Genomic DNA, 72,089 nt, shown 5'->3' with positions numbered 1-72,089 from the left:
ACCATAGCAGATATTTTACAATCTGTTGAATCAATTCCTAAAAAAAATAACTTAACTAGTCATAGGGACATATCAGCCCTGTTTAAGATCCAAACCAATTCCACATTTTTTTTTTCTCGGTAACAGAGCAACATCGATTTGGACTTACTCACTCTAATCCAACCAGCATCTCAAAAATAACAAGAAATTCAAAACGAATTCCCTCTGATTATGTACCACAATTTCCTATTTGAAACCTTCGGAAAGCTCTACATCAAATACTTAACAACAAATGCCGGCATCCAAATTGTCAAGGGGAAAAGGAAACCCAAACATGAAATCGAAAGTCCACATCCTATCAAAACAAACACATTGAACTAACACAGCAAGGCTACACCGGAAATCCACAATCGTGGCAAGAAACCAAACCAATCAAAAACCAATCGGAGGGAACTACTCCTACTGCAGGTGAGAAGCAACTTACCTAGCGTTCTTGGACTTACAACCGAGAAGAAGGCTTCTAATGCTTCTAGGGCTTGCGGAGAACTCAACAATCCGGCTCCTCTTAGTGCCCACAAGCTCTCCTCGACGAAAGGATCGTGAGGAGGTGGAGAACTCTCAGAAAACTCCCTCAATCGGCCGCCGGAGTGAAGCCCTAACCTTCCTTGCCTTCCGCTCGAGCACGGCTGTCGCGCGCAGAAGAGAGACGCGAGGAGAGGAGAAAGGAAAAGTTAGGTTTTTTCAAAAATCACTTAAGCCCTCTTTTTATAACCTAAGGTAATTTCTGTTATCAACTATTACTTAAGAATATTTCGTGCCTTACTCTTTCATGAAATATCTACGGGACAGTTGGTTGGCTGCGTTTTGCTTAAGACTCGGCTCATGGGTTCGAATCCTGGCTGCAACCATTTTCCTTCCTATTTATTTCCTATTCTGTTTCCCATTAACTATTACTTAAATAAATTTTTCTCCTTTTCTTAATAAGAAATGTTCGCTAGAACAGTTGGCTGGCTGGATTCGGTTAAGGCTCGGTTCATGTCCGAGGTCCGCGGTTCAAATCTCGAGTTGAAACATTCTTTTGTCAAAACTCCCTTCGTTTAGTAAAAATACCAAACGACCTCCAAAAATTGCATAAAAATACTCTAAAATTTTCTAAAAATCTCTAGAATTTTTCTAAAGCATTTATAAAAAATTTTAAATTACTTTTAGGACTCTAATTGTGGAAATTGAGCTGTTACACACATCCGGTATATATTACCCATGATGAAGAAATAGATAGATTGACTTCTATAACATATATACCTGAAGTGGAAGTCTCACTTCTCTTCTTCTTAAGATCTTCCAAGTAGATTTTGCTGTTCCTCTTCCAGTGCCCGGTCTGACCGCAGTGGAAGCAGGTAGCATCCTTGGCAACCCCTCCTTTCGGCTTCAGTGCCTTGCCTTTGCCCTTGGCTTGGGACTTTCCCTTGCCTTTGGCCTTGCCCTTGCCCCTATGTTTCTGAACCATCAAAACAGAGTTGGGCTTAACCTTCTTAAGGTTGAGCTCAGCAGTTCTTAACATGCTAAGTAGCTCGGGCAGTGACTTGTCAATTTTGTTCATGTTGTAGTTCATGACGAATTGACTGTAGCTATCTGGCAATGACTGCAAGATCAGGTCAATGGCCAGCTCTTGGCCAAGTGGGAACCCCAACCTCTGTAGGTTTTCTATGTACCCAATCATCTTGAGTACATATAGGCCCACAGGAGTCCCGTCTTGCATCTTGCACTGAAACAGTGCCTTAGAGATCTTGAATCTCTCGTGCCTCGCTTGTCCTTGATAAAGTTGACGAAGATATTCAACCATATCATAAGCGCCCATTAACTCGTGTTGCTTCTGAAGCTCAGAGTTCATGGTCGCGAGCATAAGACAGGACACATCTAATGCATCATCTTGATGCTTCTTATAAGCATCTTTGTCAGCTCGCGTGGCATTGGCAGGAGGAACCTCCGGAATGGGCTGCTCCAGAATGTACAGTTTACGTTCTTGGGTGAGAACTATTCTCAAATTCCTGTACCAGTCCAGGAAATTTGCTCCGTTGAGCTTGTCCTTGTCAAGGACAGAACACAGACAGAAGGTGTTCGTGTTCGACATCATGACAATCTACAACAGAAATTAAAGCAGAAAGTAAATATCATATTCTTTTAATCATTTAATTAGGCCTTTAACTAAATGATGCTCCCACTAAATTCTGTAATTCATGTAGGATAAGATCCACATCATACTTCGTCTTGAGTTAGCTTTGGCTAAATCGCCCAAGACTTAGTATGATCGGTAGGTAACTAATTACCAATTACATCTCTATGCAACTCTTGTTTATAGGATCATTATCCGCAGTTATATTAAAACTTGAGTTAGCTTTGGCTAATACGCCCAAGAATTAATATAAATGTGATTATGTCCTATATTCCAACCATTGGAAATATTCCTATAGTTTTACTCGATCCAACCGAGTTAACTAGTTATTCAATCTAATTGAGTTGTACTCACCCATGCGTTGATAGGCGGGACCAAAATTGTCCCTCCATACCCTACCAAGATAGTATGCGTTGCTCTGTTTTGGCAGATTCAACAACAACATGTGATCGAGGTAGTGATAGGTATCACGGCATGGTAGGCATTAGAGTTGACGTGATTTAGATCTAATCTAATCAATGATGTGTATCATATACTCGATTTAGATCTAATCTAATCGTTAGGGCGCATCATGTACGCGATTGATCGAATCGAATCATTGAGGTGCTAATTAACTACTTTACTAGCATGCATCAAATACACACACACAGGCAATTAATTATACTATTTTTGATTAGTCATGGCCCTACTACGTTCTTCTCAAGCCAATGAGAAGATCGGATGGTCAACCTAGGGTCAACAGCTTCTTCAAGCTCCTCCCTTTGACTACCTTGTGTTGCTCGGCCCTCCTCGTAGCTCCGTCTCGAGTGGACCATCCACCGGCTCATTTTGTACATTACAAAAGGGTGAAACTCGAGTTACATTCGAGTCTAAACTATTTATAACAAGAATATAAATGAAGGAAGGCACGACGCGTAGGTCGCGAATCAAATACAACACGCACAATCACATGACGGCACGCAGGCCTTATTATGAATTACAACACAAATATTCCAATCAAATTGGGTCTTTTTGGGCCATGACCATCACAAATTATATATAATTCTAAATTATGTAATTTCCATAATTTTCTATAATTTTAATACTATTTTACAATTTTTATGAGTAAAGAATTCACGGCGGTCCCGATTAGCGGTTTTCGGGCGCAATCGCGGAACGAATCCCCTTGCGGGGTTAGGGGCAGTACTCATACCCGTGATATAACCATCGTGAGTGTTCCTTAGCAATCCTACAGCGCCTTAGCCCGCTGTCCCAAAATGTTTTGGGGCGAAACCTTGCCGTTTCGGAAAAATCTTCTCGGTAGTCGAAGCCTACAAGTATCTAAACCCTTGTGCTTCGCTTCTACGAGAAAATTACCCATAAAAACTATAAAATTAGAAAATTCATAGAAACTTACAGATCTGCTATTTTTAAAAAAAAATACAAATTAAACTCGTACAAGACTTCGCACGTGGCTCTGATACCACTGTTGGGATTTTTGGACCGCAAAAACCGCTTTTTCGCGTTGCGGAAACCCCGATTCCCATGCCACCGGATCCGTGCGAAGTAAAATAAAACAAAATTTTTACGTGTATGAGTTTCTTACATCTAGATCTACACTAAAACTACATGGTTGAGAGATTTTACCTTTGATGTGATGCCCTTCGCAATCTCGCTCGTCCAAAGGTTCACCGGATCTCGAGATCGTCAAGTGTACGATCCTCTATGCGTATCAACACGAACAAACTAGGTGGAGAAGACCAAACAAAGGTGTGCTAGCACCTTAGGTGGTTCGGCCAAGGAGGAGGAGAGGGAGAGGAGAATGAGAGGAGGAAGAGGATGGAATGAATTGGCTTGAAATTCAAAAACAACTCATTCACTCCACAATAAGTGGTCGGCCACATTAAGGAGTGTAACCTCCTTTCTCATTTAATGTGGCCATTAAAGAGGAGATTTGTAACCTCCATGAGGTAGTGCACACATGTGCTAAACTTAATGATGTGTAACACCATTATTGGCCACTTAATGCCAACTCACAAATGAGGTGCCATATAGTGAAGTCAAACTTGACTTTTCATCTTCCTCTCAAGTCAAGTCAAACTTGACATTATAACTCCCATGGTTGATCAAATCCAACCATTTGATTCAAGCCAATTTAATATAATGAATCTAATTCATTTAATTAAATTGATTTAATGAGTCATAATTTAAATTAGACTCATTGAACACATGAATCAAATTGAGTCCAACTCAATTAGTTCAATTAGGATTACTCTTAATCCAATTTGATTCATCACATGAATCTAATCCTCTTGGTTCATCATATGAACATAATCTCCATCTAATTGTCCTTTATGTGTGACCCTATAGGTTCTTGTAACGTTGGCAATGCTTCTAAACTCATTTAGAAGCATAAGTAATGAGCGGTATCTAGCAACACATCATTACTATCCAAGTTACAAGAATGTTGAGATCCAACATCACCTTGTAACTACTAATTGTGATTCCTCACAAAATATGACATTGTCCTTCTATCCTAGATATCTAGATTGATCAATATGAGGTATAGACCGTGTCATCCTCTAATCAATCTAAATCTTGAACTCCAAGTAGACTCACTCAATCAAATGAGCTCAATATCTTATATTAACTCATTTTGGCATGGCCATGCACTTAGTGGTCTCACTCTATCAAGAATATCGATATCTCTCCCGTCATATAGGAGGGATAGATCCCATCTACATCACTCACATCCCTCCGCATAATTTGTTACATATCTAGTAATCGCCTTTATAGTCCACCCAGTTACGGGTGACGTTTGATGAAACCAAAGTACGTAACTCCTTATGTAGGGAACCATGGCGTCTTCAGGTCCAAGGACTAGTAGTCATACTAATAGCCACATGAGAAAGTATATGACACTCATATAACGATCCATGATACTTTCTCATGGCGGGTCATTCAGTATACATTTTCTAATGCATACTCATGTATCAACTTGATATCTCCATATCCATGACTTGTGAGATCAAGTCATCGAGTTGACCTACATGCTAATCTCGTCGCATTAACATTGTCCCTGAATGTTAATACTCGACTAGGAATGATTAAGAGTAGTGTTCCCTATATCATCTTACTATCGATTCAACTAACCGATTGATATAGGTAAGAACCTTCTACTCAAGGACTCTATTATACTTAGTTATTTAACACCAATACAAGTAAGTATAATAACCAAAATAAATACCATTATTTATATACAAGAATATGATACAATGAGTCCATACAACAATCATCAAATAATTGGCTCTAGGGCTCTAACTAACAAGAGGCGTCCCTCCTAGAAATCATGCAGTCATATAGCCGAAGCTAACAATAAATTACAATATCAGTCATAAATTACAGTCTCAGTCATGTTTGGAAGGGCCCTCCCGGAGCTCATCCCAGGTCACCCAACCCGTACTGTCACTACATATGCTCAAACTCATCCTATTAGCTACATAAATATCATATCCTGTTCATTTCCTACCCCACATTACTTGATTCCTAGTGTTTCGAACATAAAAGCATCATAGAAGTACAATTACATATACATCAGTTATTCTCATTCAGTCAAGTTCTGTCCAGTCATTCAGTTAACAGTAGTATGAAATAACTTAGCATTCTATTATCAGTCATCCTCTTTCAATTCTACTTCTTTATTCTGTAACATCAATCTTAATTAACATAACAACAACTAATGCAAGGTAATACCATAATTAAACTCATGCATAATTTATCAAGAACTATAGCTCTAGTTATTCCATAGTCGTACACCTCCTAAGCAATGGAAGAGCAACTACAATAAGCTACAGCGGAGTGTTATCATTTTAATTTCATACAATTGATGAATCCCAGCTATCCTAATTTGGCTAGTATAAAGTAAAATTCAGTTAATATGGAAATGTGCATCACATTGAAAGAACATAACTTTGTTGCGAGTATGTTGAAACCTTGCAAGATCACAGCTAGCTCGAAAGAAAATTAAAATCACCATCGAATAAATCTCCAATCAACCTAATCTGTCCTAAAATTGAAAACTATCCGAAATAAGCAAGAACATTCCCAAAATCCAACTACAGACTACTATCTATCCAAAAGACTGTATTCCAACATGAAGAAGAAGATAATCCTAGTCATATTCTAACTAAAATTCCCTAATCTCCAACTATGCAAGAAAACATAACATCAATCCACAAGAATCCACAGCTATTCTGGGAAACAAAATGTCAACGAATTAAACCTCCACCTTCCGAATCTATTCAACATTTCTGAAGCAACAAGACAGCAAGAACATCAACGATCAAGAATTAAAGCTCCAATAACACAAAACGACATCGAATCGATTCCCCTTCTCATAAAAACAAACCAGCATTCGAGGTAGCATTCTGTCGAGCAACACAAGAGCACCAAAACCTATCGCTTAACCCACGAATCTGATCCATCACGTTAAATCCATTGCAGAAGAAAAAGAAACATAACTCCAATGCATTCATTCAAAAGCTCTTCATCAAATTGAAGGCACACATTCCCAAATCTGTTCAAAGTTACTGATACAATAGATCACAAGAACATCATCGATCAAGGTCCCAAAATTTGTTCAGCGTTTCCGAAGCAATGAGTCAACAAATACCTCATCTATCAAGGCTTAAAACTTCCACAACAGGAATCGACAGAAACCCAACCAACAAGAACAACTCGACACATCAAATTCGTTTAAAAACCCCAAAATTCATGGCTGGAAACCAAATGGATCGCAAGAGGAAATGAGAGGTTACAGAAATCTGCAAGGAAACACATGATACGACAAGAACAAGCATGAGCATCAAGTACATCTTCGTAATGCCTATCAAATCCTCCCGAGCTCCTATCTTCTACCTCACGGTACTCAAAATCCACTGCGGAAAATCGAAAAGAAACCTAAGGCGGAGCAGGAACAACACGGAACTTCGATTCGTAGCTCATTCAACCAAGAAACTATCATTCCAGACCATTTCTATAAATCCGAACATTCATCCTCTACTTCATGGAGTTCATATCAATATATAGGATGTACTTGCCTTTTCTCTTCTTACACCTCCGTTTTTGCTCTTCCTTGTGTCGCTGCCGAACGCGAGGAGGCCTCGCCAGTGCTGTCGGCCGACAGTGACCTCTGCCTGATCGAGGGTCTACCACAGGATTATCGCGTGGGCAATTCATGGACGGAGCGCGATGCCTGGTCGGAGCGCGATGCCTGACCGGAGCTCAAGGGCGATGGGACGCTCCATCAGTTTGGCGGAGACAAGGAGAAAGAGAAGTCGGTGATTTTGGGAAATAGGTCCGGGTGGAGCTAGGTATATACGTATACCTAGGTTAATTAAGTCCTAATCTTAAGGTAATTAAACCCCATCAACTCATAACTTATTTGGGTATCATATGTTTCCCTTAATCTTTACAATTATATATCCTTTAAAACGTGTCATACATATTCATTTAAAATTCTAAAAAAAAAAATCTATAATTCGTAGAAAATTTTATAGATTAATCCCTTAATTATCATTCATGTGACCTTAGAAAATTCCATAAATATTTTCCTTAATTTAGCTTGTGGGACCTTACAAAGTCCAAGTGTGTAGTCTTAGCTACATAAGTGCATTCGACGGTATAAGTCCAAGTGTGTAGCCTTGCCAACGTAAGTCCATTCGGCGGTTTAAGTCCAAGTGTGTAGCCTTGGCAACGTAAGTCCATTCAGCGGTGTAAGTCTAAGTGTGTAGTCTTGGCAACGTAAGTCTATTCGGCAGTGTAAGTCCAAGTGTGTAGCCTTGACAATATAAGTCCATTATTTCTTTTTAGCATGTTTATTTATTATATGTTTTCCCTAACTTAAACGTATTGTCAAACATTAAAAAGGGGGAAATTGTTATAGCAATCCCAATGGTCCGTGCGACCATGTGTTTTGGTGTTTAGGCAAAGGATTTAAGTAAGGATTACCCTCATTATTTGAAATATGTATGTGAGTATACAGGTTTGCAGAATACACATACGACTCAGCTTGACGGCTTCGAGTCCGGTGAATGATGGAGCAACCGAGGGGTCGTGGACAAGGCGACAAGGACAAGAGCTGAGGGAAGCGTACTTCAAGGCATACATGAAGGATGTCATTGGGACGAGCTGCAGGCTTGGATGCATCCGAGGGACGAGAGCCAAAGGAAGTAAGCTTGAAGGCAAGAGGTCAAAGCTGCGAAGAAGAAGAGTCAAGTGAGTCGTGAGGGTCTGAGTGCGAGAGAAATGTACTTGAGAAAGGGAACCCTAGATTTAGGGATGTACCAGTCGGCTGGTACTGGGATCAGTCGACTGGGGGAGAGCATAGAGAGCTTCTGTGCTCGAAATGACTAGGATCAGTCGACTGGCACTTGACACCAGTCGACTGATAGAGAGTCATTGGGCTGGCACCAGTCGACTGATGCAAGGACCAGTCGATTGGTAACGGTAAAACAGCAAGGCTATTTTCTTTCAAACTCTATAAGAAGGAGCTTGGGATGGCTGGCTAAGGTGATAAAATTAAACTTGGTTAAAACCTAATTAGTAGTCACAAGAGTTCTCAAGTGCTTGAGTAATCCAAGAGGTCTTGGTGAGTTTTGTGGTGAGGTTTCTCCACCCACAAGGAGCGACTTGAGATAGCGGGAGTTTGCCGAGGGCTAATCCATCGAAGGATCAGGATCATTCACCTCAAGGACAGTCATAGAGTAGGAGCCCTAATCTCCGAACCACGTTACATCGACGTGCATTGGTTTACTTGTTCTTTCTCTTTGTTTTTAGCTTTCGTATTCATATTAGTATTTATATTTCTGCTTGCGCACTAACGAATACGTAAGAAGCTATCTATTGAGAGCACCGCCTATTCAACTCCCCCTTCTAGTCAGCCACCGATCCTCCAACACTAGGCTAGTAGTCTTTCAAAATTAGAGAAAGAGGCAATTCTCGCTACCAACGAGTCGGCCAAAAAATGGAGTCTAAGTGTTTTTGATAAAAAAAAATAATTGGGGTTTCCATCCGTTGTGGGATGAAGGAAACTCCTTGATCAATTAATTCCAAATCAGGAGGAAAAGAAAAAGATCCCATCCGTCATCTTCTTTGGGTAAAAGAAAAAATAAAAGAAGGAGAAAATGAAATACGATATAAACAGAAAAAGAATTACAACCCCAGTCAAAAGATAGAAAAAATTAGGGCCAAGCTATGACAACGAGATGTGAAAGTATCACGATACTTCAATAAAGAAAACAAAGATAGGGAACCGTAGCCCGCTTAACATGTGGCTTCAGAAGAAGGTTACAAAACCTAGAGGAGGATAGTTTGGTCGATCATTGCCATTAGAAAGTCTTATCTTATCAATCATCTCTTATTTCCCTACTCCTTAGCTTCCTAACTTGGTAAGATAAGACGGTCAGACCTGTTGAGGTGATTCCAATATAGGAAAGTCTTGGATTTCCCTGCTCCTTAGCTTCCTAACTTTACAGGCCTCACGACTCTTTAGTCTACCAGCCTCTAATGCCTCTCGGCCTTTCAGGCCTCCAGACCTCCTGGCTCCATAGCCTTACGACCTCTCAGGCCTCCCAACTCCTTATATTCTCAGCTCTTGACTCTCAAGACACTGCCTCCTTAGCTTTCCGGCCTCTTGGCGCCGACACAGGATACATGATCATTTCAAATTTTGGATTATTTTAGGAAAAAGATAATTATCATGTAAATCTCACAACAGCGTGATCAAGTCTCGTAATATTTAAGGAATTAAGTAATGGCAACATAGAGAAGGTAACAGAAGAAAAAAGTTTGTGGTCTTCTTATAAAAGGTAGTCCTTGTTAGCTTAGAAACTGTTGGTATCACACCCAAAGACATGTACACTCACTAATGTGAAAAATAAATAGAGCGAGGAGGAAAATAACTGCTAGAATACTTTCTTAAAATGAGAAAAAAAATAAATTGATTTACTACACATCTCTAGAACTCTTTAAATACACCACAAACTAACACCACTAACTCATGAAAATAGAAAAGACTAATTCCACTAATTTATCCCATGAAAATAGGAAATCATATCACCACTAATGCAAGGAAAAAAAATCATGGCCACTACGTGTCATGTCCGGATTAATATGCTCACATTACCCCTCCTAATCCTGACATGGCTCTAAATCACGGACGCCGAGTAGTTGTCGCATGGTTGCTAACTTCACTCCTGGCAATACTTTAGTTAATACATTGGCTCGTTATTCTCCGGTATTAACGAACTTAACCACAGTCTGTCCCTTCTCAATACATTCTTTAATAAAATGGAACCTTGTATCTATATGCTTGCCGCAACCATGAAATATTGGATTCTTCATGAGAGCTATGGCAGATTTGTTGTTGACAAATAGAGTCACCAGCTTTGGCTCTACACCGGTTAATTCACTGGCAAGGCTCCTTAACCACAAAACATGACAAGCTGCAGTTGTGGCTGCCATAAACTCTGCCTCACAAGATGAAAGCGCCACTGTCTTCTGCTTCTGTGAATTCCAAGACACCAAAATTTCATTAAAATAAAAAGTCATTCCACTTGTGTTTTTCCTCCCATCTAGATCGGCGGCTAGATCACTGTCCGAGTAACCGAATATACCAATTTTCTGGGGTCCCTTCATGTAAACAAGTCCAAAGTGAATCGTACCTTTCAAATACCTGAGAATCTGTTTGACCACCTTGTGATGCATGATTGTAGGCATCTCCATGTATTTGCTCGCCATTCCGACAGAATATGATAGGTTAGGCCGTGTGTGTAGCAAATATCTCAGATGACCAATGATGCGCCTGGACTCCGTGGCATCAACTGGAGTCCCTTTCAAGTCTTTATGCAGCTCCGTCTTAGGTTCCATCGGATGCTTTGTGGCATTACAATCTTCCATCTTGAATTGAGACAGGATTTTCTTGGAATAAGTTGATTGTCTAAGTAAAATTTGATTCTTCTGTTATTCTACTTCAATTCCTAAGTAGTAGGAGAGGAGGCCCAAATTACTCATCTCAAATTCTATCATTATTTGTTGTTTAAATTTGTTGATTTCTTCTGTGATTCTTCCTGTCACGATGAGATCATCGACATACACTCCAACAAGTATACTTGCTTCTCCTTCACCTCTTGTATATACTGCATGTTCTTGAGAACATTTTTTTGAAACCGAGCTCTTCCAGACTCCTGTTCAGTCGCATGTTCCAAGCTCGTGGAGCTTGCCGCAATCCATAGAGGGCTTTGGACAACCTGTACACCTTGTGTTTCTGATTTTGTACTTCAAACTCTTTCGATTGAGTGACATAGATTTCTTCTTTTAACTCTCTGTTAAGAAATGCTGACTTCACATCTAGATGGTGTACCTCCCAACTTTGATTTGCCTTAAGTGCAAGAATGACTCAAACAGTGTCAAGTCTAGCGATAGGTGCAAACACCTCTTCAAAGTCGATGCCTTGTCTTTGTACATAGCCTTTAGCCACTAGTTTTGCTTTGTGCTTAACAACTTTCCCCGTTGAATCTTTCTTCAGTTTGAACACCCATTTTAGGCCGATAGATTTGTGGCCTAATGGGAGCTCAGTTAGGGTCCAGGTCTTGTTCATCTCAATAGATCTCAGTTTTTCCTCCATTGCTTCGTACCAGTAAGCCTCGATTACAGCCTCTTAGTAGCATGTCGACTCTTCAGACATCACCATCATCACCTCATTCTCTTCTTCGTCAACACCAACCACTTCCTCAGTGTTGGCATAGATATCGACAATGGATCTAAAATGGACTAGCCCTTCATGAGACTCGGGTGTGTTTGTTACTGAAGGCGAGGTAACTGCATGGGCGTTCAATGGTGGTGTAGATAGACTTGACGCTCTTGGCATGGGTACTATGGTTGTTGTTGGTGGTGTGACATGTTCTGCCCCTGCCTCAACGTCTTCTGCAACAATCACCTCGTCGGTGTCGAATGCATCCACCACCATAAACTCCAATATGTTTTCATCCTTGTTAGCACCTGCATTCCATGTCCATTCATAATTTTCTTGAAACATTACATCTCTACTTATTTGTAGCTTGTCATGCCTTGGATCAAATACATGATGAGCTTTGCATCCTTCCTCGACACCCAAGTATACCATGGGTGAGCTTCTATCGTCAAGTTTCTTAAGATGAGGGGTTGTATTTTTCACATATGCAACACAACCGAATACTCTCAAGTGGGCGAGATGTGGCTTTCTCCCTATCCAAGCTTCAAATGGGATACATTCTCCCTGCGCCTTAGTTGGGAGACAGTTTAGCAGATAGACAACATGCCTAACCGTCTCTCCCCAGAACCTTGTCGGCATGTGTGTAACCTTGAGGAGAGATCTTGCCATAGCCATCACGGTGTGGTTCTGGCACTCCACAACACCATTCTGTCGAGGTGTGTAGGGAGTCGTGAGGTGTCGTTCGATTCCTTCATTTTCACAGAACCGAATGAACTTTGTGGATAAAAACTTGCCGCCCCGGTCTGTCCGGAGTGTTCTGATCTTGTGCTCAATATTGTTCTTTGTCAAGAATTTGAACTTCTTGAATGCTTGGAAAGCATCATTCTTTGCTGCCAATACAAACACCCACATTCACCTTGTGAAATCATCAACAATCAAAAGAAAATACTTGTTACCAGCGAGTATACATGGTGTGATTGGCCCGCAAATATCATCATGGAGAAGTTCCAATGGCTTCTCCGCTCTAAAGTTTGCTTGGCACGGGAATGATGACCTTGCATGCTTAGTGATCACACACACCTCGCAAAGCTTGTTCGACTGGAGCAATAGTGGCACACCAACCGCCAATTTCTTCTCACCCAACAACTTCAAGTCATGGAAATTGACATGTCTGAACCTTGCATGTCATAACCAGGTTAGGTCTTCTAGTCTTGCTAGGAGATAGACTTGCTTGAATATCTTCAAGGTTATCTTGTACAAGCGATTCTGTGTTCGCTTTACCAGCATCAAGAGCTTCCCGCTCCTATCAATCAACTTCATGGTATCTCCTTCCATATGCACCTCATTCCCAGCTTTTGTCAATTGATCAAGACTTATGATATTACTACAATATTTCATAATGTAGTGTACCTCATGGAGAGCCTTCTAATCGTCGTTCTTGCATTCGAACACAACCGTCCCCTTGCCCATAATCTCAATGGTTGATCCATCACCAAACCTCACCCTCTCGGTGATGGTTTCATTTAATTCTTGAAACTTCTCGCGATGGCTAGTCATGTGGTTGCTGGCACCGTTGTTAAGGTACCAGACGTCTTTATCTCCTTTCTTAATGTTGCAGTACATCTCCGGCAACAACCTATCTTTACCGAGCATAATGGTATCCTACCGCTCACGCCTTGTGTGAGACTCCTCGTGGGACACGGTCATCATCAGTGATGACTCTTCATCGGTGGCGCAAGTGAGGTGAGCTTCATCATCACGACGCTTGTTGTAGCATTCGGATGCATAATGCCTCATTTTCTCACAATTGAAACACTTTATATAGCTCTTGTCACGAGTACCTCTGTCGTTGCTGCTAGTGCCTCTTGCACTGTCCTAACGCGGGGTACGACGACCACGACCGTGCCCTCGCCCGTGCCCACGTCATTTTCCACAACCAGGGCTCCTGGACCCACGCCCCTTGCCTCCTGACAAAATGTCCTCATTGCTCTCCTTCTGACGCATTTGCCATGTGGCATGAGTAAGTAGGAGCTCACCTTCAGTGCTGTTGGTATTGCCGCGTAATCATAATGCTCGTTCGTCATACGCCTTCAGTCGTCCTATAATCTCCTCAAATGGTATTGTCTCAAGGTCATGGAACTGCTCAATACTAGCAACAATAGGAAAGAATTTATCAGGGGCATAATCGAGCAACTTCTTTACCAAAGAGCAGTCTTCAAGTGTGACACCAAGAGTGGAGAACTTGCTGCTCATGGCACTAAGTTTGCCAGCAAACTCATCAATCGTCTTGGTCTCTTTCATCCGGAGGGCGTCAAACTCTCTCTTCAACATCTGTAACTGTGCCTTCTTCACCCGATCACTACCAAGATACCTCATCTTGAGGATGCCCCAGACTTCCTTTGCCGTCTTTTTTTTTTGCGATCTGGAGAAGGATGTCTTCGGGGACACACTGCAAGATGTATGCACGCGTCTTTTTATCCTTCTTTGCATCCAGCTAGGCTCCTTCCGCTGGCTCCACCGCCTCCCAGACTCCCTGGGCATCAAGAATCGCTTCTGTCTTGATTGCCCACACAATATAATTGTGAGGACTTAGCATTAGATAGGGAAATGACACTCCACCGTTCTCCTTCACAGCAGCTTGTGGGACACCCGACATTATTGTGGAGTCATGGATTCTTGGGTGTTCAATACTAACTTAGGAGTTCTATACTAACTTTGCTCCAATATCATATGTTGGCTTAGAAACTGTTGGTATCACACCCAAAGACACGTACACTCACTAATGTGAAAATGAATAGAGCGAGGAGGAAAATAACTGCAAGAATACTTTCTTACAGTGAGAAAAAAATGAATTGATTTACTACACATCTCTAGGACTCTTTAAATACACCACAAACTAACACCACTAAATCATGAAAATAGGAAAGACTAATTCATTAATTTATCCCATGAAAATAAGAAAGACTAATTTCACTAATTTATCCCATGAAAACAGAAAATCTTATCAGCACTAATGCAAGGGAAAAAACCGTGGCCACTACATGTCATGTCCGGATTAATATGCTAACAGTGTCACGCTCTAGAGGAGTCTCTGCCAGAGGAAATTCCGGCAGCATCTCCCCTGTACGGGTGACAATCTGAATCCTTTCTACATGCATAATATACCTCAGCCACAGGCGGGTGGAATATCCACACAACTACGCAGTTTATATGCAGCCTACTCGGCTGATACAATAAAAACACAACCACGCAGTTATATGTAAATCTAACAACCCACTCGGTTGTACCAAAAAACCAAACACAGTGAAAAATGATAGAAAACCAAATACAAACCAAAATACAAGACTACTAGCCGGCTAGGCTTACACAACCAACAAAAAACACAAAATACCACATAACAACACTCCATAAACAAGACCGGAGCACAAAGCTAAATACACACATAACATATACCAAAATAAAAATAATAAAATGCGGAGACTGGTCTTCTAATGTGACGTGGGGACCGGCAGGCAGGATACTCCAAGCGACTCCATAAACAACCTGGTACCTGAAAAAGATAGTGTCAACGAGGGTGAGTTCAACAACTCAACGGGGATCGAGTATAACTATAGGCATTCTTCCAACGGTTGGAAAGATAGGTCAAAATCACATATATATTAACTCTCGGGCGTATTAGCCAAAGCTAACTCAAGTTTTAATATAAATGCAGATTTTGATCCTATAAACAAGAGTTTCATAGAGATGTAATTGGTAATCGTTACCTACCGATCATACTAAGTCTTGGGCATATTAGCCAAAGCTAACTCAAGAGTTAGTATGATGTGGATCTTGTCCCACATGAATTATAGAATTCAGTGGGAGCATCATTTAATTGAAGGCCTAATTAAATGATTTAAAGAATATGATATTTATTTCTGTATTTATTTCTGTTATAGAATTTTCATGACGTCAAGCACGAACAACTTCTCTCTGCGTTCTGTCCTTAAGAAGGATAAGCTCAACGGAGCAAATTTCCTGGACTGGTACAGGAACCTGAGAATAGTTCTCACCCAAGAACGTAAACTGTACGTTCTGAAGCATCCCATTCCGGAGGCTCCTCTTGCCACTGCCACGCAAGCAGACCGAGATGCTTACAAGAAGCATCAAGATGACACATTAGATGTGTCCTGTCTTATGCTCGCGACCATGAACTCTGAGCTTCAGAAGCAACATGAGTTGATGGGTGCTTACGATATGGTTGAACATCTTTGTCACCTATATCAAGGACAAGCGAGGCACTGGAAGAGGAACTCCAAAGAATACCTGGAAGATCTTACGAAGAAGAGAAATAAGATTTCTACTTTAGGTATACATGTTATAGAAGTCAACCTCTCTATTTATTCATCGTGGGTATTAGATACCGGATGTGCTTCGCACATTTGTACTAATGTACAAGCGCTGAGAAATAGCAGGGCATTGACGAAGGGTGAGGTAGACCTACGAGTAGGCAATGGAGCACGGGTTGCTGTTATTGCTGTAGGAACTTACTATCTATCTCTGCCTTCTGGGTTTGTACTAGAATTAGATGATTGTTGTTATGTGCTTGCCTTGACTAAGAACATAATTTCAGTTTCTTGTTTGGACAAGAAAGGATTTTCGTTTATAATAAAGAACAAATGTTGTTCCGTCTTTTTAAACGATATGTTCTATTGTAGTGCACCTCTGATAAACGGACTCTATATTCTAGACCTTGAGAGCCCTATCTATAACATAAATACCAAGAGGTTCAAGTCAAATGACATGAACGAAACCTACCTCTGGCACTGTCGCTTAGGTCATATAAATGACAAGCGCTTATCCCAACTCCATAAGGATGGTTTGTTGGACTCATTTGATTTTGAATCATATAAGATATGCGAGTCATGCCTACGAGGCAAGATGACCAAGACTCGCTTTAGTGGGCACAGCGAGAGAGCAACTGATTTGTTAGGACTCATACATAGTGATGTATGTGGCCCTTTCAATGTTGCTGCTAGAGGCGGTTATAGATACTTCATCACATTTACTGATGACTTCAGTAGATATGGTTATGTGTACTTGATGACACATAAGTCTGAATCCTTTGAAAAGTTCAAAGAATTCAAGAATGAAGTACAGAACCAGCTTGGTAAGAGTATTAAGATACTTCGATCAGATCGAGGTGGAGAATACCTTAGCCATGAGTTCCGTGACTATCTAGCTGAGTGTGGGATTCTATCCCAACTCACTCCTCCTGGAACACCACAGTGGAATGGTGTATCCGAAAGGAGGAATCGTACCTTATTAGATATGGTACGTTCTATGATGAGTCACACAGATCTTCCGACATACCTTTGGGGCTATGCTTTAGACACGGCAGCTTTTATGCTCAACCGAGTTCCATCCAAGGCCGTGATAAAGACACCATATAGGATATGGACTGGGAGAGATGCCCAGGTGTCTTTTATGAGCATTTGGGGTTATGAGGCTTACGTTAGACGTCAAGTCTCAGACAAGTTAGGACCCAAATCTGACGAGTGCTATTTTATTGGATATCCCAAGGAAACTAAGGGATATTACTTCTACATTCCCAGTCAGCACAAGGTAGTTGTGGCAAAGACTGGGGTCTTTCTAGAAAGGGACTTTGTTTCTAGAAAGACTAGTGGGAGCACGTTCGATCTTGAAGAAGTTCAAGATACGAACAATAGCACTGAAGCCTCGATGGAAGTTGAACTGGAACCACAAAGTGTTGTGGATGATGTTGTTCCACAAGGAGTTGAGGAACAACAACCAGTTCAAGTAGACATACCTCTTCGCAGATCTGATAGGGTACGTCGTCAGCCTGAGAGATACTCATTTCTCTTGTCTGACCATGATGACATTGTGCTCATAGAGGATGAGCCTATCACCTATCAGGAAGCTGTGATGAGACCAGATTCCGAGAAATGGCTAGAGGCCATGAGATCCGAAATGGAATCCATGTACACCAACCAAGTATGGACTTTGGTTGATCCACCTGAAGGGGTAAAACCCATTGGGTGTAAGTGGGTCTTTAAGAGAAAGACTGACATGGATGGACTTATCTATAAGGGTCGCTTGGTAGTTAAAGGTTTCAAGCAGATTCATGGTATTGACTATGATGAAACCTTTTCTCCAGTAGCGATGTTTAAGTCCATTCGGATCATGCTTGCTATTGCAGCCTACCATGACTATGAGATATGGCAGATGGATGTCAAAACCGTGTTTCTGAATGGAAACCTACTTAAGGATGTGTACATGACACAACCTGAGGGTTTTGTAGATCCACAGCATACTAGCAGAGTATGCAAGTTGCATAGGTCCATTTATGGACTAAAGTAAGCTTCTCGGAGCTGGAATCTTCGATTCGATGATGCAATCAAACAGTTTGGTTTCATCAAGAACGAAGATGAACCTTGTGTCTACAAGAAGGTTGTAGGGGACATAGTTGTCTTCCTCATATTGTATGTGGATGACATACTGCTCATTGGGAAGGACATCCCTATGCTTCAGTCTGTCAAGACATGGCTAGGGAGTTGCTTCTCAATGAAGGACTTAGGTGAGTCATCCCGCATTCTAGGGATACAAATCTATAGAGATAGATCTAAGAGATTGCTTGGCCTAAGTCAGAGTACATACATTGACAAGGTACTCCTTCGGTTTTCTATGCAGAACTCCAAGAAGGGATTTCTGCCGATGTCACATGGCATGAGTCTTTCGAAGATTCAAGGTCCCTCTTCTAGAGAGGAGAGAGACCGCATGGATCAGATCCCTTATGCCTCAGCCATAGGATCGATCATGTACGCCATGCTATGTACTCGACCTGATGTCTCGTATGCTTTGAGCATGACGAGCAGATACCAGTCAGATCCAGGTAAAAGTCACTGGATAGCGGTCAAGAATATTCTTAAGTACTTAAGAAGGAGTAAAGAATATTTCTTGATATATGGAGGCAATGATGAGCTAGCTGTAAAGGGTTACAGTGATGCTAGCTTCCAGACTGACCAGGATGACTATAGATCGCAGTCGGGGTTCGTGTTTTGCATTAATGGTGGTGTTGTGAGCTGGAAGAGTTCGAAGCAGGACACAGTAGCTGATTCTACGACAGAGGCCGAGTATATTGCTGCATCAGAGGCAGCAAAGGAGGCAGTTTGGATTCGCAAATTCATCACTGAACTTGGGGTGGTTCCTAGCATTGCTGACCCTATTGAGTTCTATTGTGACAACAATGAAGCTATAGCACAGGCGAAGGAACCTCGCTCACACCAGCGGACCAAACACATACTATGGCGCTTCCATCTCATTCGAGAGATCATCGAGAGAGGAGATGTGAAGATTTGCAGAGTACCTACAGAGGCTAACATCGCAGATCCCTTGACCAAGGCTTTGGCACAGAGGAAGCATGATGGTCACACTAGGTCATTTGGGCTTAGAGCCTACACTGATTGGCACTAGTGCTAGTGGGAGATTGTTAGCTAGAGCCCTAGAGCCAATCATTTGATGATTGTACTTTGGACTTGTTGTATCATATTCTATATAAATAAAGGCATTTGGTTTTTGGTTATTATACTTGCTTGTATTGGTGCCAAATAAACTAAGTATAATAACATCCTTGAGTAGAAGGTTCTTACCTATATCAATCGATTGGTTGAATCGATAGTGGGATGATATAGGGAACACTACTCTTAATCATTCCTAGTCGAGTATTAACATTCAGGGACAATGTTAATACAATAAGACTAGCATGTAGGTCAACTCGATGACTTGATCTCACAAGTCATGGATATAGAGATATCAAGTTGACACATGAGTATGCATTAGAAAATGTATACTGAATGACCCGCCATGAGAAAGTATCATGGATCGTTATATGAGTGTCATATAGTTTCTCATGTGGCTATTAGTATGACTACTAGTCCTTGGACTTGAAGACACCATGGTTCCCTACATAAGGAGTTACGTACTTTGGTTTCGTCAAACGTCACCCGTAACTGGGTGGACTATAAAGGCGATTACTAGATATGTAACAAATTATGCGGAGGGATGTGAGTGATGTAGATGGGATCTATCCCTCTTATATGACGGGAGCGACATCGATATTCTTGATAGAGTGAGACCACGAAGCGCATGGCCTGCCCAAATGAGTCAATATAGGATATTGAGCTCATTTGATTGAGTGAGTCTACTTGGAGTTTAAGATTTAGATTGATTAGAGGATGACACGGTCTATGCCTCACATTGATCAATCTAGATGTCTTGGATAGAAGGACACTTGTCATATTTTGTGAGGAGTCACAATTAGTAGTCACAAGGTGATGTTGGATCTCAACATTCTTGTAACTTGGGTAGTAATGATGTATTGCTAGATACCGCTCATTACTTATGTTTCTAAATGAGTTTAGGGGCATTGCCAACGTTACAAGAACCCATTGGGTCACATACAAAGAACAAGTGGATGGAGATTAGGTTCATATGATGAACCAAGAGAATTAGATTCATTTGATGAATCAAATTGGATTAAGAGTAATTCTAATTGGGCTAATTGAGTTGGACTCAAGTTGATTCATGTGTTCAATGAGTCTAATTTAGATTATGACTCATTGAATCAATTTAATTAAATGAATTAGATTCATTATATTAAATTGGCTTGAATTAAATGGTTGGATTAGATCAACCATGAGAGAGATTAAGTCAAGTTTGACTTGACTTGAGAGGAAGATGAAGAGTCAAGTTTGACTTGACTTTATGTCACTTCATTGGTGAGTTGGCATTAAGTGGACCAATGATGATGCTCCACATCATCATGGTTACTTAAGTGAAGTGCCACCTCATGGGAGTTACCAAGAGTTGTGACTCTTGGTATCCCATGGAGGTTACAAACCACTTAATTAGATGAAAAGAGTTTCATTTTGCAAGTGTAACTCTCATTCAAGTGATCTTCCTCCTCCTAAGCTCTCTTCTTGCTCCTTCTCTTCTCTTGGTCGTGGGTTTCAAGCAAGGGAGAAGAAAGGAGAGTGAATCTAATCCAAGAAGAAAGGTTAGTGAAAGTCACATAGAGATTTTAGAGGAGTGTGTTCTCTTCTTTTCTTTTCTTCTGCTTCCAATCCTACCCGAGAGCCCTAGAGAGTGCTAGCACACTTGTGGTGCTCTCTTCTCCATCCTTGAGTGTTAGAGAACACTTCTTGTTCGTGTGGATATCACTAGAGAGTTGTCTACGTTGACAACTTCGAGATCCGGCGTACCGTTGGACGAGCGGGATTTGCGAGGGCACGCTTCAAAGGTATAAAATGTTTTTCCTTTGATCTACTGTAGATCATAGTTTGAAACTCGTACTCGTAATTTTGAAATCTATCCTTCGCACGAGATCCAGTGGCATGGGTGATTCGGGGTTTCCGCGACGCGAAAAGCGGTTTTCGTGGCCTGAAAAACCCAACACGTGTTGCATCAAAACAGCGCCCAAACCCTGAAGAGAAGCGTCGGTGTAGAGTACAAATCCGTCCTCTCCAGAAGGTAAAACCAAAACTGGAGCCGACACTAATCTCCGCTTTAGCTTCTGAAAGTTGGTCTCATAGTCATCTGTCCAAGTGAACTTCACGCCTTTCCCGGTCAGGCGTATCAGTGGCATAGCTAGACAGAAGAAACTCTCGACGAAAGGTCTGTAATATCCTGCTAGTCCCAAGAACTGCGGATCTCCTACACTGATTTCTGCTGCTCCCAACTGGTGACAGCCTCGATCTTCTGAGGGTCTACCTGAAATACCTCGGCTAGAGACCACATGACTCAGAAAACCGACAGAAGACAGCCAGAAGGCACACTTGCTGAACTTCGCGTATAGCTGATGTCTTTGAAGAGTCCCCAAGACTATGCGAAAATGCTGAGCATGTTCCTCCTCGGAACGCACAAAAACGACAACGAACTGATCTAGATACTCCATAAATATGCGGTTCATCAAATCCATAAATACCGCTGGAGCATCAGTAAGCCCAAATGGCATCACCAACAACTCATAATGTGTGTGCAACAAACATTCTCAACCAGAGATCCCCGATACCAAGTCCGAAATCTGATCACTAACTGTAAATCACCAAAGAATAGATCATCTAATGTGAGAGCTACGCTCCATCACCAAAAATACTACATATGTGGGAGCAACGCTCTACCACCAACAAGGAAACCTATGTGGGAGCAACGCTCCACCACAACAATACAAAATATGTAGGAGCAACGCTCCACCACAGACAATCCATAACATATGGGAGCAACGCTCCACCACAAGCAATCCAAAATATGTGGGAGCAACGCTCCACCACAACCATCTAAAATATGTGGGAGCAACGCTCCACCACAATCAATCCAAAATATGTGGAAACAATGCTCCACCACAAACAATCCAAAATATATGACCAAGACAGCTAACTATCCAACTAGAGACTGCCCGAGATCACTCTACCGCGGGTCACTGTGGGTAGTCAAGGGTATAATAACCTAGTAAATATATCCAATCATTTGTCAACTCTCTCAACCTCCTAGTGGTTCACCCACCAATAGGAGAATTAGTTGACAGGATAGTGCAACAAATGACATAATATAGACACTCAACATTCTACATTCGTCATAGGTAGAATCATCATGATGCTACCAATAATACACCTGACACACAAGCACACACGACATAGGTATGATCAACATAATCCTCCAATTAGTACGCATCAAACATACTCATAACACAGGTAAAAATCAGTGTGATACCTCCAACATTACATACCGAACCCGTGTGCATAAATCATCGTAGATATAATCGACAATACACCTCAAACAACACTCACATGACATATATACACCTATGTCAAGAGTATAATCAACATATACTTCCAATAAAGCATACTAAACCCAGGTGTACTCACAAATCAAACATAATCAACAAGATACCTCAGATACCACACCAAACACATATGTACATATCACAATACTGATGTAATCGACAAGATACTTCCAATAAGACACTCACACCCATGTGCACATACCACGACACATATTTAAATCGATAAGATACCTCCAATAAAACAATCAGACACATACACCTAACTACATAGCTATAATCCACAAGGAACCTACAATAACCATATGGGAACATGTATACAAATACTACCTGTAAATGGATAATCTACCGCAGTGCTCCTACAACACATAACAATCATATATACATGCAACCCAACTATAAATAATCAACATATTTAACCCAATCAACCTGACATTTCCTATGCTACCTTCTAAATTATCCAACTGGGTACATACAGTCTAAAATGAAAGTCCACATGGAATAGAATACATCGATCCTCTATAGACTGACCAAACCGACAATGGTATACGGCTAATTCAGTCCTTTCCCATGTCAGTACAAGCCATGTACCCAATGTGCTCAAGATATCCAACTAAGCACGAATAACCCAAAGATCAGCATTTTTATAAAATAAAGTCGATCCTCTGCCGATCGGACCAACCAAAACAATGAATCGGTGATCGACTATCTAAATCTAACAAATATACGTTAATCCTCCGTAATCACTAAGGTATATCGATCTACGACTACCCAAGTCGACAAACGTAAATCAGTCTTCTATTGACCGATTTAACAAGAGTAAATCAATATTTACTGATGAAATTAACTAAGATAAAATAGTATACTACTAGCTAAGTCAACATGAATATGTAGATACTATCCACTACACAGCTAATAATAGCAGAGGCTGGTATGTACCTCCATCTCCTACTAGTAGTAACAGAAGCTAAAACTACTGGTGCTATGATATGAAAAATCACCAGAGACTGTAATCCTTGATCTCTATTAAGGTCGACCATGATCAGTGGCTAACACATCACATGTAATATGAGCTACAACAATTAGACAGGTACTAATAAAGAATGCCAATACATGCCATAACTATCATTGTCAACAATGCATATACTAACACAAGGTAGGATAACAGTATACGAACATACCTCCTACAGCTTGGAGATGTCCTGCCGCTGCCAGGTCCCAAAACCTGAAAAGTCACATCGAGAAAACTAAAACACAGAATCCGAAACACGGGATATAAGACTCGTAAACCGTGCTCTGATATACCAACAAATTGGTATCAGATAAATCTCGAAATCCATAACACGATATACAAACAAGTATCGCCAACTTGGCTCTGATACCAAATAAATTGTCACGCCCCAGAGGAGTCTCTGCCAGAGGAAATTCCGGCAGCATCTCCCCTGTACGGGTGACAATCTGAATCCTTTCTACATGCACATTATACCTCAGCCACAGGTGGCTGGAATATCCACACAACTACACAGTTTATATGCAGCCTACTCAGCTGATACAATAAAAACACAACCACGCAGTTATATGTAAATCTAACAGCCCACTCGGTTGTACCAAAAAACCAAACACAACGGAAAATGATAGAAAACCAAATACAAACCAAAATACAAGACTGCTAGCCAGCTAGGCTTACAAAACCAACAAAACAACACAAAATACCACATAACAACACTCCATAAACAAGACCGGAGCACAAAGCTAAATACACACATAACATATACCAAAATAAAAATAACAAAATGCGGAGACTAGTCTTATAATGTGACATGGGGACCAATAGTCAGGATACTCCAAGCGACTCCATAAACAACCTGGTACCTGAAAAAGATAGTGTCCACGGGGGTGAGTTCAACAACTCAGCAGATACCTAGTTGACATGTATAGTAAACTATAACAAATGGTAATAACTATGGAGTACAGTCTCCTGGACAAAAGCTGGAAGATGCACAATAGAAAAGGCTAAAGAAAACTATACTCACCAGGGCCTCCTATCAGAATAGTTAGGTCGTCAGACCGAGAGTGTCATAAATCATGTATGCATGTCAAACATATGCATCCATCCAAATGCAGCATATAAATGCAACAAACACAATCAGTAAATGCATAAATGCATATGATGCCAATGACATGGTCACCCCTGACGCCAGTCAGCCATCTCACACACAATGGTGAGACCGAGTGGGTAGGGCAGTGACAACCGTGCACTCTGCCGTCACTGCTCCTGATGAGTGACCGAGTGGACGGGATGCTGTCGGAGTACACCTATCCTCCTACCCAAATTATAAGTGGGGGAGCACAATGCTCTCATCTCCCGGTACACGATGACGGGGAGGAATCTCTGTCGGCTACCACGCTGCATCACACTACCCATGAGCGGACCAATGGAGCCAAACAGAGTTCAACCGCCTGCCGGCTACCACGCTGCTACACTAAACCAGCGGAGCCTAACAGAGCAGAACTGTATGCCGGCTACCACGCTGAGTCACCGGACCAACGGAGCCAAACAGCAGAACTGTCTCACACCTGTCTGATATACCACTAACCCATGAGTGGTGGTGTGTGCAGATCTATGTAAATGGCGATGTGCTCAACAATAATGGAGCTACCTATCGCATAGCATGTAATCATGCGAGATGATGCATGACACTAAGCATGGCAATATCCTGAACAACATAGCAATATCCATATATATATAAAATGTGTACCATAGGGCAATGAACCAGATCAAAGGTACACAGATCAGATAAGGTATAAAAACCTACATCCTGAACCTAATAAACACATAGTCGTGTCACTACCCCAATAAGCATGTATAATCAGGTAGGTACTATCATGAAGTGCATAATAGGTAAACAAAACAAGCATATAACAGGTATCGGGTAGTGACCAACCGAAGCAAAGACGAACATAATCATTACTAAAGGTTATAACCTACTAAACATATCAACATGATATTATCAAAGATAAGTCAAGGTACTCACCTCAAATAGCAGGTCTAATCCAGTCAAATCTAATGTCGAGATTGTTGGTTAATCCTAGGAAAATGTACCGGTTCCACTGTACAAAATTTTTGTACAAGTGTCGAACCTTTCCTTAAATAACCTATTGTGTTCTTTAGAAGTTAAATTAGGAATCGCAGACGGAACTTAACATCATTGATTCCAAATTTAACTTATCTGTTCTTAATGGTTTAGATTTGAATCGCAAGCGGAACTTAACACTATTGATTCAAATCTACCTAGATTATTAATTCCATAAATATTAATTTCCAAAATTGGCTTCCAGGACTGCATGGCGGGGCACATGGCCTTCTTGGATATGGGAGCAACCACCACCGCCTAGGCAAAGCCTTTTAAGGAAAGCTAATATTTATTTCCTTAAATAACTCTAGGTTAACCAAAAAGAACAATCGAATCACAAGTTCGAAAAAGAAGAAAACACAATCTTGAAAAACTATTTCGAAAAACTAGATCTAATTGTCTCTTGTATTTAGAATTCTTACAAAGAGAAAAACTAGCATGATGCGGAAAATAATTGCTAATTATATCTTTTCTTTGTATGCTAATGACCTCGAGATCTTCTGCCGTATTCCTCGCCTCGCCTTGGACGTCGTGTGAGCGACGATCCTCCAAGATGAACACTACCCAAAAGAGCTTCTCCTCTTCTTCTGAAATCTGGCCACCACCACCAAGGAGAGAGAGCAAAAGGGAAAAGAGAAGGGAGAGAAAAGAGGGTCGGCCACTTGAGATCTCCAAACCAAAGAATAAGAGTTGTGTCTCATGAAACCCCCTCACCCCTTCTTTTATATTACTTGCCCAAGGCAAATAAGGAAAAACCTTTTACAAAAAATAAAATCATCCAAGAGTTTTTCCTTTTTCCTTTTTATTTTTCCTTTTCTTTCCTCTTGATTGAATCAATCACCAATCAATGGTTATGATCAATCCTATTTGGTTTAGGATTGAATTTGGTTTAATCCTATTGGTCGGCCCTTGCTTTGGCACCAAGAAAGGTGGCCGACCACAATTAAAAGGAAAGGAAAAATAATTTTTAAAAATTTTACAAGAAGAAATCCTCTTATAAAATTTACAAGCTCTCTTTCCTAAAGTATGAGTTAAAAAAGGAAAGTTTCTAAAAATTAAAACCATGTTTTAAAATTTAAAAAACTCTCTTATAAAATTTTCTTTTTTAACATGATGATAGAAAATTTTAATTTTAAAACTTATCTCCCTTTTTCTTAAATCATGAGGATGGTTAAAAAGGAAAGTTTTAAAACTTTTAAAACTCTCTGTTAAAACATGTGACCAAATTCAAATAAGGAAAATTTTGAAAATTAAAATCTCTCTTTTAAAACTTATAGTTTTCTACAAAGAGAAGATTTTAAAAAATTCAAAACAACCCTCCTTGTTTGAATATTGTGGTCGGCCCCTTCATGCTTGGTTACCAAGCAAAGGGCCGGCCCCTATAGAAGAGGTTGTGGCCGGCCCTTGCTTGGTCACCAAGCATTGGATCGGCCCACTTCTTAGACACCAAGAAGAGCCTTACATTTGGATGAACTTGAGACTATAATGATGCTACGACAGGGACCTAGAGGAGAAATTGGTTTTGGCCTTCCGATGAGCTTGAGTATCTCGTGCTCGCCCCGAACACATGACTCAAGTTCATCGATAATAACTCATTCCACTAGAGAGTTATTACCGTACTACCGCACCAATCCCAAATTACATTATGGGCTCCTTCTTATCATGAGTGTGTCAGTCTCCCTGTGTTTAAAATTACGAATGTCCACTAATTAAGTAAGTTACTGACAACTCACTTAATTAATATCTAGCTCCAAGATTAGTACCACTCAACTTTATTGTCATGTCGGACTAGGTCCACCTGCAGGGTTTAACATGACAATCCTTATGAGCTCCTCTTGGGGACATTCTCAACCTAGATAACTAGGACACAAATTCCTTCTATAATCAACAACACATACTATAAGTAATATCATTTCCCAACTTATCAGGTATATTGATTTATCGAGCTAAACCTCACCCATTGATAAGTCAAAGAAATAAATATTAAATATATGTGCTTGTTATTATATTAGGATTAAGAGCACATACTTCCATAATAACTAAGGTCTAGTTCTTTTACTAAGTCAGTACAAAAAGAACTTACCTAAATGGTCCTACTTAATACACTTAAAGTGTATCAGTGTAATTTATCAGTCATGATAAACTAATACTTAATTACATTACGATTATTCTGATGGTTTGTTCCTTTCCATTTTAGTTGTGAGCAGCTTGTTTATAATTTATAGAGAACCGACAACATGATCTTTTGAGTGTGACACCACACTCCCTGTTGTCTACTATATAAATTAATTGAACAACTACATTTAACAAATAAATGCAGATATTGACCAATGTGATTCTTTTATTTCAACAAATAAATGTTTACAAAAGCTAGGCTTTTAGTATACACTCCAACAATCTCCCACTTATACTAAAAGTCTAAGCTGCCATATCTGTTGCCATACATCTAATTCCCATCCCCTCCACATGCCGATCAAAAGCTTTCGCCGGAAGGGCCTTAGTGAAAGGATCTGCCAGGTTATCCGCTGATGCAATCTTGGCGACGACAACTTCTCCTCGCTTGACGATGTCTCGTATCAGGTGGTACTTGCGCTCTATATGTTTACTTGCTTTATGAGCTCGTGGTTCCTTCGAGTTTGCAACTGCACCACTATTATCACAATAAATTGTGATGATCTTGGGCAAACCAGGAATCACATCGAAGTCCATTAGAAAGTTCCTGAGCTATACAGCTTCTTTAGCTGCCTAAGAGGCTGCCACATACTCAGCTTCCATGGTTGAGTCCGAGACGCATTTCTGCTTAACACTCCTCCATGCAATGACTCCACCTCCTAGAGTAAACACATAGCCTGATGTAGACTTACTATTGTCCCTATCTGATTGGAAATCCGAATCCGTGTAACCCACAGGGAGCAAATCGTCTGCTTGGTAGACTAGCATATAATCTCTGGTCCTTCTAAGGTACTTTAAAATATGCTTCACAGCAGTCCAATATCCTTGTCCAGGGTTACTCTGATATCTGCTAACCATGCCCACGGCAAAATAAATATCAGGTCTCGTACACAACATTGCATACATAAGGCTTCCTACAGCCGAAGCATAGGGAACTGCCTTCATGTCCTCAATCTCCTTTGATGTCTTTGGGGACATCTCTTTAGATAAGGCTACTCCATGCCTAAAAGGTAAGAAACCTTTCTTGGAGTTTTGCATGCTAAAACGAGCAAGAATTGTATCTATATATAAAGATTGGGATAGGCACAACATTCTTTTCTTGCGATCCCTTATAACTTTGATCCCAAGAATGTGTGCACATTCTCCTAAGTCCTTCATATCAAATTGTTTGGACAACCATACTCTTACGTCTGATAATACCTTAACATTGTTGCCAATTAACAAAATATCATCTACGTATAGTACAAGAAATACCACCACGTTTCCGTTACACTTCTTGTATACACAAGACTCATCCGGACACTGAATAAATCCATATGATTGGATTACTTCGTTAAACCGGATGTTCCAAGATCTTGAAGCTTGCTTTAGTCCATAAATGGACCGATTGAGCTTACACACTAGATGATCTTTGCCATTTTCAATGAACCCTTCTGGTTGCTTCATATGGATGTTTTCTTCAAGACTTCCGTTAAGGAAAGCTGTCTTGACATCCATTTGCCAAATCTCATAGTCCATATGAGCAGCAATGGATAAGAGTATCCGGATAGACTTAAGCATTGCTACCGGTGAAAAAGTCTCCTCATAATCGATTATCTCTTTCTGAGTATACCCTTTCGCAACAAGCCTTGCTTTGAAGGTTTCTACCTTCCCATCTATCCCTCTTTTCCTTTTGTAGATCCACTTGCATCCAATGGCTTTTACACCATCAGCTGGTTCTACAAGCTCCCAGACCTTATTAGAATACATAGATTCTATTTCGGAATTCAATGCCTTTTGCCAAGATACTGCATTTATATCTTGGAGCGCTTCGTCATATGTACGGGGATTAGGTTCATTTTTACCTGGGATCAAGTCCGAAGACTCTCCCAAAAACATGAACCTTTCAGGCTGCCTCATAACCCTCCCACTACGACGAGGCACCGTCTGTGGTTGTGTATCATGTTTGACACGTGTTGCAGTCTCTTGTGGTACTTCATCTTGTACTATTGGTATTAAAGTAGACGTGTCCTCTCTTATTTCTTCTAGAACTATTTCACTCATGGGCTTATGGTTCATTACATAATCTTCTTCTAAAAATCGAGCATTGGTGATAACAATGATCTTCTGATTTTTAGGATTATAAAATAAATCACCTTTCATTCCTTTAGGATATCCCACAAACAGACAAACTTTTGTATGTGATTCTAACTTGTCAGTATCTCCCTTCAGCACATGTGCTGGACTACCCCATATCCGAATATGATTCAGACTAGGCTTACGCCCATTCCATAATTCCATGGGAGTAGAAGGAACTATTTTCGAAGGTACCATATTCAGAATGTACACTGCTGTTTCCAGAGCATATCCCTAAAACGAATTTGGTAATTCTGAATAACTTATCATCGATCTAACCATTTCCATAAGAGTCCTATTCCTTCGTTCTGCCACACCATTCTGTTGGGGTATACCAGGTGCAGACAATTGGGATTGAATCCCGACTTCTGATAAGTAATTCCTAAACTCTCCAAAGAGGTATTCGCCACCACGGTCAGATCGTAGTGTCTTGATACTTTTACCAAGACGTTTCTCCACATCAGCCCTATATTCTTTGAACTTGTCAAAACATTCAGACTTGCGGCACATCAGGTAAATGTATCCATATCTTGAATAATCGTCTATAAAGGGGACGAAGTATTCATAACCACCTCTTGCCTGGATAGACATAGGACCACACAAATCAGAATGAACCAGTTCTAACGCATCTTTGGCTCTATACCCCTTGGCCTTAAAAGGTCTCTTGGTCATTTTACCTTTCAAGCAGGATTCACATGTTGGAAAATTTTCCAACTCTAATGAACCCAAGAGTCCATCGGCTACAAGCCTTTGAATCCTACTTAAGTTAATATGTCCAAGCCTTAGATGTCAAAGATACGTTTGGTTCATTTCCGAAGGTTCTTTTCTCTTATTAGAGTTAGAAGATGTGTTATTAATTTCCATATTTTACTTTATGGGAGAAATTGGATTTAAAGTGTATAAATTGCTAACTAATGCACCAGAACAGATAATCACCTTATTCCTCTTTATAACGACATTGTTACTAAAAGAGACTGAATATCCATCCAAATACAGTTTAGAAACTAAAATTAAATTCTTTCTAAAACTGGGTACATAAAGACAATTTCTTAAAATCAAATTTCTATTCCTATCAAAAGATAAGTAGACGTCTCCCACTGCAACAGCCGCCACTTTATTAGCATTGCCCATGTAGACAGTTATCTCTCCATCAAATAGTCGCAGGGTTTCCTGGAACCCCTGCAAAGAATTGCAGACATGATCAGTGGCTCCCGTATCTACACACCAGGTGCTGGTAGATAATACCGCTAAACATGTTTCAACTACTAGAGTATGAGATATACCTTTATTGTTCTGGTTCCTACGAGGACAGTCCGCTTTCCAATGTCCAGACTGCTTGCAGATGAAGCACTTGCCCTTCGGCTTCTTCATTCCAGCTTTCTGTCCTGTACTCTGAGGTTTATTCACCTTCTTTGCTGAAAAGACCTGTTTCTTCTTCTTCTTGCCTTTCGACTTAGAAGTAGAACTATTTTCAGCATAGTGAATTTGAGAACTGTGACGAAATATTCCTTCTGCTACCTATACGCCAACGTATACTCTCTTTTGTTCATGTTATAGTTCAAGCGGAACTGCTCAAAACTTCTGGGTAGAGTTTGGAGAATTATATCGACCTGGGTTTCCCCATCGATTTCTCCACCAAGGACTTGTATTTCATTCAGATAAGCCATCATTTTGAGGATATGATCCCTTACGGGTGTCCCCTCAGACATAGTGGCTGTCATTAACTTCCTCATTGCCTCTTGCCTAGCAGTCCGACTCTGGTGCCCAAAGAGTTCTTTGAGATTGTTCATTATATCATAAGCTGTTGGTAAATCTTGATGATGATGTTGCAATACATTTGACATAGATGCCAAAATGTAACACCGCCATCTCATCAGCTTTTACCCATTTCTTATGATACTCAATCTCCTCTGGGGTAGAGTCACTGTCAGGTGCATCAGGGCAAGCCTCAGTCAGTACAAACTTATAGCTTTCAGCAGTAAGAACAATGTCCAGGTTTATTTTCCAATCAATATAGTTGGGACCAGTAAGTTTGTTCTCTTTCAGTATAATGGCTAGTGGGTTGAAAGTCATCCTAAGAATCACAAAAATAAACTTTGGTCAAGACTCTAAATTTAGAATAACATTGATTCCTCAAACAATACTATTTTAAATTAACCAACATCTCAAATCACCGTGAATATTGCATGCCACGTTAGTGTGGATGTATACAAATTCAACATTTGTAAGAGAAGGGTGTGACCCATTAATTTTATTATCTTGTCATCCTAACTTTATGACAAATAAAATTAATAGTTGGTTTTACTTTGGTCACAGAATACAATAGCAGTGACTCCGTTGGGGAGGATACTATTGAATGTGTCTGAGTGTATACCATTACTTGATACTAAGTCCATTAAATAGGATTGTGCCCCTTCAGTTGGAGAAGATCACACGCTCCTAAATAATCTCCTATAACCATCCATAAAAGGAAGTTTGATCTAGTGATCCGCAACAAACCCATCCGTTGTGGAGGGAGGCACTCAGAGCCAACATGCAAGCTTGTTGCATCACTTACAAACCAGTAATGGAGACCATGAGATTTATTAAAATCCCTCTCCCACTTAGTTATTTAAAATTGAGGATTTTAACCTATACTAGCATACATCACATGCACATAAACATCACAGTAAATAAAAGCAATAAATTTGGAAATTAATTTTCCAACTATTATGACATTTTCCATCATTGTCTTCGGTATGCTCCAACCCTAGCTGCTGCCATCTTTAGCCACCGCCATCGGGTTGAGTTGTCGCATCCTTCTTGCTTCTTATTCCGCTGCGCCTCTGGTGCTCCAAAAGTACCTCGCCTCGCAAGAATCCGATCCGTGACAAAAATAGAATTTTACATATATCGATCCTATATTCCACGAGGGAATGTACATGTAATCTAGATCGAAAAATAAAATTCTAAAAATAATACAGCTCCTGCTGTATTTTATACATACAATCATACACACAAATAATGCCCTTGACATGTCCAAGGGTCCAATCACACACAATATCAATAAGCCATAATAGTTGGAGCCTGCAACCAAAGAGTTAGCATATCCTACTATTTTCCTACCTAAATTATGTATGACATGTGCATAATCTATTTGAATTCTAAAAATACATAGAGGCAAACCCTAGCTCTGATACCAATTGTTGGTTAATCTTAGGAAAACGTACCGGTTCCACTGTACAAAATTTTTGTACAAGTGTCGAACCTTTCCTTAAATAACCTATTGTGTTCTTTAGAAGTTAAATTAGGAATCGCAGACGGAACTTAACATCATTGATTCCAAATTTAACTTATCTGTTCTTAATGGTTTAGATTTGAATCGCAAGCGGAACTTAACACTATTGATTCAAATCTACCTAGATTATTAATTCCATAAATATTAATTTCCAAAATTGGCTTCCAGGACTGCATGGCGAGGCACATGGCCTTCTTAGATATGGGAGCAACCACCACCGCCTAGGCAAAGCCTTTTAAGAAAAGCTAATATTTATTTCCTTAAATAACTCTAGGTTAACCAAAAAGAACAATCGAATCACAAGTTCGAAAAAGAAGAAAACACAATCTTGAAAAACTATTTCGAAAAACTAGATCTAATTGCCTCTTGTATTTAGAATTCTTACAAAGAGAAAAACTAGCATGATGCGGAAAACAATTGCTAATTATATCTTTTCTTTGTATGCTAATGACCTCGAGATCTTCTGCCGTATTCCTCGCCTCGCCTTGGACGTCGTGTGAGCGACGATCCTCCAAGATGAACACTACACAAAAGAGCTTCTCCTCTTCTTCTAAAATCTGGCCACCACCACCAAGGAGAGAGAGCAAAAGGGAAAAGAGAAGGGAGAGAAAAGAGGGCCGGCCACTTGAGATCTCCAAGCCAAAGAATAAGAGTTGTGTCTCATGAAACCCCCTCACCCCTTCTTTTATATTACTTGCCCAAGGCAAATAAGGAAAAACCTTTTACAAAAAATAAAATCATCTAAGAGTTTTTTCTTTTCCATTTTTATTTTTCCTTTTCTTTCCTCTTGATTGAATCAATCACCAATCAATGGTTATGATCAATCCTATTTGGTTTAGGATTGAATTTGGTTTAATCCTATTGGCCGGCCCTTGCTTGGGCACCAAGTAAGGTGGCCGGCCACAATTAAAAGGAAAGGAAAAATAATTTTTAAAAATTTTACAAGAAGAAATTCTCTTATAAAATTTACAAGCTCTCTTTCCTAAAGTATGAGTTAAAAAAGGAAAGTTTCTAAAAATTAAAACTATGTTTTAAAATATAAAAAACTCTCTTATAAAATTTCCTTTTTTAACATGATGATAGAAAATTTTAATTTTAAAACTTATCTCCCTTTTTCTTAAACTATGAGGATGGTTAAAAAGGAAAGTTTTAAAACTTTTAAAACTTTCTATTAAAACATGTGGCCAAATTCAAATAAGGAAAATTTTGAAAATTAAAATCTCTCTTTTAAAACTTATAATTTTCTACAAAAAGAAGATTTAAAAAAATTCAAAACAACCCTCCTTGTTTGAATGTTGTGGCCGGCCCCTTCATGCTTAGTTACCAAGCAAAGGGCCGACCCCTATAGAAGAGGTTGTGGCCGGCCCTTGCTTGGTCACCAAGCATTGGACCGGCCCACTTCTTGGACACCAAGAAGAGCCTTACATTTGGATGAACTTGAGACTATAATGAGGTTACGATAGGGACCTAGAGGAGAAATTGGTTTTAGCCTTCCGATGAGCTTGAGTATCCCGTGCTCGTCCCGAACACACAACTCAAGTTCATCGATAATAACTCATTCCACTAGAGAGTTATTACCGTACTACCGCACCAATCCCAAATTACATTATGGGCTCCTTCTTATCATGAGTGTGTCAGTCTCCCTATGTTTAAGATTACGAATGTCCACTAATTAAGTAAGTTACTAACAACTCACTTAATTAATATCTAGCTCCAAGAGTAGTACCACTCAACTTTATTGTCATGTCAGACTAGGTCCACCTGCAGGGTTTAACATGACAATCCTTATGAGCTCCTCTTGGGGACATTCTCAACCTAGATAACTAGGACACAGATTCCTTCTATAATCAACAACACACACTATAAGTAATATCATTTCCTAACTTATCAGGCATATTGATTTATCCAGCTAAACCTCACTCATTGATAAGTCAAAGAAATAAATATTAAATATATGTGCTTGTTATTATATTAGGATTAAGAGCACATACTTCCATAATAACTAAGGTCTAGTTCTTTTACTAAGTCAGTACAAAAAGAACTTACCTAAATGGTCCTACTCAATACACTTAAAGTGTATCAGTGTAATTTATCAGTCAAGATAAACTAATACTTAATTACACTACGACTATTCTGATGGTTTGTTCCTTTCCATTTTAGTCGTGAGCAGCTTGTTTATAATTTATAGAGAACCGACAACATGATCTTCTGAGTGTGACACCACATTCCATGTTGTCTACTATATAAATTAATTGAACAACTACATTTAACAAATAAATGCAGATATTGACAAATGTGATTCTTTTATTTCAACAAATAAATGTTTACAAAAGCTAGACTTTTAGTATACACTCCAACAGAGATGTCCATCTTGAATCAGAGTCCTGTAATACATAATATACAAATTTAGCTAATTACGTATAATTTAATTAGCTAAATCATATCCCCGAGAAGCTAACCTAAATCCAAATCCAATTATAAACTCTAATTGGATCATCTAACTCCTCAATCATTTCTTAACTAATCCATTCAAATTAGGACTTGAAATAAGCATAATCCATCACAACAACTTAATCCAAATCAATTCATAGGAACTCACCCAAATTCAAGATGGTCACTGATGGCTCACGGTCGAAAGGGTTCCCTACCCAAAACAGAATTACCGGTGTTTTGGATCGCCAGTGAACAATGCTGGCCAAGCTACAAAGACTGGTAGACAAACAATCACAACTTCCAACTACAAATTAAACTCACATCACTACCAATCTGATATCATACTTCTTACCTCAAATCACAGCCACTCTCGCTGCTGGAATCAAAGAGTTGCTGCCCAATTAGGGTTGTTGGTTGCTGGAAGGAGTAACTGTCGAATCCAAGGGCAGAGTTGCTGTTGGAAACCAGAAGCAAATGTGATCAGTTAAATCACTAGCACGAAAAATTGGGAAAACAGAACCCTACCTGCCTTACCCTAATCTTTTCCTCTCTAATAGTAGACTATAACTAGTCGGAACCAAAAACTGGTGGTCGGCAGATAGGGCACAGAACCAAAAGACCTGGGGTGCTCGATTTCTATTGGCTACACCTTGGCTGGCGCCGGCGATCAGGTGGACCCAATCTAGGGCACGACGCTAGGACAAAGGGAAGGTCGACAATGCAGAGAAGCGGCGCCAGGGGTGTCAGCGCTACTCCCTTCGGCCTCAAGTGGTGGCGCCATCCGGTGCGACTTGGAAAGGAAGAGAAGGAGAGGCCGACTCTAGGACTGAGGAGGAGCGGCACCCGACGGTGCTAGGGCACAGGTGTCGGCGGCACTGGTCGGACCTGGTGGCCGACGGAGGTGGATCAAGGGTTGGCGTTGCGTCAACCAGAGGAGAGGAATCGGGGCAGAGGCTCTAGGGTAGAGATTGGGGAGAAGAAAGGATTGCGTCGAGGGTTTTGAAGAAGGAAACCATCGGGCACGGGTAAGGGCACGACGTTGGGGAGAAAGAAAAAGAAAAAGAAAAAGAAAAAGGAAATTAAGAAAACACACATTTCCTCGCTTAAATGGGTAGCCTAAACAGGCTTTCCCGGGACCCATAATTGGTCCTCGTGAAACTCGTCACACGAGCTCCGAAAAATTCCCAGAAAATTTCTTAAAATTTCGGAAAATTCTCTTATCGTTATTCGCCATTTTTCGGTATTTTACACACAGTCCTTTCCGGTATCCAGAGGTATACGTATAACTGTTGGTGCGGTTAGCACTAACGGTCTAACTCAGGTTTTGATGAATGACAAATCAGGTTAAGTTAGGTTTGTTGTCGTCTGACACTTTTATCAAGTGTGCAGGAAAAGTCCAGCTAGGTCGACGGGCTGACCGGATAGCTGGCGAGAAGTCCAAGCGGGTCGACGGGCTGACCGGACGCTTGGCGAGAAGTCCAGCTAGGTCGACGGGCTGACCGGATAGCTGGCGAGAAGTCCAGACGGGTCGACGGGCTGACCGGACGTCTGGCAGGTAAGTGAGGTAAGTCACTGGAGGGGAGTGACTGCGTTCCGGAAGGGAACATTAGCGTCGATCCGACTTAGATCCATTTCGGATATCTAAGTCGAAATCGTGACTAGATTCGGTCTCGGAAGAGCGGAATCTAAGTCATACTCGCTCATCTATAAAGCGTGCTAACATTCTTTTCTGCGGTACATTTGCCTCGGACTAACCTTTTCTTGCGGAGAAGGACTTTACGGAGAAGAGGTCCGGCGGAGGATCCGGCGCCAGAGTCAGGCGCCGGATGGGATCCGGCGCCCGAAGGCAAATTCATCCAGAGTCGTCGCCACGTGGAGCATCATGGTTTGTGCAGACTCGTCACATTCCGTGCGCGGAAGGGATTCAGCGCCGGGACGATATAAAAGAAGCCCTGGAGCTTGAGAACCAATCATCAAGCGAGAACTTTCATTCTGGTCCCATTGCTCTACGTTCTGCGACGCTAACAAAGCTCAAAGTGCTTCTTCGCTTTTGGTTAATTTTCTTGTCGGTATTACTTTGTTTCATTAAGCATTTCCTGTATTCATTCTGTAATTATATTCGAATTGCTAGTGATTGCCCAACGAAAGTGGTCAAGGACCACGGGCCTTCGAGTAGGAGTCGTCACAGGCTCCGAACGAAGTAAAAAACAACTGTGTCTACTTTACTTTTCCTCTGCGCTAATACTCTATATTTTCGAATCGATATTCACCCCCCCCCTCTATCGAACCTATCGGTCTTACAAGTGGTATCAGAGCGGGTACCGCTCTGATTTGGTGCAACCACCAATCAGACAGGGGGTGAAATATTTTCTTAATTCCAAACTGATATTATTATCTTTTTGGAAGATCTTTTTTCGTTACACTTAGAGTTTCTATTTTTTCCCGCACTGCTAATCCAAGACGAAGTCTTGGAATTTTTTTCTAGTTAATTTAGTGTGTGCAGGATAAGATGTCTCAACAAGAAGGCTTCAGCACAGTTCGTCCTCCCCTATTCAACGGGGATGATTTTTCGTACTGGGAGAGAAGGATGGAGGTCTACATGAAGACAGACTACGACCAATGGATGAGCGTCACAAAGGCTTATAAAATTCCAGTAGACAACTCCGGGAAAATAATAGACCCTGAAGAATGGACAAATGATTTAAAGAAAAAGGCATCAATGGAGAACAAAGCCATCAACACTCTACACTGCGGACTAACACGAGAAGAACTGAACCGGGTCGGACCGCATGAAAACGCTAAGGAGCATAAACTGATCGAGCTGCACGAAGGAACAAGCGACGCGAAGGTAACAAAAAGAGATTTGCTGTTAAATAAAATTTTTAATATAAAAATGCAGGAAGGAGAAAGGCAAAAGCACCAAAGTCACCTCGCGCTGATGGCTCGCGAAGCTGAAACAGAAGACGAGACTTAATAAGGTACGCATTAAATGCTTTTCCGCGAAATAATTTGTGGGCATCAATTGTAGATGCTTACAAAATTTCAAAAAATCTATCTAAATTAAAATTGGATGAACTCTTTTGTGAATTAGAACTTCATGAGCAAACTAACGCCGGGGTCGAGAAAGGTGTAGCTTTAATTGCAGGTTCCTCTAAAGAAAAGAAGAACAAGCCCGAATCGAAGAAGATTCCGATCAAGACTCGGAAGACGAAGAACATAAGGAAGATGTTCACCAGGAAAAAGAGAAGCTTCAGCAAACAGGATCTTCAGAAGATCAGTTCGCCAGCCGACTCAAGAAATGTCACATGTTTCGGATGTAACAAAAAGGGGCACTACAAGAACGAATGCCCAAGATTGAAACTTGACAAACCAAAGTCAACAAAGAAGAAAGCCCTCAAAGCAACATGGGACGATTCCTCCTCAGACGAATCAGAGGGAGAAAGGCAAAAGCACCAAAGTCACCTCGCGCTGATGGCTCGCGAAGCTGAAACGGAAGACGAATCAGAGGAATCGGAAGACGGGTCCGAACCCGAATCGAGCCACGAGTCCGTACTCGTTTCCGAAGGTTCCGAAGAGGTATACCTAAACTTAAATCATAAATTCTTTAGAATTATCTCGTGTTTAAATAAAAAATTAGTTAAATTGGAAAATGAAAATAAATCGCTTCTTGAGGAAAATCAAAACCTCAAGGAACAATTAAAAAATTCGAATCCAACTCAAGACCGAACACTTGAGGAGGAGAATATATCATTAAAAAGTGAAATTAATAAGTTAAAAGAATTGTTGGAAAAATTCACAACAAGATCTAAAAATTTAGATTTAATTCTAAATAACCAAAAGGCATGCTATAATAAAACCGGACTTGGATATAAGTCAAAATCAAACAAAACCTTTAAATCATTATTAACCCAACACAAAGCAACTAAACAAGCTTGGGTCCCGAAAGCGTGCTTAACCACGCAAGTAGGACTTAATCAATTCTATATACCTAAAGATAAAATACATTATATAAACTTGAATAAATCAGATCAAAAACTAAAAAATAAATTTAACTTAAAATCAAAATTCAAAACTCAACAAAATTTAGACTATCACCAAGTTGATTATAACTATAAAAAGAATCGACACAAACCCAAAATCTAAATTAATGGCCAATAATTCAGGGGGAGGCTCCAGAATAGCTGGCACCTCCAAAACTAACATACCCGACAGGGTAACCCAAAACAAACTAACCCGGCAGGGTAATCGGGATTAGTTAAAGAGACCGAGGTTAACCGACTCATGGTACTGGTGAAGTTTTTGGATGATAGTACGTTAGGGAAGCTTGGGCATCGCATGTCTAGAAAGATATGGCTTCGATCTGGTGCATTTGGCCAAGTGGAACTGACCGAAGCTACCCTTAAACGAATCCTAACCAGTTAGACCAAGATTTAGTACTAAGTTCCGTGGATAGGACTATTCGGAAAACTTCGAAAGGTTGGTTACTTCTAATGATGTCCCTGTGACTCACCAAGCTTAGAAGTTTATCCGAAGAATGCCTATTTGTGGAAACCAAAACTAAATCTGAATCTAACACAAGTTAAACCAAAAGTCTGTAATCAAACCAATTTCATCTCACAAAATCATAGGATTCCCTGATTGATAATATAGATCGGGTGAGATGAATAAGGCTTAACTTAATTTTAAATTTTCAAAAATTTTAATTTTAAACTTAAAAATTATTTTCAAAATTTTAAACTTAAAAATTATTTTCAAAATTTTAAACTTAAAAATTATTTTCAACTTAAAAATTATTTTCAAAATTTTAAACTTAAAAATTATTTTCAACTTAAAAATTATTTTCAAAATTTTAAACTTAAAAATTATTTTCAACTTAAAAATTATTTTCAACTTAAAAATTATTTTTCAACTTAAAAATTATTTTCAAAATTTTAAACTTAAAAATTATTTTCAAAATTTTAAACTTCAAAATTATTTTCAAAATTTTAAACTTAAAAATTATTTTCAAAAATTTTAATTTTAAACTTAAAAATTATTTTCAAAATTTTAATTTTAAAACTTAAAAATTATTTTCAAAATTTTAATTTTAAAACTTAAAAATTATTTTCAAAATTTTAATTTTAATTATTTACAAAATTTTAAACTTAAAAATTATTTTCAAAATTTTAAACTTAAAAATTATTTTCAAAATTTTAAACTTAAAAATTATTTTCAAAAATTTTAATTTTAAACTTAAAAATTATTTTCAAAATTTTAAACTTAAAAATTATTTTCAAAATTTTAAACTTAAAAATTATTTTCAAAATTTTAAACTTCAAAATTATTTTCAAAATTTTAAACTTAAAAATTATTTTCAAAAATTTTAATTTTAACCTTAAAAATTATTTTCAAAATTTTAATTTTAAACTTAAAAATTATTTTCAAAAATTTTAATTTTAAACTTAAAAATTATTTTCAAAATTTTAATTTTAAACTTAAAAATTATTTTCAAAATTTTAAACTTAAAAATTATTTTCAAATTTTAACTTAAATTCTTTTTAACTTAAAAAGTATTTTCAAAATTCTAAAAATTTTTTACAAAAAAAAAAAAAAAAAAAAAAATCAAAAACCAGGCGCGGGCGCCCCTGGTATTCTCGTCGGGGGCGCCCTAAAGGGGTCCCGGGCGCCCCGCCCCAGCAACCCCGGGCGCCCGGAAGGGATCCGGGCGCCCGGAGTGCCCTATAAATAAGGGGCAGTAGGCGCCCCCAACCTCTGCCCCACTCATTCGCACTTTTGCCAAGGTTCACTTTGAACCTCAGTGCGAAAGTACTCTAAATTAAAATTTTCGTGCGGTAAAGACGCTGTTGCGATTCAACCGAGGTCGTCAAATCTCTATTTTTTCGATGGCTCCTCGGTAAAATATTCTTCCCCTCTCTAAAATATTTTTTGTTGTTGTCTTCTAAATTTTTTATATATTATTTATATACAGTAAGAAACGAACAAATACTGGTGCTGGACCCTCCAATGCTAGTGCAGACCCTAGGTTTCCCACAGACGAACTTAGGATTAAATTTGAGCCCACCATCTATAAGGCCATTAGGACTACCTGCATAGATAAAGCATTCTTCTTAAGGTCATGTCCTCCTGCCTTAGAGGTTATAGGCCACTACAATTTAAGCAACCTTGTAGAATGTACCAGTCCAATAAACATAAGTCTATGTGCCGAATTTTGCAATAACTTAGTAAAAATAGATGACTTCACCTATACCACTAGGGCAGCAGGCACTGATATCATATTTACCCCTACGACTATCCGAGAGTTTTTAGAGTTGCGTCCTTCTACTTGCCCTTTTTTGTGCTATCCTCCGAGGGATCTACCGTTCGACGATCCCTACTCACATATTACTCTCGATACGATGTATTCGTATTTTTTTGGGGGAGAGAGAGATCCCACTGTGACACAGTTTAGGTCAGTAGAACTTAGAGTCCAGGACTACGCCCTTTATAGGGTTGTAGTTCTTTGCATTTTACCACTGACCACTCGGGACATCGCTGTGATGCGCCCATTCCATTCATTCCTACTTTATGCCCTGATTCATAGGTTGGAGATTGACATTAGCCTACATATCTTCTCCACCATCATTTACGCAGCCGGATACGTGACTGACAGTCGTGTCCATATGCCATTTGGTCACATTCTGACAGCCTATATGTCCTCACTGCACATTGATGTCACTAGAGGAGACGTGGCCCATATGACCGAGTTCGATGTTATATCCTCTCGGAACTTTTCCCTAGCCGGCATCCAGGTAGATAGAGATGACGGGACTATGACTTGGCGGAGGGGGGCACAGCACCAGCCCGATCCAGACGCATAGATGGACGAGTTTTCCGGAGGAAGCCGCACCGGCTCCACCACCACCCCCAGCTCGAGCACCACGACACGCTCCCCGCACTCTAGCCGACCGTATGACCGGACTAGAGAGAGCCATGGCGAGTCTCCAGCAGGAGAACTCCGATTTTCATCGGGACATACGGCGAGAGGTTGCCGAGTTACGAGCTGCCGGGGACACCCGCCACACTGAGCTGATGACACTTCTTCGATCCTTGGGATCTGGACCACCCCCTTCATCATCTCAGTAGCTTTAGTGATGACCTACTTCTGTAGCTACGCTATTTGTAAAATATTTTGGATTTATCTAGTGACATTTCAAACTTACATTGAATATGTTCTTGCTCAATAGACTAGGAAATTTCAAAAATCCTTTTGATTTTATCAACTTATAGGCTAAACTTGTTTGTTTTCAAAATTTCCATTTTTAGACTTTCAAAAACAGTTTTGGCCTTAGACTAGGTTTACATCCTTAGAAAGCATGTACCCATAGGACTAGTTTTTGAGCATCTCACCAACACCCTAGGGTTACCTTGCTTGTGTTTAATAAACATAGAATGGGGTGAGATGCATAGGCCATCTGTCTGGACTTAAGATGCTTATTTCAGTGCATCAGTATAAGTCTGGACGTTAAATATAATTCAAATATTAATCAGATTAAAGTTCATCAGTCAAGTCAAACACTGACTGATTATAATTAACTTAATCTGACTAACCAAGTGAAAGCTACTATTTTCTAATAGTTAGTTAGTACCTAATTGGTTAGACAGCTGGTTAAAGTTAGATATCAAATTCAGGGGGAGAAATAAACTACTTTAGTTTTCCAAATTGAATTTTAAACTTAATTTTGAAAATAAGAGTTTAAAAATAATTTGTTTAAAATTGTGAAAATTTTAAACTCACAAACTCTTTACCTATTCTTTGAAAACTGAACTTTTCAAGTATTTTAAACAATGGTTTTGAATCTAATACTTTTAAACTTTGAAAAATTTGATTTTGAAAAACAAATTTCATCTTACGTTTACCAAGACTCCTTTGAAAACTAAAAGTAAAGATTTAAACTTAATTTTACTTTGAAAATTGTCCTGAGTCTACTTCTTAAAAATTTGACTTTACTTAATTTTGACAATCTAATTTGAAGGATAAATTTTACAAAATTTAGTTTACAAACTAAGCTTCTCAAAGTTATTTTCCTTGTTTTGAAAATTAAATCTTGTACATTTAGTGTTGAAAAATAAATTTCAATTAGTTTTGAAAAATAGACTTTTCAAACTTAGCTTTGGGATTTTGGTTTTGAAAACTTATGTTTAAGTAGCATTTCAAAGTTGAAACTTGTTTTGAAAAATTTTTTTTAGACCTTATACACTTATGTTTGAAAATTAACCTATCTAAACTTAGCATTTTTTTTCTAAAAGCTAAAAGCTAATGCTTTAAACAAATTTTCAAAACTTTATACTCCCCCAAGTCAATTTGATCTTCTCTTGGAGTTAAAAACTCAGTTATTGTTCAAAGTATTATTGTTTTCGGTATTTCTCACTGTGATTGTTTACCCTTGTTTTTTGATGAATGCCAAAGGGGGAGGGTTAGGTTGGTTAAGTTAGAGCAACTAAATGAAAACAAAAAAAACTAACTTAAACCTTAAAAAAAAACCTCAAAAATCATGCTTGATTTTTGCATACTTTTTATCACTAACTTAACCAGGTTGTCATTCCATCAAAAAGGGGGAGATTGTTGGTGCGGTTAGCACTAACGGTCTAACTCAGGTTTTGATGAATGACAAATCAGGTTAAGTTAGGTTTGTTGTCGTCTAACACTTTTATCAAGTGTGCAGGAAAAGTCCAGCTAGGTCGACGGGCTGACCGGATAGCTGGCGAGAAGTCCAAGCGGGTCGACGGGCTGACCGGACGCTTGGCGAGAAGTCCAGACGGGTCAACGGGCTGACCGGAAGTCTGGCAGGTGGACCGGACGTCTGGCAGGTAAGTGAGGTAAGTCACTGGAGGGGAGTGACTGCGAGGACGCGTTCCCGGATAGGGAACATTAGGCGTCGATCCGACTTAGATCCATTTCGGATATCTAAGTCGAAATCGTGACTAGATTCCGGTCTCGGAAAGACGGAATCTAAGTCATACTCGTTCATCTATAAACTAATAACATTCTTTTGCTGCAGGTACATTTGCCTCGGACTAACCTTTTCTTGCGGAGAAGGACTTTCGGAGAAGAGGGGTCCGGCCGGAGGATCCGGCGCCAGAGGTCCGGCGCCTAAGGCAAATTTCATCCACCAGTCGTCGCCACGTGGAGCATCATGGTTTGTGCAGCTACGTCACATTCCTGGGGATTCAGGCGCCCGGGACAGCATATAAAAGAAGCCCCAGGCAGGAGCTTCAGAACCAATCATCAACTGAGAACTTTCGACTGCTGGTCCCACTGCTCTACGTTCCTGCGACGCTAACAAAGCTCCGACAAAGTGCTTCTTCGTTTTTGGTTAATTTTCTTGTCGGTATTACTTTGTTTCATTAAGCATTTCCTGTATTCATTCTGTAATTATATTCGAATTGCTAGTGATTGCCCAACGAAACTGGTCAAGGACCACGGACCTTCGAGTAGGAGTCGTCACAGGCTCCGAACGAAGTAAAAAATAATTGTGTCTACTTTACTTTTCCGCTGCGCTAATACTCTATATTTTCGAATCGATATTCACCCCCCCTCTATCGAACCTATCGGTCTTACAATAACTACGTATATCAAAATCCTAATATTCATCTTCTTCATCCTTTAATTTGAACGTCGGAATATCTGTGTTATGAAATTCTCTTCCCGTCATTCTAATATTCTTCTTCTTATCTACTTTTATCTAGGGTCCGAATCACGTCATCATCCTCATTATTATTTAGTAATTGATAATTAAATTGACAATAGAGTAAACTTTTTCATCCTTTAACTTAAACGTCGAAATATTTATATTAGAAAATCTTTTGATCATCATTCTAATCCTCTTCTTATTATTTACTTTTTAGGTTCTGAATCACGTCACCATCCTTATTATTATTTGATGAGTGACAATTAAATTGACTAGGGACCAAACTCATCAATGATTTATTTGAGCAGACCGGATCAATCATAATCTCCAATATCTAATAAAACATTAAATGACTGAGATACCCCGACGTTGAATTCCTAACTATTCGTCTTGGGATAGTTTAAATCACCACTGCCTCTGCCGTAACAAAATGAGAAGAAAAAGAAACGTAGCATCTGGTGTGCATGATTAAAATTTTATGGTCAAGTGTTAAAAAAGAAAAGGTGTTCAGTGATACATCACTACGTTCTCGCTCTAATAATTTATAAAGTTGGAGTGAGAACTCCAAATGGAAGACCCAGTTTAAAACTGCAAGGAGAGATTGTACGAGCTAACAGGCGTAAGTTCAGAAATTGCAGGATGAGTAAGGAGGAGTCCCAAGAAGCTGAAGCACCGAAGAAGGACGGCAAAGGCGGATGGATCACTTTTCCTTTCATCTTAGGTCTCATCTCTTCCCCTCTCTCGCAGCACCGATATTTAATTTGCGGCACGCAGATCGAGCTGGTAATTACAGGGAGGGAGGATTAATATTGGTTTTGCAGGGAGTGCGTTTGGGATGACGCTAGCGGCTTCAGGAGTGACAGCCAACTTGACGGTGTACCTGATAAAGCAGTACAACGTGAAGAGCATCGACGCCGCGCAGATCGGGAACATCGTCAACGGCTGCATCAACCTTTCTCCCGTCGCCGGAGCCATCCTTTCTGATGCCTTCGTCGGCTGCTATCCAGTTATCGTTTTCTCCACCTTGCTCAGTTTACTGGTAGGCAGCGTCCTCATCTTAATTCTCTCATTTGAATCGTTTTAGCAGTTCAAAATTCTCATAATTTTTCTATCTATACATTTATTAACTTCACTCTGACAGCAACGAGTATAAATACTAATTAATTTATGTTTATAAAATACTTTTTGTAGTTTAAAATAGGAAACAAGTATAAATAAGAAGAGTTCGGATCTCTGTATTTTCTTATCAATCGGGCTGATCAAATTACATTTTATATAATAAAGATGTCTTATATATCACGAGAATATATTACACATGACTATCCAGTAAATAAGATAAAAAATAGAATTTTTTGGGTGCAGAAGATCTGAATTAAAATATGAAATACCTTTTTCCATGGACCAACTAGAGGGTTTTTTTTTTTTTTTGGGCGATTAAAAAAAAATTAAAAAACAACCTATTCGCTGCTGCAGTCACTCGTCCTCGTCACGTTGACCGCTGCCGTCAAGTGGCTCAGGCCGCCCCCATGCGCGTTCGGTTCCGCCGACTGCCAGTCGGCGTCTTCGGGCCAGCTCGCCTTCTTATACATAGCAATAGCTCTGACAGCGGCCGGCTGTGGCGGAACGCGGTTCAACATGCTCGCCCTGGGCGCCAGTCAATTCGACAAGCCCCGAGACCAGACCGTGATCTTCAACTGGTTCTTCGTCCTCATCTACGCCGCTGGCATCATCGGAACCACTGTCTTAGTCTTCATTGAAGACAGCATCAGCTGGACGCTGGGCTTCGGGCTGTCCGCAACGGCTAACGCTGCTAGCGCCGTCGTCCTGCTGTCGGGAGCCAAGTACTACAGGAAGCCGGCAGCCCAAGGAAGCCCGTTCACTGGCCTCCTACAAGTGGTCGTTGCTGCTTTCAGAAAATGGAATGTTACAATAACACCGGCGAATCCCAGCTATTACTTCAGAGCAATTAATGGCGGAAACATTAACAGAGCAAAGACTTTGGATCAAACTCCGAACGGGAGCCTACTGGGACGTGCTCCGACCCAGAGCCTAAGGTTTCTGAACAGGGCTGCGTGGATCTGCGACGGCGAGACCAAGCCAAACGGGTCGGTGGCCAAGCCGTGGAGGCTCTGCAGCGTGGAGCAAGTCGAGGACTTCAAGGTCTTGCTCCGCATCTTCCCTCTCTGGAGCTCCTCCATCTTCATCAGCGTCTCCATCAGCATCCAGCTCGGCCTCACCGTCCTCCAAGCCCTCACCATGGACCGTACCGTCGGCCCTCACTTCTCCGTCCCCGCCAGTTCCTTTGTCGTCTCCTCCCTCGCCAGCACAGCAATCTCCCTCTGCCTGCTCGACCGCTTCCTCCTCCCTCTCTGGCACCGACTCACGCGGCACACTCCCACGCCGCTCCAGCGCGTGGGTGTGGGCCACTTCTTCAACGCCGCCGGCATGGCGGCGTCTGCCCTGGTCGAGCACGCCCGGGCGAGGGTGGTGCGGGCGCATCGTAAGGAAAGCGAGGCCGGTTGGGTGGTGCCCATGTCGGCGCTATGGCTGGTGGTGCCGTTGGTATTGGTGGGGGTGGGGGAGGCGTTTCATTTCCCGGGGCAAGTGGCGCTTTATTACCGGGAGTTCCCGTCGATGCTGCGCAACACGTCGACGGGGTTGATAGCGGTGACCATTGCGCTGGGGTTCTACCTGAGCACTGCCGTGATAGACTTGATCCGCCGAACGACAGGGTGGTTACCGGACAATATAAACGCGTCGAGATTGGAGAAGGTGTATTGGATTGTGACTGTGTTGACGATTGCCAACTTTAGCTACTACATCGCCTGCGCAGCGCTCTACAGGTATCAGAATCCGCTGCCAGAGGAGGAGGAGGAGGAGGAGGAGGAGGGGCGGCAGCAGCAGCTGAATGTAAACGATTAAACTGAGGAATGTCAGCATTGACCCGCAGTAGTTGCTGAGCTTGACAAAGATCTATGAAGTAAATGCTTTTCTTTTGTGAGAAAGAAGGTCGAGTTAATATAATATCGCTTTGTTCATGTGAAAAAAAGAAGATCATCTATTAACAATCATTACTAACAAGCTCGTTATCACATTTAACAATGTTAAAATTTTAAATAATTAAACAAGTTAAAATTAAAAGCTCCATAAAGCGTAAATGGACTATGTTCAAATAAATTTACCAAATTTGAATAATCGTGCAAGTTAGCTCATTAAACTAGATTTTTTTTTAATTGATTATCTTACTAAATAAATTTTTAAAATATAAAATTTAACTCAACTTTACGTGTTTAATTTATACCTACACTGAATATACAAAATAATTTAATAATGTTTGAAACTATTAATTTGAGTTGAGTCTGTCGAATTGGCTTGTTTAAATCAAATATAAATTGGTTGTATTAAAAATTTACCAACTTATTTAACAATGACCCTAAATGATCAATTCGTATGAATTGTGAGCCTAGACGGGTCGATTTGTGGTGGTTCGATTGGTTTGTGGGTTGAGAATTTTTTTTTTTCAAAACTGAAAACTAAAATAAAAAATTCAACTCGTATGTTGATTGTACTCATCTAATTCACAATTCAAATTTAAAAATTTCAACCATTTTTATTTATTTATTTTTTTTGATGGGCTCATGAAGTGGCTCGTCTAACCCATAACTCACCTTAGGTTGGGTTGAGATAAAGATTTTTTAACTTGTTAGGATGACTGACAAACCCCTAAGTCAGATGACAGGTTTGACAGGCGAGAGTCATCAGTGAAGGAACTAACAATTGAACCGCAACCCCAACTACTTTTCAGATCTTAAACTACTTGTTATTTTTCTTTACTTAGCAAGCACAGATCTTATATGGTCATAATATTATTTTTTATAGTTACTATTCATAATAGGGTTACTGATAATCATTTTTCATGATAATTAGGTTTTTATATTTGTACTTTTTGATCTTCAAGAATGGTAAATTAGCGTTTATATTGTATTTCACGAATTGTATTCATTTTTGAGCTTTAATAAGATTTATCTTTAATTTATAATATTTGATGCTAATAATTGAATTTGGACTTATAGGTGATTAAAAGGGTCAGGACTCGAGTTAGAATAGAACATAATTATTGATCAAGATATGAAGCTTTTTAATCTCGATCTAAATTGATCTATTGTTGATCAAGATATGAAACATTCTGGATTGTCCGTTCAGATATGAGATCAGATCCAAATCTGATGGTCACAAGAGCTTCGTGACAGTCTGCTGATCGCATCTTTGTCCGATTGCTTCCTCACACTACCTCACACGCTATCTTCTCCCGACGCACTCGCTGCACCCTCTCGCCTCACCACCGACGGCTGGCGGCATCATCTCCACCCTCACCACCGCCGGCCGGGCTCCATCCCCTCTCCATTGTCCCTCACCTCACGGAAGCAAGCTCTGGACAGCCACCACGCCTCCACCTCTTCATCTCACCGGCGGCTATCACAACTTGATCTCTACCTCCTCTTTGGGTTAGAAGAGGAGGAACCGGTCATCTTCTTCTTCCTCTTTGAGTTATAAGAGCAGAAGCACCTCCCTCTCATCGGCGCATCCACCCCTCTTCTTCGGGTTAGAAGAAGAGGGCTCGCCCTTCCGTCTCTGGCCATCCACAGTTTCTTCCAGCGAACTCATTGCCACCTCTCCACTTCGGGTTAGAATAGGAGAGCTCTCCATTTCTCCCGGACAGCACCTTCGCCGCCATCAGCCCCCTTCCTTCATCAGATTTTGGGCAGCAATCTCTTCATCATATCCCGGGTAGCAGCCCCTCTTTTACATGGTTGTTAGTTCAATGTAGCTGATGTTTATTTTTGTTAGCTGATGAATGCTTGTATTGGATTGTTCTCCCATGTTTAGAATTGCACGTACTTGTGATTCATGTAATTCATGCTCACTATGTGTTTGACAAATTTCCTCTAACATTCTTGTTACTTTTAGTTGTGTCAGTGCATTTCAATTCATTTCGTATTCCAGCAATGTTTTATTTTAATTGGATGTTAGTGATAGTTGTTCTTCATTTTGATGTCATTAGGTTACATTAGTTAGGTTTTGTTAGTTCCTCTATGTTTTATTTCATGCTTAGTTTCATTTAATGCTTGCTTTGTGTTTTCCTTAATTCCTGGCAGTCATAGTTTAGGTTAGATTAGGTTATATTTACACGCATTGTCTTTTATTTATTAGAATTAGATTTTATTATATGCATTGTTTTTCATTTCATAGGCTTAGAACTCAAACCCAAACCCCCCATTGTTATGTCAAAAACTCTAAGTAATAATAAATCAATTCTAAGAACTATCATCCATTGTTACATTCGTTAGGAGACAGACCCGAGTCATCCCTATGCTATATTAGCGTAGAAAGGGTTCAGTAACTTAATTATAATTTGATACACACGTAGTATGATATACAGGTGCTCATGTTAAATTTTGACGATGTTGTTGGGAATGTTTGATAACTTAGGATTATTTTTCTATTGCTTTACAAAAATTCATGTTTGATAACTTAGGATTATTTTTCTATTGCTTTACAAAAATTTAAAAATTGTTTAGGGCTTAATTTATTATATCCATGTGTTTTATCTCGTAAGCTTCCTCTATCTGGTGATTTTGTTGTTTCAGTGTTTCAGGACTAGGATATTATTTCAACGACCATTGATCAATACTTTCAATGATTTGGAGGTGTTAATCAGGTTTATAATTCAAGAATGAGTTCTTGTCTAATGTGTGGTCGTCTAGCCCATTCAATTTATCAATGCCCCATTATGTACCGGAAGCAAATGCATTTATTAGCGAATCTAAGTGTTACTAACATCACTATCAGGACGTGTATGATCCAGCTGTTAGCACTCATATTCATGGTTGGGTCAACTTAGTACTATCAACCCTAACAAATTCCTGAGTAGTATGGGAATACACAACAGTAGGATATTGAGCACCCCCAATGTTATAATTTAGACGGGATGAACCATCAAAATTTCATGTATGGGGGTATACCACAATAGAGTATTCAACCTCCCCCAACACATCAGAGTCCACATGGATTTCAAGATGACTCAATGCTTACTAGACCTCAGACATTCCATTAGATCTAGACAACTCCTTGGGAACATTTCAAGAGTTTAGTGAAAAAGTTCATGGCCCCAATCAAGCAAACTTGCAATATCTTGAGGAGGTTGCCCAACGAATGATATTGCAAATTCAGTAACAAACATTGCAAATGCAACAACAACATAAAGAATATATGCTCTAGGCCCAACAATGAGCAGAGGAATCAAGTCGGAAGTTATAGATGCAATTGAATCAACTTACAACATATGTCGCCCAACGACAAGTACAACACTCTAGTGAGGAGATGGATTGTAGAGCTTGTGACATTCCTGATTTTGATTCTGAGGCACTACAAGACTCCTCTAGTATTTTGTACTGTGATGGTGTAGTCGATGATTCTAACACTGTTGATGTTGATGTTGATGTTGATGTTGTTGTTGCAGATTCGAAATGCAAAATTTTGATTAACATGATTGAGGCTACAAAATTTGATTTTGTTGATGAGGGAAGTGTAGGGACTTATGCAGAGGAGGTAAAGCCCTAAGAATCACTTTCTTTGGTTGCACCACTATCGAAGCCAGAACCACAAGAGGAAATCACATTCACTCTTCTAGAACCTCCAGGTACCTTTAAGCATTATAAGGTTAGTATGTCTTCTGATTTTTTTAAAAATTTTGTAGAGGTGTCTATTATTGATTTTATTGAATGTGATTTATTGTTCGATACATGTTCGATAAAGATTGACTCTATTACATCTCTTTCTTATCCCGCATGTGTGCGGGAGACACTCTCTTTCCTTGGCCATACATGTTTGGCAAAAATCGAGCTCTTAGAGTACATACTCCAATTGAACCACCTTCGACCACCAAGTTCTAAGGAAGAAAAAGTGAAGAGAGTGATCATGACTTCGATTGTAATCATTCTATTCCAGCGTTGGATGCTCAAATTGAACCTTCTTCAACCGTTCGGGAGAACGTTCAAGGAGACGGTGATGGAGGGAATGCCACTTGACAATCACACGATGAAGACTCTCTCTGTCGCTTGGACCATCCCACTATCGATGTGGATGTTGCTTTTGAATCGTCTTCAACCGTCGGGAATATAGGGGAGTCCGTCCTTTAATTTTTTTTTGTTACTTCATACTTTTTTGTACTTCATACTTTGCTTTCATATTTTGTTTTCATGCTTTGCACTATGTTTGGTTTATAGTTCATTTGGTTTTAAATAAATCTCTTTGTGTGCTTCCTAGAAGTAATATCTTGAGAATAGTAAAAGTTCTTTAAGTTTGACCATCAAATTTTAGATTATTTGACATGATTGAATTACATATTATCGGTTAGTATGGTGATGAATTCTCTTTTGATTAATTGAGTTTGATTGTCAAAAAATCACTTAGAGAGGACTACCTTAAGCCTATTCTCTATTCTCTTTTTGTGTGATATGCACTCATGATAATTGAATTCTAGAACTTGCTTTGTTTTTTTTCAAAATCAAAGAAACATTTGCATGTATGAATGTGATGAAGGATATGTCTTTCCCCATCCTTTGATTTCTTTTTCTTATAAATTCTAGTGAATATCTCACTCAACAAAACTTTACCTTTTCTCATATTTGCTTTGTCTTAATTCTTGAGAGTTGTGATTGATTTCTTGATGAGTTAGGATGTCCAAAATTCTAAGTGTGGAGGAAAATATGCATATGTTTTGAGTTCATGAAGGTTCCCTATTTTAATTGATTGGAAATTTTGTAATGGTGGTGTAAGATATAGAAAATTAAATAATAAGTATAATTGGAAAAATAATCTTATTGGATTTTTTTTTTCAGAATTTTTAGAAATTTTTCTGAATTTAAATGAAGTCCGTATGATACGTTTAAGGAGATAGAGTTATTGGGCATGGAGAAAATTTGTTTGGAATATCTCTTAAATGAGAGTTGATTGATTTCGTTAACTTAGGTTGGGATTAATTAAAGACTAAGTATACCTAATTTTCCTTTCTTCTATTTCTCCCGATTTCTTCATTTATTTCCCTGATCTTTCCACCCCTCCCTTGCGTCCTCACATCACCCGATGCCACATCCATCTCTCTCTCTCTCTCTCTCTCTCCCATCTCGTGATGTCATCGCGACACCAACTAAGTCGCTGGATAATTGATAGCGCTGGAAATTTTGTTCTGTGTAAATCCCCTTACAAAAATTTTATACGAGCACAGAACCTTTCCTAGCAACCCACATGCTCAATCAGACATGTGTTTGATCAATCAAGTAAGATCTTGATTGATCAAAGCACACCTTGATCGAAGCATAAGATCGCTGGTCTCTTGTGTTGGTATTCAAATCGATATCCAAAATCGATACGAAGAAAACAAAACCAATTACGCAACAGAATTAAATAACTAGTTGTACATTTCTTCGTAGCTAAAGACCTCTTGATCTTCTACTGTATTCCTCTCCTTTTCTTGGACGTCGTGTGTGCGACGATCTACCAAGATAAAACACACGAACCTCTTCTTCCTTTCCAAGCCACCTACCACCAAAGAATGCAAAGCAAAAGGGGTGCCTCCTTCTTCATCTTTTCCTCCAAACCGCCGGCCACCTAGGTGCTTCTTCTCTTATTTTTCTTCTCCTCCAAGCCCCGGCTACGAAGGGGAGATGGGGCGTCGGCCCTAGAGGGAAGAAAGAGAGGAAGAAAGGGATGGGACGCCGACCCTAGAGGAAAGAAAGGGAGGGGTTTTGGGCGCCGACCCTAGAGGAAAGAAAAGGAGAGGGTTTTGGTTGTGGAGAAAAACTTAGCACTTATTTTTTTATGGCACAACCTCCTCTCTTTTTATAATCCTTGGCTCCAGAAAAAAAAAAGAGAAAAATTAACAGATTTTTTTAGAATTCTGTTGAGAGAAAAAATCTCTCATTTTTTCTTTTTTCTTTTTCTTTTTCTTTTATTGTGGCCGACCCCTTGCTTGGGCACCAAGCAAGACTTGGCCGACCCCATGCTTAGGCAACAAGCAAGGCTTGGCCGACCCCTTGCCTGGGCACCAAGCAAGGATGTGACCGACCCTTTTCTTGGGTAGGAAGCAAAACGAAAACGGGTGAATGCGAGCCTTTATAGAAGCTACAACAGGGACCGAGAGGAGGAATTGGTTTTGGTCTCCTGATGGACTTGAGCTTCCTGTGTTCGACCCGAACACCCAACTCAAGTTCATCAATAATAACCCATACCATTAAAGGGTCATTATTGAACTACCGCACCAATCCCATATTATAATATGAGCTCCTACTTATCATGAGTGCGTTAATCTCCCTGTGTTTAAGATATCGTATGCCCGTTAATTAAATGAGTTACTGACAACTCACTTAATTAACATCTGACTCCAAAAGTACCTCTCAACTTTATTATCATGTCAGACTAAGTCCACCTGCAGGGTTTGCATGATAATCCTTATGAGCTCCTCATGGGGGCATCATCAACCTAAATAAATAGGACACGATTTCCTTTTATAATCAACAACACACCATATAAATGGTACTATCTCCCAATTTATCGGGCCTATTGATTTAACGAATAAATCTCACCCATTGATAAGTTAAAGAAATAAATAGTAATTATATGTGTTTGTTATTATATCAGGATTAAGAATACGCACATCCAAAATAATAGAGGTTCTGTTTTTTTATGCAGTCAGTATAAATCGAACAACCTCAAATGATCCTGCTCAATACACACATAGTGTACTAGTGTAATTTTATAGTCAAGACAAACTAATACCAAATTACACTACAACCGTTCCAAAGGTTTGCCCCTATCCATCTTGGTTGTGAGCTACTATTTATAATTTATAAGAACCGATAACATGATCTTCTGTGTGACACCACACACTATGTTATCTATAATATAAATTAAATGCACAACTGCATTGACATATATATAAATATAAAATATAGACATTTGACCAAAGTGATTCTCATTTCAAAATATCTCAAAAACAGATGTTCATACAAAAGCTAGGTTTATAGTATACATTCCAATAATCTCCCACTTATACTAAAAGACTATGCTGCCATATATGCTGCCATACATCTGATTCTTATCCCCTCAACATGTCCATCAAAAGCACTTGCCGGAAGGACCTTAGTGAAAGGATCTGCCAGGTTATCTGCTGATGCAATCTTGACGACAACAACTTCTCCTCGCTTTACGGTGTCTCGTATCAGGTGGCACTTGCGCTCAATGTGTTTACTTGCCTTATGAGCTTGTGGTTCCTTCGAGTGTGCTACTGCACCACTATCATCACAATAAATTGTGATAATTTTGGGCAAACCAGGAATCACATCTAAGTCCATTAAAAAGTTTTTGAGCCATACAGCTTCTTTGGCTGTCTCAAAGGCTGCCACATGCTCAGCTTCCATGGTGGAGTCCGAAACACATTTCTGCTGAACACTCCTCCATGTAATGACTTCACCTCCCAAGTAAACACATACCCTGAGGTTGACTTACTATTGTCCCTATCTGTTTGGAAGTCCGAATCCGTGTAACCCATAGTGAGCAAATCATCTGCCTGGTAAAGCAGTATATAATTTCTAGTCCTTCTTAGGTACTTTAATATATGCTTTACGGCAGTCCAATGTCCCGGTCCTGGGTTACCTTGATATCTGCTAACCATGCCCAAGGCAAAATAAATATTCGGTCTCATACATAGCATCACATACATTAGGCTTCCTACAGTCGAAACATAAGGAACTGCCTTCATCTCCTCTATCTCCTTTGATGTTTTAGGACACATCTCTTTAGATAAAGGTACTCCATGCCGAAAATGTAGAAAACCTTTCTTGGAGTTTTGCATGCTAAAATGAACTTGGATAGTATCGATGTATGAAGCTTGGGATAAACACAACATCCTTTTCTTGTGATCCCTTATTACTTTGATCCTAAGAATATGTCCACTTTCTCCCAAGTCCTTCATATCAAACTGCTTGGACAACCATACTCTTACGTCTGACAACACTTTGACATTGTTGTCAATAAGCAAAATGTCATCTACGTATAGTATAAGAAATACCACCACATTTCTCTCACTTTTCTTGTATACACAAGACTCATTCAGACACTGAATGAATCCATAAGACTGGATTACTTCATTAAACCGGATGTTCCAAGATCTCGAAACTTGCTTCAGTCCATAAATGGACTGATTGAGCTTACAAACTAGATGCTCTTTGCGCTTTACAATGAACCCCTCTGATTGCTTCATATAGATGTTTTCTTCAACACTTTCATTAAAGAAAGCTGTCTTGACATCTATTTGCCAAACCGCATAATCCATATGAGTAGCAATAGATAAAAGAATCTGGATAGACTTAAACATGACTACCGGCGAAAAAGTTTCCTCATAATCGATACCCCTTCTCAACAAGCCTTTCTTTAATGATTTCCACCTTCCCGTCTGTTCGTCTTTTCCTTTTGTAGACCCATTTACATCCAATGGTTTTTACACCATTTAGTGGTTCTACAAGCTCCCAGACTTGATTAGAATACATAGATTCTATTTCAGAGTTCATTGCACTTTGCCAAGATGCTGCATCTGTATCATGGAGAACTTCATCATATGTCCAGGGATCAGGTTCATGTTCACCAGGGATCAAGTCCGAAGACTCTCCCAAAAACATGAATCTATCAGGTTGCCGAATAACCCTCCCACTACGAAGAGACACTACCTATAATTGTGCATCATTTATGACACGTGTTGCAGTGTCTTGTGATATCTCATCTTGTACCGTTGGTACTAAATTAGACGTGCCCTCTCTTATTTCTTCAAGAACAATTTTACTCATGGGCTTGTGGTTCATTATATAATCCTCTTCTAAAAATCGAGCATTGGTGCTAATAATGACCTTCTGATATTTGGGATTATAAAACAAACCACCTTTCGTTTCGTTAGGATAACCCACAAACAAGCGAACTTCTGTACGTGAATTCAACTTATCAGCATTTCCCTTCAACACATGTGCTGGACTACCCTAAATCCAAATGTGTCTTAGACTACGGTTACGCCCATTCCATAATTCTGTGGGAGTAGAGGGTACTAATTTAGAAGGTACCAAGTTCAGAATGTACGCTGTCGTTTCCAGAGCATATCCCCAAAACGAATTTGGTAATTCTGAATAACTCATCATTGATCTAAACATTTCCATAAGAGTTCTATTCTTTCGTTCTGCTACACCATTCTATTGGGGTGTACCAGGTGCAAACAGTTGGGATTAAATCCCGACCTCTAATAAGTAACTCCTAAACTCTCCTAAGAGGTACTCGTCACCACGATCAGACCGTAGTGTCTTGATACTTTTACCATGACGTTTCTCCACATCAGCCTTGTATTATTTGAACTTATCAAAACACTCAGATTTGGGGCGCATTAAGTAAATGTACCCGTATCTCTAATAGTCATCTATAAAAGAGACAAAATATTCGAAACAACCTTTTGCCTGGATAGTCATAGGTCCACACAAATCAGAATGAACCAATTCCAACACATCTTTGGCTCTATACCCCTTGGCCTTAAAAGGTCTCTTGGTCATTTTTCCTTCCAAGCAAGATTCGCAGGTTGGAAAGTTTTCACCACCAATGAACCCAAAGGTCCATCGACTATTAACCTTTGAATCCTACTCAAGTTAATATGACATAGCCTTAGATGCCAAAGATATGTTTGGTTCATTTTCGAACGCTGCTTTCTCTTATTAGAATTAGAAGATGTGTTGTTAATTTTCATTTGTTGCATCGTGGGAGTTATTAGATTAAGAGTGTACAAATTGTCAATCAACGTACCAGAACAGATAACCACTCTATTTTTCTTGACAACTACTTTGTCATCAAAAGAAACAGAATATCTATCCTTAAATAATTTAGAAACTGAAATGAAGTTTTTTCTAAAACATGGTATGTAAAGACAATTTCTCAAAATCAATGTTTTATTCCAATCAGAAGATAAATAAACATCACCCACTGCAATAACCGCCACTCTGTTAGCATTGCCCATGTAGACGGTGATTTCCCTTTCATGTAGTCGTCGGGTTTCTTGGAACCCCTGCAATGAATTGCAGACATGATCAGTGGCTCCCGTATCTACACATCAGGTACTGGTAGATAACACCGCTAAATATGTTTCAATAACTAATGAATGAGATATACCTTTATTATTCTCCTTTCTGCGAGGACAGTCCACCTTCCAAAGTCCAGATTGCTTGCATGTGAAGCACTTGCCCTTCGGCTTCTTCACACCTGCTTCCGATCCAGTCCCTTGAGGTCGAATCACTTTCTTTGTTGAACCAACTTATTTGTTTTTTCTTCTTCCTACCTTTCGGTTTAGAAGCAGAAACGTTTTCAGCGATGTGAATTTGAGAACTTTGACGAAATAACCCTTCTGCTGTTTGGAGTTCTGTCAAAAGTTCTTCCAACGAATAAGTCCTTTGTTCATGTTATAATTCAGGCATAACTGCTCAAAACTCTTGGGTAGCATTTGGAGAATGACCTGAGTTTCCCCATCGATTTCAGCTCCAAGGATTTGTATCTCGTTCAAGTGAACCATCATTTTAAAGATATGATCCTTCACGGGTGTCCCCTCAGTCATGGTGGTCGCCATCAAGTTTTTCATGACCTCCTGCCTAGCAACCTGATTCTGATGTCCGAAGAGTTCTTTGAGATTGTACATCATGTCATAGGCAGTAGACATGACCTGATGCTGATGTTGCAGCACATTTGACATAGAAGCCAAAATGTAACACCGCGCCATCTCGTCTGCCTTGACCCATTTCCTATGTCTGTCAATCTCCTCTTCACTAGAATCGCTATTAGGCACATTAGAACAAACATCAAAAAGTACGAACTTGTATTCTTCAGCAGTTAAGACAATGTCCAAGTTTCGTTTCCAATCAATATAATTGGGACTAGTATGTTTGTTTTCTTTTAAAATAACAGCAAGAGGATTGAAAGCCATTTTGAAATCCTGAAAATCACAAAATAAAATATTTGGTCAAAACTTTAGAATTTAAAATAATATTGATTCCTCGAACAATATAATTTAAATTCACCACACCTCAAAACACCGTGAATTTCGTATGCCACGATAGTGTGGACGTATACTAATTCAAACATTTGTAAGAGGAGATTTTACCCATTAATTTTATTATCTTGTCAACCTAATTTTATGACAAATAAAATTAATAGTTGGTTTGTCTTCGGTCAAACAAATAATAGTAGTGACATCGATGGGGAGGAGGATACTATTAAATGCGCCTAAGTGTATACCATTACTTGATACTTAGTCCATTAATTAGAATTTTGCCCCTTCAGATGGAGAAGATCACACAAACCTAAATAATTTCCTATAATCATCCATAGAGGAAGTTTGATCTAGTGATCTGCAAACAAACTCATCCGATGTGGAGGAAGGCACTTAAAGCCAACGCGCAAGTTTGAATGCATCACTTACAAACCAGTAATGGAGATCGTAGAGTTTATTTAAATAATTCCTTTCCCACTTAGTTATTTAAAATCGAGGAATTTTAACATGCACACACATCACACATGCACACAAGCACACAAACACAGTATATAAAGGCAATAAATATGAAAATAAATTTCCAACTATTATAGCCTCATCCATCGTTGTCCTCCGTATGCCACCAACCCTAGCCGCCGACAACCCTAGCCAGGTGAGGAGGAGAAAACCTAGCCGCCGACCCTAGAGTTTATGTCGTTGTGTCTATCTTGCTTCCTTCTTTGCCACATCTCCGGTCCTCAAGGTAGCACCACCCATAGCAAGACGCAACAATAAGAAATAAAAAATTACATTTATCGATCCTATATTCCATGAAGGAATGTACATATAATCTAGATCGAACAAAATGTAAAATAAACTAATACAGTTTCGGCTGTATTTAATAATTACAATCATGCACACACAAAATATCTTCAACATGCCCGAGGGTTCAAATCACATACAAACACAATAGGCCATAATAGTTGGAACTAGGATGCCTGCAACCACATAGTTAATCTATTTTGTATATCCTACTATTATTCTGTCTAAATTAATATGAACAGTGCATAATTTAATCGAAAACCAATCACACAGAACCAGAAAACTCGCTCTGATACCAATTGATGGCGTTGGAAATTCCGTTCTGTGTAAATTCCTTGTACAAAAATTTTGTACGAGCACATAACCTTTCCTGGCAATTCACATGCTCGATCAGACATGTGTTTGATCAATCAAGCAAAATTTTGATTGATCAAAGCGCACATTGATTGAAGCACAAGATCGCTGGCTTCTTGTGTTGGTATTCAAATCAATATCCAAAATCGATACGAAGAAATCAAAACCAATTACGCAACGGAATTAAAGAACTAGTTGTATCTTTCTTCGTAGCTAAAGACCTCTTGATCTTCTGCCGTATTCCTCTCTTCTTCTTGGACGTCGTGTGGGCGACGATCTATCAAGACAAAACACCTGAACCTCTTCTTCTTTTCCAAGCCGCCTACCACCAAAGAATGCAAAGCAAAAGGGGCGCCTCCTCCTTCTTCTTTTCCTCTAAACCGCCAGCCACCTAGGTGCTTCTTCTCTTCTTTTTCTTCTCCTCCAAGCCCCGACCACCAAGGGGAGATGGGGCGCCGACCCTAGAGGGAAGAAAGGGAGGAAGAAAGGGATGGGGCGCCGACCCTAGAGGAAAGAAAGGGAGGGGTTTTGGGCGCCGACCCTAGAGGAAAGAAAAGGAGAGGGTTTTGGTTGTGGAGAAAAACTTATCACTTATTTTTTTATGGCACAACCTCCTCTCCTTTTATAATCCTTAGCTCTAGAAAAAAAAGGAGAAAAATTAACAAATTTTTTTAGAATTATGTTGAGAGAAAAAATCTCCCTTTTTTCTTTTTCTTTTATTGTGATCGACTCCTTGCTTGGGCACCAAGCAAGGCTTGGCCGACCCTATGTTTGGGCTACAAGCAAGGCTTGGTCGGCCCCTTGCTTGGGCACCAAGCAAGGATGTGGCCGACCCCTTTCTTGGGTAGGAAGCAAAACGAAAACGGGTGAATGCGCGGCTTTATAGAGGCTACAATAGGGACCAAGAGGAGGAATTGGTTTTGGCCTTCTAATGGATTTAAGCTTCCTGTGTTCGACCCGAACATACAACTCAAGTTCATCAATAATAACCCATACTACTAAAGGGTCATTATTGAACTATCGCACCAATCTCAAATTATAATATGGGCTCCTATTTATCATGAGTGCGTTAATCTCTCTGTGTTTAAGATATCGTATGCCCGTTAATTAAATGAGTTACTGACAACTCACTTAATTAACATATGACTCCAAGAGTAGTATCATTCAACTTTATTATCATGTCGGACTAAGTTCACCTGCAGGTGTTACATGATAATCCTTATGAGCTCCTCAAGGGGACATCATCAACCTAAATAAATAGGACACGGTTTCCTTTTATAATCAACAACATACCATATAAATGGTACTATCTCCCAACTTATCGGGCCTATTGATTTAACGAATAAATCTCACCCATTGATAAGTTAAAGAAATAATTACTAAGTATATGTGTTTGTTATTATATCGGGATTAAGAGTACACACATCCATAATAATAGAGGTTCTGTTCGTTTATACAGTCAGTATAAATCAAACAACCTCAAATGGTCCTGCTCAATACACACATAGTGTACTAGTGTAATTTTATAGTCAAGATAAACTAATACTAAATTACAGTACAATCGTTCCAAAGGTTTGTCCCTATCCATCTTGGTTGTGAGCTACTATTTATAATTTATAAGGAACCGATAATATGATCTTTTGTGTGGCACCATATACCATGTTATCTATAATATAAATTAAACGGATAACTGCATCGACATATATATAAATATAAAACACAGACATTTGACCAAAGTAATTCTCATTTCAAAATATCTCAAAAACAGATGTTCATACAAAAGCTAGACTTATAGTATTCATCCCAACAGGGATTAATTAAAGACTAAGTATACCTAATTTTCCTTTCTTCTATTTCTCCTAATTTCTTCGTTTATTTCCCTGATCTTTCCGCCCCTCCCTTGCGTCCTCACCTCACCCGACGCCACATCCATCTCTCTCTCTCTCCCATCTCACGATTTCATCGCGACACTGACCATCGATCGTCATCTCCTTACATTGCCGTCTCATTCATAGGAGTCTAGCAGGGCAACGCTACGCTGCCATGTCACCCTCAATCCCGATTGCATCGGCGTCGATTAACCCACTGCCGGTCAAGAGGAGGGGGATCCGAACCCTAGCTTCAGTCAATCATCGCCACACCTGTGTGTTGCGACTTTGACCACTGGAGCCCCTTGTTCCAGCTAAGATTTGTTAAAGACTGAGCACTCGCACACTTGGTCCCCTCCTTGTTGAGATCTAGACAGCAACTAGGCTTAGGTCGCTAGTGGCTAGTGGCAGCGACCGGACTTCTTCCTCCAACCACCTACTACCACCAAGGAGTGTTGATCACTAGAGTACCTTGTTGTTGTTGTTTGCATCGTCGTTGGCCACCTGTTGCAATGAGTCGTTGCTGGATCAGTGAACCACTGGAGGGGTTGTCGGCATGAAATTGGGGTAAGGCATACATGGTTTCAGGTTTATAAAGATCTAAATTCTATTGTTCTGTTAGGGATGATTGTGTTGAGTTGTTTGGCCGACCATTGTAGATCCTGCCACAGTTTTCTGGCAGTAGCTTCTCCTAGCTCCAGCCACTATTTTCCGATGGCGGGTTTTCTCCGATTGTGAGTCCTACAATGGAGCATCCAGATTTAGGTGAGTTTTAGAGGTAATTTCATTTCTACAATGGTTTGGATTAGAAGTGATGGATTATAGAAATTGATTTAAGTTGTATTGGATTGATTGATGGATTGTAGATTATGTTTAGAAAGATTGAAAGATTTATGATGAGATTTGATTAATGTTTGATTGGTGAGAATTAAGGAATTGATCGGAGGATTAAGGATGAACTTATTATTTAATTAGATTTGGATCATTAGGTGGAATTAAGCATGGTTACCTAATCGACGTAGGATTGAGTTTTGGGTTTAGCTAATTGTTGTATATGTGATTAGCTAAACTATACATAATGTGATTTGCAAGATCTTGATTCGAGACGAGCGTCTCGATGTGAGATTGTTTAGCACGATCGACAGATAAAAACGTGTATTTCTTCCTTGTCCTCTTTAGTTCCTTGAACTTAATGCATGATTATTATTAGTTGATGGATTAGGTTGCTTTACCTTAAATCTGTTCGTTTTGTTATCCTGCTTGATACTTGTACTTGACCTTTGAGATGGTCTATTTATATCATATACAGTCTTAGCTTTTGGATATATATACTTTGTTGTGTATATACATGTAGAGTATGTATAGTAGGGGATATCTTGTTGACTGAGTTAACATGTTGATTATGCATTTGATGTTGAGTATACACATAATTGGTATGTGTTGTAGAAGTCACCTGGTTGATTGACCATTTGCATGTTGTGTGTGTATACTTGTTTGGTGTGGTTATTAGAGGTTTCTTGTTGATTATATCTATGTAGTTGTGTGAATGTGTCTAGTGTAATATTGGAGATATTGTATTGATTATAGCTACATTGTAGGGTGTGTACGTGTATGATGTGTATGTGTCTGGTGTTGCTACTTATGGTATTTGTTATTTAGTAGACACTAGTTGGATTTACTAATATCTCTAGATATAGGGATTATATGAATCATTGTACTATAGGTATTTATGATGATTGGGATATTATATTGATGATGACCGTGTCTGTATCATGATTATTACATCATGATCATCATTTGTACTGCATGATAACAATCAAATGTCTCTCTTGTAGTTAAGCAAGTTGTTAGTCATTTTTAGCGCCGCACACTCGACCACTCATGGATAGTGGTAGCTGGAGTAGTTGCCGCTTGTCCTGTCTTGCCACCCGGTTACTAGGCGTTGTGATATCCGAGTTTGTGAGCAGGCATCGCTATGTAGTTAGATAACTACTTAGCGCACTGTCGCCTCGGCCACTCGAGAGTAATGTTTGCTGGAGGATTGTACAGTTGTCATTATCCCGACCCCTTAGCCACACAAGGGTCATGGCAGGTGGAGGGACGGGCGGGAGTGACACCATGTGGCATGTATGTGCATTTGCATATAATGCGCGGTACATCTTTTGGAGATATATTTGCATACATATCTAGTAGATACTAGCTACATGTGATTGTGATACGTTGCACTTGTATGAGCTATGATTATTGCATATGGTTGCCATGTTTTATACATGTCATTTATTATACATATATATGCTGTCAATTGTATTACTCAGGTGTTACGAGCAGATCTGTAGCTGATCCTCGGTGAGTTTACCGATCATTATATTGTATGTGTTGATTCTAGATTGGGTATACACATTTATTATGCCATTTACGATCTTGACATTATATGTTAGTACCAGATTAGGTAAGTTCATTTACTATGACATTATGATCATAATATTATGTGTTGGATCTAGATTTGGTATGTATATTCATTATGTCAGTTTATGATCATGTTCTTATTTTCTTGATGACACTGTTTACTTTGATCTCCATATATTATCTAGACCATACATTATTTTATCTATTACCCACTGGACGACTCACACTCACCACCATATTTGTGTATTGAGGTAGATAATTGTGGAGTCGCTTGGAGTATCCTGTCTGTCGATCCCACGTCACATCAGAAGACGGTCTTTACTTCGCTCTTGTTTTCTTACACGTTTTTCTTATATTATTGGCATTGTATTGGGTGTTTAGCCATCTGGTTATTTTATTGTTTTAGTATTAGTCTTGTTGTTGTTGTGTTTTAACCGTGCCAGCACGCATTGTGTCTTTTTGGTATATATGGGCTTTCCTTTCATTTTCTGCTATGCTTGTAGTACAGGTGTGTCGTGTGGGCTGTTTATATATAACTGCATGGTTGTGATTATTTTGCTCCAATCGAGTGGGCTGTGTATATAACTGCGTAGTTGTGTATGTTTCAGCGTGTGACAATTTATTGGTATCAGAGCCACAGGTTTACAAGGCTTATTTTCCCGTGTTTTGGATTTTGTGTTTTGTTTTCTCGATGTGACTTTTCGAGTTTTGGGACCAGACAGCTACAAGACATCTCCAAACTATAGGAGGTAAGTTTGTATTACTATTATCATACATTTTTGTTGTTATATGTATAGTTGTCTATGATAGTTATGATATGTGTTGGTATTTATCTTTTAGTACTTGTCTAGTTGTTTGTATCATGTATTACATGTGTGGGTCAACTACTGTTCAGGTCTACCTAATCCTGTTGGAGATCAGGGATTATAGTCTCAGGAAATTCCTTATACCATACCACTAGTATTACTAGTTTCTATTATTACTAGTTGGTTGAGAGTTTGAGTCACATACCAATCTCTGCTATTATTAGTTGGGTAGTGGATAATACCTGCATACTCATGTTGACTCAATTAGTAGAGTACTGATTTACCCTAGTTGGTTCAGTCAGTAGAGGACTTATTTACCCTTGTTGTTGACTTGGTCAGTAGAAGATTGATTTACTTTTGTTGATTCGATTAGTAGGGGACCGACTTATTCTGTTTCATAGAGATTTTGACCCTTGAGTTATTTATGCTTAGTTAGATAACTTGAAGGCACATTTGAGTACATAATTTATACCGACATGGAAAGGATTGAGTTAGCCGTATACTATTGTCAGCTCGACCAGTTCTAGAGGATCGATGTATCGTATTCTATGAGGACTTTGACCATAGACTATCTATACCTGGTTGGATAATTTAGAAGATACATTTGGATAGATGCCCCCCACCACTGATATAGAAAAGTGTAGAGCTAACTATTTAACACATACAAGATACATCAATTATATAGAGTGTATAACTTGGAGAGTACATTCAAATATATGATTTGTACTGGTGCAAGAAAGATGAAGTTAGTTGCTCATCATTTATATGACTAAGTACCATGTGAAGGAAAATACAGAAGATGATTTCTGAGAACATGACATCACTTGGTGATTACTTTTAGGTATTTAGAGAGAGAGTTCTTCTCTACCTCCTTTGGTGGTATAATGGTTTATAAGGTGATGGTCAGTCGGCTCGCCTAATATTGCTCCATAGAGATCCTTACTCATGGACCGATCAGATATGATTAGATGACCTTGATGATACCGAGAGTTATACGACCCGCAATAATATGGAGAAGGTGGTGTTTGTTGGATGTTACTCAGAATTCCATTCTGCTTCCCCTGTACAAAAATTTGTACAAACACAGAACTTTCATAACAATCTATGTGTTTCTTATGAGTTAAACTTGAATTGGAAACGGAACTTAACATTTTTACTTCAAGTTCAACTCATGTGTTCTTCAGTAGTTAAAACTTGGATTACAAACGATACTTAACATTATTAATCTAAGTTCATCCCATGTTACAAAAGTTGATTAAATATCTATTTCAATGATTGACTTCCAGGATAAACATGGCGAGACACTTGACATTCTTGGGTATGAGATCATCCACCACTTCCTAAACAAGGCCTTTCAAAGAAATTGGATATTCAAACTTCTTACAGTAACCCTAGGTTTAACTATAAAGATCTCAATAGAAGCACAAGATCAAAATACTAAATCGAAACACAAAACCGAAACATAAAATCGCTAATATCTTGTGTTGGTATTTCAGGATCCATACAAAGAACACAAACTAATTAATTTGAAGCGGAAATAATTAATTAGTTGTACATTTTTTTGTAACTTAAGACCTCTTGATCTTCTGTTGTATTCCTTTCTTTCTCTTAGACGTCGTGTGGGCGACGATCTACCAAGATGAAATCCACCCAAACAATTTATTCTCCTCCAAGAAATTCGGCCACCAAGAGAAACCAAAATAGGAAATTTCCTTCCCTTCTTCTTCCCCTCCAAGCAACCGACCACAAGAAGATCCACTTGATGTGCCGCCGGCCCAAAGGAAGAAAACAAGGTGAAGAGACCTTCTTCTTCTTCTTCTTCTCCACCAAATACCGGCCACCAAGGATAAAGAGAGGTGCCGCCGGCCTCAAGAGAGAAAGAAAGAAGAAGGACCGGTCACAAGGAATAAAAGAGGAGACTTAGGTTGTGTGTTACCCCATAAGGCACCATCTACCTCTCTTTTATAATCCTTGGTCATGACAAAGAAGGAAATTTTAATAACAATTAAAATCTCTCTCTTTTTAAATTTCCTATTGTGATGGTCACAAAAAGAAAGTTTTAAATTAATCTCTCTTTTAAATATTGTAGATAACTACAAAAAAGGAAAGATTAAAAAAATAAAACTTTTCTTTTAAAACATGGTTACAAAAAACAAAAGTTTTATCAAAATTAAAATATCTCTTTTAAACACTACGAATAAGGAAAGATTTTAACAAAATTAAAATATCTCTTTTAATCCTTTGTAGATAGCTATAAAAGGAAAGATTTTAAAATTTGAAACTCTCTTTTAAAACCATGTGGATGGCTTCAAAAAAGGAAAGATTTTACCAAAATTTAATTTTAAATAAAATCTCCTTTTTTATCATGCTATGGTCGACCCCTTGCTTGGGCACCAAGCAAGGCTTGGCCGACCACATCTTGGACACCAAGATGGGCTTGGCCGGCCCTTGACTTGGGCACCAAGCAAGGATGTGGCCAACCCCTAGCTTGGGTAAGAAGCTGGGCTTCGGGTGGATAAAAAGGCTTTTAATTAAGAGGTTACAACATGGACCTAGAGGAGAAATTGATTTTGACCTCCTGATGGACTTGAGCTTCCTGTGTTCGACCCGAACACCCAACTCAAGTTCTTCAATAATAACTCATACCACTAAAGAGTCATTATTGAACTACCACACCAATCCCATATTACATTATGAACTCCTTTTTATCATGAGTGCATTAGTCTCCCTGTGTTTAAGATATCGAATGTCCATTAATTAAATGTGTTACTGACAACTCACTTAATTGATATTTAGCTCCAAGAGTAGTACTACTTAACTTCATTGTCATGTCGGACTAAGTCCACCTGTAAGGTTTACATGACAATCCTTATGAGCTCCTTAAGGGGGCATCATCCACCTAGATAATTAGGACACAGTTTCCTTCTATAATCAATAACACACCATATAAATAATATTATTTTCCAACTTATCGGACCTATTGATTTAATGAATAAATCTCACTTGTTGATAAATTAAAGACATAAATACTAAGTATATGTGCTTGTTATTATATCGAGATTAAGAGTACACACATCCATAATAACAGAGGTTATATTCTTTTATGCAATCAGTATAAAAGGAACAACCTTAAATGGTTCTGCTCAATACACACATAGTGTACTATTGTAATTTTATAGTTAAGATAAACTAGTACCAAATTACACTACAACCATTCCAATGGTTTGTCCCAATCTATCTTGGTTGTGAGCTACTATTTATAATTTATAAGGAACTGATAAAATGATCTTTTGTATGATACCACACACCATGTTATCTACAATATAAATTAAATGGGCAACTACATTTAACTATATGCAGACATTTGACCAATTTGATTCTTATTACAAAATAAATGTTCATTCAATAAATGTTCATACAAAAAGCTAGACTTTTAGTATACATCCTAACAATCTTCCACTTATATTAAAAGACTATGCTGCCTTATATGCTGCCATACATCTGATTCCCATCCCCTCAACATGCCTATCAAAAGCTCTCGCCGGAAGGGCCTTAGTGAAAGGATTTGCCAGGTTATCTTCTGATGTAATCTTGGCGACAACAACTTCTCCTCGCTTTACGATGTCTTGTATCAGGTGGTACTTGCGCTCAATGTGTTTACTAGCCTTATGGGCTCGTGGTTCCTTCGAGTTTGCTACTGCACCACTATCATCACAATAAATTGTGATAATTTTGGACAAACCAGGAATCACATCTAAGTCCATTAAAAAGTTTTTGAGCCATACAACTTCTTTGGCTGCCTCAAAGGCTGCCACATACTCAGCTTCCATAGTGGAGTCTGAAACTCACTTCTGCTTAACACTCCTCCATGTAATGGCTTCACCTCCCAAGTAAACACATACCCTGAGGTTGACTTACTATTGTCCCTATCTGATTGGAAGTCCGAATCCGTATAATCCATAGGGAGCAAATCATCTGCTTGGTAAACCAGCATATAATCTCTAGTCTTTCTCAAGTACTTTAATATATGCTTTACGACAATCCAATGTTCATGTCCTAGATTACTTTAATATCTGCTAACCATGCCCAAGGTAAAATAGATATCCGGTCTCGTACATAGCATTGCATACATTAGGCTTCCTATAGCTGAAGCATAAGGAATTACCTTCATGTCCTCTATCTCCTTTAATATTTTAAGACACATTTCTTTAGATAAAGGTACTCCATGCCGAAAATATAGAAAACCTTTCTTGGAGTTTTGCATGCTAAAATGAGCTAGGATAATATTGATGTATAAAGCTTGGGATAAACACAACATTCTTTTCTTACGATCCCTTATAACTTTGATCTCAAGAATATGTCCACATTCTCCCAAGTCCTTCATATCAAACTGTTTAGACAATCATACCCTTACGTCTGACAACACTTTGACATTGTTGCTAATGAGTAAAATGTCTGTTAGTTAGAGCCTTAGAGCCAATCATTTGATGATTGTTGTATGGACTCGTTGTATCATATTCTTGTATATAAATAAAGGCATTTGTTTTGGTTATTATACTTACTTGTATTGGTGTCAAATAACTAAGTATAATAGCGTCCTTGAGTAGAAGGTTCTTACCTATATCAATCGATTGGTTGAATCGATAGTGAGATGATATAGGGACACTACTCTTAATCATTCCTATTCAAGTATTAACATTAAGGGACAATGTTAATGCAACGAGACTAGCATGTAGGTCAACTCGATGACTTGATCTCACAAGTCATTGATATGAAGATATCAAGTTGACACATGGGTATGTATTGGAGAATGTATACTGAATGACCCGCCATGAGAAAGTATCATGGATCGTTATATGCGTGTCATATACTTTCTCATGTGGCTATTAGTATGACTACTAGTCCTTGGACTTGAAGTCACCATGGTTCCCTACATAAGGAGTTACGTACTTTGGCTTCGTCAAACGTCACCCGTAACTGGGTGGACTATAAAGGCGATTACTGGGTATGTAACAAATTATGCGGAGGGATGTGAGTGATGTATATGGGATCTATCCCTCCTATATGACGGGAGTGACATCGATATTCTTGATAGAGTGAGACCACTAAGTGCATGGCCATGTCCAAATGAGTCAATATGAGATGTTGAGCTCATTTGATTGAGTGAGTCTACTTGGGATTCAAGATTTAGATTGATTAGAGGATGACACGGTCTATGCCTCACATTGATCAATCTAGATGTATAGGATAGAAGGACAATGCCATATATTGTGAGGAGTCACAATTAGTAGTCACAAGGTGATGTTGGATCTCAACATTCTTATAACTTGGGTAGTAATGATGTGTTGCTAGATACCGCTCATTACTTATACTTCTAAATGGGTTTAGGAGCATTGCCAACGTTATAAGAACCTATAGGGTTACACACATAGGGGAATTAGATGGAGATTAGGTTCATTTGATGAACCTAAAGGATTAGGTTCTTGTGATGAACCGAATTGGATTAAGAGTAATCCAAATTGAGCTAATTGAGTTGGACTCAATTTGGTTCATGTGTTAAGTGAGTCTAATTTGGACTTAGACTCATTTAATTAATTTAATTCAATGAATAGAGATTCATTAAATTAAAATTTACTTGAATCAATGGTTAGATTAGATCAACCAAGGGAGAGAAGTGGTCAAGTTTGACTTGACTTGAGAGGAAGATGAAGGGTCAATTTTGACTTGACCATTTGCCACCTCATTGGCGAGTTGGCATTAAGTGGGCTTATGATGATGTGCCACATCATCAAGACCACTTCATGGTCTGCCACCTCATGAAGGAGATCAAGAGTTTTTGACTCCTGAAATTCCATGGAGTATATAAACACTCACTTGAAGGTGGCCGACCACTTTTTTGTGGAGTTACAAGCTTGAATTGATTTTTCATTCAAGTCATCTTCTTCCTCAAGCTCTTCTCTTCTCTCCCTCTCCTCCCTTGGCCAAACCCTAAAAAGGTGCTAGCACACCTTTTGTTTGGTCTCTCCATCTCTTTCTTGTGTGGATACACATAGAGGAGTGTCTACTTTGACACTCTCGAGATACGGTGAACTTTGGACGAGCGGGATTAAGCGAAGGGCTTCGCATCAAGGGTAAAGCTCTTCTCCTTTGTAGATCTAGTTTAGATCTAGGTTAGAAAACTCATACTTGAAGTTTTACGAAATTTTAGTCT

General features: G+C 39.4%; 2 protein-coding genes across 2 annotated transcripts; one reads left to right on the top strand and one right to left on the bottom strand.

Annotated features, from left to right (window-relative positions):
- Positions 1–10,417: 10,417 nt before the first annotated feature.
- Positions 10,418–11,089, bottom strand: LOC121986598 (secreted RxLR effector protein 161-like). The gene has a single exon (XM_042540557.1). The coding sequence runs from the start codon at positions 11,087–11,089 to the stop codon at positions 10,418–10,420; it is 672 nt and encodes a 223-aa protein (XP_042396491.1).
- A 34,867-nt stretch (positions 11,090–45,956) lies between these two features.
- On the top strand, positions 45,957–48,548 carry LOC121984340 (protein NRT1/ PTR FAMILY 2.7-like). Its single transcript, XM_042537230.1, has 3 exons — positions 45,957–46,239; positions 46,340–46,557; positions 46,992–48,548. Exons 1-3 carry the CDS (start codon positions 46,158–46,160, stop codon positions 48,438–48,440), a joined length of 1,749 nt encoding a protein of 582 aa, XP_042393164.1. The 5' UTR covers positions 45,957–46,157; the 3' UTR covers positions 48,441–48,548.
- The last annotated feature ends 23,541 nt before the right edge of the window (positions 48,549–72,089 follow it).

This window comes from Zingiber officinale, chromosome 5B (genome assembly GCF_018446385.1).
Source record: "Zingiber officinale cultivar Zhangliang chromosome 5B, Zo_v1.1, whole genome shotgun sequence".
NCBI classification, from domain to species: Eukaryota; Viridiplantae; Streptophyta; class Magnoliopsida; order Zingiberales; family Zingiberaceae; genus Zingiber; species Zingiber officinale.
The sequence above is the reverse complement of the archived record's forward strand: the minus strand, read 5'-3'. Positions and strand labels throughout refer to the sequence as shown.

Bases quoted from the DNA above. Each gene is read 5' to 3' on its own strand.
- LOC121986598 (XM_042540557.1), bottom strand. From the start codon at position 11,089: ATGGAAGATTGTAATGCCACAAAGCATCCGATGGAACCTAAGACGGAG.
- LOC121984340 (XM_042537230.1), top strand. From the start codon at position 46,158: ATGAGTAAGGAGGAGTCCCAAGAAGCTGAAGCACCGAAGAAGGACGGC. The intron at 46,240-46,339 runs GTCTCATCTCTT...TTGGTTTTGCAG, and splicing joins CACTTTTCCTTTCATCTTAG to GGAGTGCGTTTGGGATGACG. The intron at 46,558-46,991 runs GTAGGCAGCGTC...TCGCTGCTGCAG, and splicing joins CCACCTTGCTCAGTTTACTG to TCACTCGTCCTCGTCACGTT.